Genomic DNA, 72,089 nt, shown 5'->3' on the forward strand with positions numbered 1-72,089 from the left:
AGAGCAGGAGCATCCCAGGATCACAGGAAGAGGCAACAGCCAATGTGTCAGAGGATGGACAGGCTTTGAGTTGAGGGCTTGAAGGAAGGCCAGTGTGACTGAAGCATCATGAACGATGAGGAGAAGTTCAGGAGACAAGTTTGGAGAAATGGGCAGGAGCCAAATCACGGGGAGCACTGTGGGTCTTGAAACACGTTTGGATTTTTGCAAAGGCAGTAGAAGCCATTAGAAGTCTTAGGGAGGGAAGTGATTTTTGTTTTTGTGATCTGATTTTTGTTTTTCAAGATCATCCCAATGGCTATGTGGAGAATGGTGGGTGGGTAAGAGGAGAAGCAAAGTGACTAGTTAGGGGGCTACTGCTGGCAGGACCCCTGGGAGACAGCTCCACCCGAGGGGCAGCCGAGCAGTGGTAACAGCTGCTCTAACATCCTCAAGAAATGCAGGAAAAGGCTTTCTGCACAGAGGAACAGCTTGAACAGAGGAAGGAACACATGGAAGACATCTGCAAGTTCTATGAGCCTGAGAGTTCAGTACGTCTGGAGAGAAAGCTGTCAAACAAACAAAACAAACAACTAGAACCAAAACATGCCAAACACATAGGTGTCAACAAGTAAAAAAAGAAAAGCTTTTTAAAAAGATAGCATAAACAGACTTAAGGGATCTAGAAAAAGACTAGAGTAAATGTAGACACACCCCACACACTTGGATTGGCAGATTCAACTAAGATGTCGATTCTCCCCCAAATTACTTTATAAATGTAATGCAATCCCAATCAATCCAAATGGTGTTTCTGGATGAGCAACTCGGCAAAAATCTCCTCCAAGTCGTGTGGAAGAATATCTATGTGCAAATATTGAAGATGTACACACCCACAGTTACATGTGCTAGCAGCCAAGGTGTGTGCTAACAGGGAGAAAGGAACCCAGAGACTCTACATACCCCCCTTTCTCCACTTCCCCTTCTCCTTCCAATCGAGGTTGTAAGAAAAGAGCGACTGTCCTTTCACACTTAGCCCTGAAGCAATATTTTGAAACTTTTTTGACCATGACCCATGTAAAGAAATATGATTTATATAAGGACACACATATATTATTGAAACAAAAATTTTATAAATAATACTCTGACTACATGTGACTTATTTTATTTTATTTTATTCTGTTCTATGGAACTCCATAAGAAATAATACACGGTCAGAACCCTCTTAATTGAGTTCATGGTTCCCTAATGTGTCAGGATGCACAGTTTTTAAAAGCACTGCCCTTGCGACATCTGTCCTGCTTCCTGGTCCTCTAAGGTGATCTCATCACCAAACCCATCTTACTGGCCGAGCAGCAACCCCTTTGGCTGAAGTCTCACTCACTTTGCTTAAATATGAAATTCAGAAAGTGCTTCCTTTAGATTTCCTTCTGGCCTGAGAATGGAGAGAACAAGTCTGTCTCAATTGATTGGGAAACAAAGGAAGGGAAGTGGAATTTGTGGTTTGTTTTTTTATATAATGATGATGATGATTAAATAAAGCTCCCAGTCGTTGCTTGCCGGGAGCCTCGGCTCCCGTCTCTGCGTGATAGCTTTTCCTGTCCATTTGGTAGACCCATTCAGCTCTTCTATTCCATCAGTTTTTAAAAAACAGAAGGAGGACTTAAGAACATAGTCAACATTATTTCATGGAAGACAGTAACCTTCTAATGCAAAATATTTGTTTTTAACTGCACAGATCTAAAGTGTCTTCTAAAAACAAAGTCCAAGCTACAACTCTGTTCTCTCGCCATAAAAATTTTAAATCACATTGATTACCCATCTGGAATATCTTCAAATTATGCATCTCTTAGTAGACTAATACTCCCTTCAGAAGCAAAACAAGTAAACATACAAAGGGAAACATGATTAATAATTTATTTGTGTTCTGTTTTTCAGGACAAGTCCCTGCTCATTCATGCTCTCCACTGAAAATGTTTTATAACTATACCCCAAAACAGGTATGATAAACTGTCCCCTGACTATCAGTTTAAAGGAAAGGGAGAGACATGGGAGCGTGTGTGTGTGTGTGTGTGTGTGTGTGTGTGTGTATTTTTCAACACGTTTTACTAACTCTTACCTCTATTCTGTCGTATATCTAAGAAGTTCAGTTTTGCCTCAACAAATCAGTTTTCTGGATAATCAGGCGAATGTATTCGATTGAACAAGCCACACTGCTTACACTTAAGACAACATACTAGTTTTTAAGAAGCTGTATCATATTAGGCTCATTGTTCCAGAATACCTGATATCCTACTAGACAACTTACTAGACAAATTATGTACACTCAATCAAAATTGCACAGAGTCCCCTATGAATTGCCAGTAATTCATCTTTAATGCTTTTCTATTATTTTCTTTTCACCTCTGTCCCCTTTCAGCATCCTTTCCCCATCAACATCCTACAGGAACCTCTACTCCCTTGCTCCCATCCAAAGAGAAATCACCAGTTTCCTAGTAAAATTTTATATGCAATTTCTATCATGAAAACTTCAAAATGTAATGTTTTCCTTTCTTGAAGTACATAAAGAGAAAAATCAGGCTATATCTTATATTGTTAGTTATCTATTCAGTATCCACACCAATATTCTTCCTTGAGAATAGAACCCCAATATTCTTTGAAGTGGCAATATGGCTAACTAAATATTTATTTTCCCAGAATTCTTTGCATCTTAGAGTGACCATGTGACATATTTCAGGCCAACAAGCCCTAAACGGAAGTCTACTGGAAGTCTCCAGGGAAGCCTTTATTTTCTTGATTTTTAGGGAACAGAAATGGTTGGCACTGCCTTTCCATCTTCTTCTTGCCCTGAGCAAAAATGTGATGTCTGGAGCTGAGGCAAACTTCTTCAGATCATGAAGCAAAAAGCAAGAAAATCACAAAGACATTAGCTCTGAGATCTCTGAGCCACTGAACCAACACTGGCAGCCCACTCCCTTCAGACTTCTATTTTTATGAGAAAAATGAAAAAACCTTATTTGTTTAAGCCATTGATTAGTCAGATATTGTTACTTGCATCCTAACTGAGGTACATGAAAGATTTCATAGTAAGTTCCACAGCCCAGCGACTCTGTTGGGGGTGCCTCAGGGGCTAAGGTGGAGAATGCAGCAAAGGCTAAGCCAGCAGAGAAACTCTCCTTTTACTGGTATCTGATTTCCCCAGACTAGCTCACCTTTTATCTTATATACTGAGGTTATAATTAAGAATTCATTTGAGAAAAATAAATTATTCTGTTTAAGACTCTATGTTTAAAACCACTGGATTAGATACATTTGGATCAGAAGATTTGTTGGCTTTATTATGGAAAAAAGCCTAAAGAAATGAATCATTACTAATGGGATTTTAGCAATATGGTGTCTATAAGAGGAAGGGATTTTGATAACGAAAAACTAGCCTGGATCCTCTCTGATTACCTCTCTCTCTCTCTTCCCCGCATATGGCCTGTTCTGAGTACCAAGCTGACGTCATATATTTTTTCCAATTAGGTTGATTGGTTGTTCTACCAAGAGATGCAAAGAGGGCCCACATAATCCTATATTGTCACAGAATTCAGGGATCCAAGCCTGAGTAGGAGGTAAATACAGAGACCTCAGGAATGTTTCTAAATTAATAACAAGTGCTTCATAAGAGCAGAAGCTGCACGGAGGTGGGAAGGCATTTCTCTGCTTTTGTATCTCTCTAGAGTCCCCAGTGACCCTGGTCCTGGGGGAAGGCTGCTTTGTTGCGAAGTCTTGAGACCAACATTCTCATGAGTTTCCTTCTGTACCAAAAGGGCTTGATGCCTATTTTATGTAATGTTGGTGTCCTGAAATGGTCTTCATACCCTGAATTTTGGTGTTCGGACTGGAAGTTTAAATTCATTATGGCCTTTCACAAGTTAAAACAAAGAATTGTTTAAGAATGAGAATAATGCCCACCCACCTCTCCTCACCTCTCACAAACACACCCTCCTGCACATTGAAACCTCCTCAGACATACAGTGTCGTAGAGTGTGGGCTTTAGAACTAGAGAGGCTTGGGTCTCATCCCAGGTCAGCCATTTACTGCCTGTGTGACCTTGGCTAATCACTTAACGGCTCTGTGTTTCAGTCTCCTCATGCCTAAATGGGGTATGTATAAGAATAGTACCTACCGGTGAGGGTTGTTATGAGGCTTAAATAATTTAAAATATGCAAAGTGCCTAAAACAGTTCCTGGAACTTGTTAAGTGCTAAATGAGTGTTAGCTATTATTGTTGTTGTTGTTACTTACCTGCTCCCAAGTTTCATCTCCCCATTGGTAAATGGGGATAACAATGCCCCATACAATTAGCTCTTAGCAAGTGGATGGACAATCAGTTGACTTACTAACTTTTGTTGGTGGCTCACAGTTTCCCCCATTGGAAATGCTTCTCCCCTAGGCTCTGCCTGCTCAGAGTTTCTCAGCACCTTAGATCCTGCATAATTCAAACTTCCTGTGTGAAGCCTTCTCCAGGTTCAGAAGTCCACCTTGTCTTCTTCTATTACAAATATCCACAGCTATTCATATTGGTACCTTGCAATTTAGTACCAAATCATAGGTTGTCTTTTTTGATCTTTATCACTTCAATTTCCTATTAAAACTTTAAGCTTCCTATGTGCAAGGATTCATTCCTCCATGTTTCTTAATACACTTTTGTATATCACCCAATGCTGGGAACATGGGACACGCTTAATAAAAATTTGTTGATTGCTCTACTTATCTTTAAGTCCATATTTTTATATGTATGCATGGAGTTCCTTTCAAAGCAGGCTATACCTGTAGGACAGCAAAGTACCACAAAAAGCATTCAGTTGATCTCACCTAAACTAGAATTGGGCATAAACCCAGTAACAGAGGAAACTTGGAAAGAGTTTCCTCCCTCTGTGATGATGGGGGGGACACAGACGTTGAGTGAGGCAACATCTTCTTGATCTTATTTCATCAATTGAAATTCCCCCTTCCCCTAGACCTTACCATAGCCAAATTCAAGAAACAGACGTTTGCATAAAAAAAATCTCCTTGGAGTTAGTGTGGCTGTTTATCCAATTTCCACCCTGCCATCCAGACTTAGGTTATGTCCAACAGAGCCCAAACAACAAGCTGGAGTGTACGAACTTCAGCCTGTGGAAGAGATGAAGGAGAGGTGAGATGGCCATACATGAGGAGTGCTGGAGAGAAGATCTCCCCTTCATGAGAAGTGAGACAAGAGAAATTCATTTCCCACAAAGAGAAAACTTCTTTTCTCAGATCTGGATCCATAATCCTTTTTTTTTTTTTTTTATTGATGTATGCAGTTGATTTACAATGTTGTGTCAGTTTTAGGTATACAGCAAAGTGATTCAGTCATATATATATATATTTTTTTTTTTTTTTCAGATTCTTTTCCCTTATAGGTTATTACAAAATTTCTAATGTAATCCCATAATCCTTTGATTCCTACTATTTTCTATGTGAAGACACTGTCTTTGGACCACCTTTCTCTGCTTCCATTACCCCTCTCTGGTCCCCCAACACAAAAAGTAATGTTTAAAAATTTTCTAAACCTGATAGGTCCACAGAGCTGTTCCGTATTGATGAACTAAGGGTGTGTATCTCTTTCTTTTTGATTTTCCTGTTGAGTCTGTACATTTTGATTGTAACATGAGCTGTGAGTAATTGCTTCAATGCAGATAATAGCTCTGTCTCAGTGATTTACAAAGCTGTTAAGTTCATCTATTTCAACTTTTTTCCTCCAACATTACCTTAGTAAGTTGTATGTGAAATATGAAGAGTGTAGGAGAGATGCTTTTTAATGCAATTTACAACATCTCAGAGGTGAGAATTGAAAGCCCAGCTCTGATTGCAACATCTGCTCTGAACAAGGGCATCGAGGGACCTGCCATCAGATTTTTTTGTCTTAAGGATGATCACCATGTATGTTCACAAATAAAAACGTGAAGCGTTCTGACAGCCAAGCAAACCGTGAAGAATTAAACTTCCCAAACAGGAAAACACACTGCAGCATCCTTGCTGCTATTCATTTGACGAAACTACTCCATTCAGAGCCTCTTCACTTCCTTCCCTGACTGCCTTCCCAATCCCTGTCAGATTCATCCCTCACAGACAAGGGCAAGATTCCATTTGGAGAGGGATTGGTCCAATGTTGAAGGAATCAGTTTCTTAATGATAAAATCAGACTTCTCTAGTAAAGATGTTTGAGGCAGTGTATTCAGTAGCAGTGAAAGATGGTTTGTAAAATAACCAGCACTGCCCAAGACATAAGTTTTCAGTGACTCACCAATGCCTTCCCAGCAAGTCCCTTGAAATTTCAGCCCCTCTGTTCTCTGGCCTCATTCTCTGGCCTCTGGTCTATCATTTTTACTATAATCCCTGCTATACTTCAGTGAGTTCCAGACAACGTGGACCAGCCTGTCTTCCCTGACCATTTTCATCCTCATGGTCTTCCCCGACTGCTTTTCTTATGCCGATATTTACAATGCAAATCCTCTCTCCACCTTGTCACTGACCAAAACCCTACCTCCCTTCAGTGCCTAATACAAGGGCTCCTTCTTCAGGACCCTCTCTTGATCATTCAGCTGGATGTGACCACTCTATCCCTTACAGTGCTGTAGACCCTTGCTTTTAGCATATATCACATTCTGACTCATGTTGTAGATGTTTGTTCACTTGCTCAGTCCCTCCTACAACATTGCAGTCTCCAGGAGAGTATCCGATAAAGAAATATTTTGAGTACAAAACAGAGTGCCTCGTTGCTGTGGACTGATTGTATCCCCTGCACCAAATTCATGTGTTGAAGTCCTAACCCCCAATATGACTGTATTTGGAGACAAGGCCTTTTGGAGGTAATTAAGGTTGAATGAGATCATAAGGATGGGGTCTTTCTTTCTACATGCACTGAAGAAAGACCATGTGAGAACACAGCAAAAAGTGGCTGTCTGCAAGCAAGGAAGGAAGCTCTCAAAGGAAACCAAACCCTGCTGGACCTTGCTCTTGAACTTCACCATCTCTGAGCTGTGAGAAAATACATTTCTGTTGTTGAGCTGAGTAAGACATTCATTCGTACATGATGAACCATCAATAAGCATAATGATTTTGAACACTGACTCCATGAATGGGGATATCAGGAAGATGGGAAAGGTGATATCTGAGGGGTTTCATCCCATCTATTGACCACATTTGTACCCCTTTCACTGGCTAACTGGTAGTGTGAGATATTTGGGGGAATGGGGTGAAGGCTAAAGGGACTATTAGATGTTTCTATTTAATTTCGACTTTTAAAACACATGGTTCAAAATGTAAAATAATATAAAAAGGTATACATTACAAACACAGTGTAAGAACTGCTTCTTGGTCATTTTCAAAAGCCAATCTTCACTGGGGCGACTCAGTCCATTCCAATAAAAGCCGCGCAATGCTTCCACGGTCTTCATACATCAAAAACTGCACACAATGGACAAATTCTTAGGGACCTATTCAAACCAGATTGATGAGTAAAAAGAATGTATGTATTTATCAAATAGGATATCTGGTATCATGTAGACAAAATCACAATGTGATTGGCTCTTTAGTCAGTTTGTTATATCATGAAAACCTGGCCTAAAATCCAGTTCTATTTTACAGGCCAAGCAGTTAAGAGAACATGTTTTGTACCGTAAACTTACTACTCATTTTACTTAAATGGTGTATTGGATTAGTTAGCGTTCTCCAAAGAAAGAGGATCAGAAAGATGGAGATAGATAGATAAATTTAAGGAATTGGCTCACATGATTGCAGGGGTTGGCAAGTCTGTAGAACAGGCCATCAGGTGGGAAATTCAGGGAGGAGCTGGTATTGTAGTCTTGAGCCCAGAATTTGCAAGCTTGAAAATCAGGCAGAGTTTCCATGTTGCAGTCTTGAGGCAGAATTTCTTTCTTGGGGAAGCCTCAGTCTTTGTTCTGATTGGATGAGGCTCACCCTCATTTTTAAGGATAATCTGCTTTACTCAAAGTCTACTGATTTAAATATTAATCACATCTAAAAAACCATCTTCATGGCTACATTTAGACTGGAGTTTGACCAAACAACTGGGTACCATAACCTAGCCAAGTTGACAAATAAAATTAACCATCAGAAATGGAGACAAAGCTCCAACTAAAGGTACTTGGCTTAGAGACATTTTTGGCTCTGGGTAATATTGTTTCCCAACAATCCTTGGGAATCCCTTCATCTTGGCTAACTTTCTTGAAACATCTAAGCCAAAAAATCTACTGGACCCAAAACTGAAATAGTGAAATGTTCTGAAAGTTCCTCCAGTACAGTAGAACAAAGTCCCAAAATGCTTTTGCTTATTTGGATAACATTTTAGGGACCATCCCAATGAATCCTAGAAAAGTACTGGCAATCCAGTTTTCAAAGAACAACTTACTGATTTCATCTGAAATAAAGTCTAACAATTTAGCTAAATAATTCTTCAATACTATAACAAGAAGTTGATGAGAGAATAAAGTTGATGACAGAATAAAACAATGAGTGGATTACTGCTCAATAAGAGAAAGAGTGTTTTCTCTTCTCTACCTGTCTTAAATATTGTTTTTTATGGCTTCTTGGTAGGAGAAAAAGACTCTTTAAAACTATGACCCAATGTCAGGGAGAAAACAGACTAGTCTCTTAAACTAATGGCTGTTGTTGAGGACTCCTTTAGCTATATTCAGCCTGGAAAAAAAAAAACGAACTTTGCAATAAACGACCTTCATGGAAGAAGACTATTCATGTTAATTAGTAGCTCTTTTCAAATATGATTCATATATGCATTAGGCCATGCCATGCTGAACAATGCACGCATTGTAGTAAACATCAAGATAAGTCTCAAGTATGGTTATCAAAATTTTAGAAAAATCTAGCGGGGATTTTTTTTCATAAGATTGTGACTTGCTGCTCCTAGTACATTGCACAATGGTATCTCTCCTAATGGCTTTTAGCTTTTGCCACTGCCAACTTTTATATTTAAAATCCATACAATTATGGACAATTTATGAACATTATGAGGCTTTTCTTTTTTGCACTGATTCTTACTAATTCAAGCCAGCTTTTATCCTTTGCAAATCAAATGCATTTTGCTTACAACGCTAGATTCATTCTCACATATTCCACTTTACTCTTATTATTAGTATTTCTTATTATGCATATTTTATTTAAGAATGCATTTTCTCCATTAAAAAATTAGAATATGTGGAAAGAAGTACCAGAAGGTGATTATTTGCTTTAGTTTGCTTTTATTAACTATGGAAGGCCTCATACATTCTTTCCAAAGTTCCAAGCAAGAGACAGAAATGCTAAAAAGCAAAAGAATTTTTTTTAATTAAAATAAAAATCTTCTATCGTGGAACTTCTTTATGGTACATAAGATATCAAATTCAACGAGGAGAATACTGAAAATCTCTTAATATTATGTGAATGCAGAAAGGATATACATTTGCTAGCATTCCTTAAGCAAATACACCACTAAGTATGGTTCTTTGGAGATTAACCCAACAAGATTCACCTTGAAAAAAGCGAAAAGTATGAAGTCAAGTGTGCACTTACCCACCTCCACACCCCACACCTCCTCCACACCCCACTCTTCTGCTAAAACAGAACAATTAATGGGTCAAGTCTTAGCATCTGTCCTTACGTTAAACTCCTTCAATAAAATAGCTGGGAGTTTAGGGTCTGCAAGAAATAAGTAACAAGTTGGAGTTCCATTCTTAATTTTGCAAGCACTGACTGGGGGCTATCAGCCAACTGATCTGATTATTTTTTCCATGTGTTGCCTAACAAGTTTGAATCTTCCCACTTCCACGCCAAAGTTATTGATTTAACTGGTCGTTTTAACACAGTGAGGGCAAATCAAAGAACTCTACGTGATTGATGGGAGCAGTCTCCTCTTCCTCATCCCCCTTACCAACCTGGCTTCCCCACCACACACACTGTGTACTTTGCTTTGCAGAGTAGGGTCCTATATCGACCACACTGACTGCATATAACAGGAAGAACAGAGTATGTATGTTATTTCCCCCTTACACTGTGTTTAAGGATTACAATTTGTTATTGGGTTGAGATTTTAAAATCTATAGACACCAGCTGATTTTGTCTTACTATGAAATCCAAATCAATTAATGCCATTTAATATTTTTGGCACCTCAAGCATCTATTATGTGAAGAACACCATGCTAGCTACTTTTGATATAACATATTACCTACTAATCATAATACATCTACAAGAATTTTGGCCCAGATTGTAGAGATGAAAATCTTTGCTCCTCCACTTACTAGCTTTGTGAATACGCACAAATTATCTCTCTGTGCCTCAGTTTCCTTACCTGAAAAATAGAGACAATAATACTACTATCTCATAGAGTTGTGAGGATTAAATGTAATGCATGTAAAACCCTCAGAACAGAGGGCCCTATTCTTCCCTGTATATCTAGATCTTATGCCTCTAGGGGCCCCTGGGATATTTCTCTCCACCTATTAATCCCTAGTATTTTGGAATTTTCAATCTCATTCTTAGCTTTAAAAAAAAAAAAAAAAGGATAGAGTACAGTCAGCTCTACAGGACCCCATACTCCCTGTTCTCCCAGATAACATATTGTGCATGCACTTGATTGCCTCACTACCCTTTAGTGGGCCCTAATATTTGAATGAAAATAGAATCTTTTAGTTAAGACCAATAAATGCCTTTAAAATACAACTATACACAGACCTTAATTAATTAGCCTCCAAATTATTCTTTCCTGAAACCATTTATTTTAGTTCTTCTACAACTATGATCAGAAACAAAACATCAGAAAATAATAAGAGTACTCTTTTCTTTGCTATCTTGGCAATTAAGGTTAATCAAGTACACAATTGATCACATAGAGATCAGTTACTAATATTTGGAAAGTATCTTTCAGTAATACTATATATAAATTTTCTACCGAGTTTTGAAAAATAGAAGCAAGGTGGGAGGGGAATCTTTCTGTATTCTCAATAATGATGCAATGATGAGTATCAGCAATCTAAGTTTAAATTCTAAAAACCCAAATTAAACTATCAGAAGTATACCTTATTTATAATGTTAATTGTCCTCTTTATTGGGGTCTAAAGAGCCAAGTATTTATTTTCACCAAGTGTTATTTTTAACAATATATTTTAGGATTGATGCTTCACCCCCAAATGAATGATGTTGATGTATCATTTTACAGTAGTTATAGGAGCCTGTGAATTTGTACCTCTTGACCCTCCCATGAGGGCTAGGTCAGATTAATCATGGCATTATTATGTCATGCATTCTAACAGTCTGCCTCTGGAAGAAAGTCATGTCTGCTGCAGTACAATTATCTAAGACTGATGATACAGACTAAAGTCATTATAATACATTTATCTGGCACAGATCCTCTCAGCCATAGTTCCAACCTCACAACCCAGTTAGTAGGCACGTAGGACTCTCCTAAGCAGGACTACATTTTCACCATGCCAGTAGAAAGCAAAGGATCTTCAATGGATATACTGCATGCAAAATAATATATTCCTTTCAGCAAGGGAAGACCGGGGATGTTGCTTACTGGAGATGGATCTACATCATGAGTATCATGCCTCCATCAGCTGGAGAGAGACCAGATCTGGTGATTCTTAAGAAAATCAAACAAAGACCTATCAATAACCAGGGTAGAAGAATCTCCATTTCCTAATTTCTCCACATTGAACGTCTAGACAGTTGCAAAATATTTGTGAAGTTCAGATATGAGAAAGTAATGTGGGATGATAATCAACGGTCAGCAATGTGCTATTCACCCATGGACATCATAGGAGGAGAAGGGCCTGAAAAACCACTGAGAGCATGAAGAGGGTTCACCTTGTTCTGGAGTTTCCTGCTCATCCCTTGACCCTCACCTGTTTCAATTTAACCCTTTATTCATTTCTTGTTGACTTCCATAGTGCATTGTACTCTCCTCAACTACCAGCCCATCCAGGACCATCTCTCAGAAGATGTTATTTTTCATTTGTGGAATATTTGAGGTTATCAGACATGGTTACTTCAGATTCTCATGAGTCCACCTCAAATTTCCCAATATCCTGTCATCACTCTCCAAGTCCCAAACATCCACCTGTACTCTGGATTCCAAGCCTCTAGAACTTTCTCTTCACCAAAAATCCCCTAGCAGTTTGGAATCTTCAATCTCTTCTTTCTCAGTTCTCTCTCTCTCTCTTACACACACACACACACACACACACACACACAAAGAAGCAATTATAATTGTATCCCTAAGTCTACTATAGCAATACAATAATAAGTAGGAGAACAGGCAATAAGCAAAGGAGTAATCAAGATTGAGTAGATTTCAGCCAGCAGGGAACACAGGAAGAAAATAATTCTTAGATAACTTTATTGATGTATAATTTATATATTATTAACTATCAATACATCCATTTAAAATGTACAATTCAATGAGTTTTGACAAATGTATGTATCCATGAAACTGCCACCACTATCAAGATACAGAAAATTTTCATAATTCTCCAAAATTACTTTGTGTCCTTTGACCAACCATCCCTCCCTCTACTCCTGGCCATAGGCAACTATTGACCTGGTTTTGATTAGATTAGTTTTCTGGATAGATTACATTTATATAAAATGCTATAGAGAATGAAAACTAATCATACAGCATGAAATCTTTTGTATCTGGCTTCTTTTACTTAAAAAAATCACATTGAAATTCATTCATATTGGTGTATATATCAGGAATTCATTCTTTTTTATTGCTGAAAAATATTCGATTGTATAGATATACCACTATTTGGTTATTTATTCACCAATTGATGGACATTGGATTATTTCCAGTTTGGGGCTATTTCAAATAAACTGCCAGGAACATTACACACAATATTTTGTGTGGGCATATATTTTTCTTCCTTTTTGGTAAATACCTAGGAGTAGAAAGGCTGGTGGTATGGTAGGTATATGTTTAACTTTTTAAGAAACAGACAGTTTTTCAAAGTGGTGGCACCATTTTACATTCACACAACAACATATGTGAGTTCTGCTTGTTCCACATCCTTGCCAATATTTAGTATTATCAGCCTTTAATTTCAACCATTCTAGTGGGTACGTAATGGTATCTCTTTGTAGTTTAATTTGCATTTCCATGATAACTAATGATTTTGACCATATTTTCATGTGGTTAGGCCATTGTATATCTTCGTTTGTAAACTGTGTATTCAAATATTTTGCCTGTTTTCAGAATTGGGTTGTCTTCTCATTGAATTATAAGGATTCTTCATCTATTCTAGATAAAATCAGTTAAAAACATGCATTGAAAATATTTTCTTTCATTTTGAGGCTTGCCTTCTAATTTCTTAAAATTATCTTTTGAAGAGCAAAATTTTTAAATTTTAATAAAGTCCACTTGCCACTTCTTTTTTCTAAAATCATAAAATGGTTTGAGCTTTGAAATCTGCATCTGCCTCAATGTCCTAAAGATTTTATCCTATGTTTTATTCTAGAATTTTTATAGTTTCATCTTTTACATTTAGGTCTATGGCTCAAAATCATTTTAAAATAATATTTTATGATTAAGAAATTAGCTTAAAGTTATTCTAGAAAAAACACACTAGTGACTCATCATTAATTTTTTTTTAATGTTTGTGCTTCCAAACATTCCAAAGTTCATGTTGAGTTTAGTTTAGTTTTGTCTTGGAGAAGAAGTTAAAGGAGAGAAGAGAGTTGCATATACTGTGTAAATCCTTTGGGTTTTTCTAATTAAATTTTTATTTTACATAATTTTATAAGCAGTTCTATATATTCCAGCATATGTTGAGGACATTTTCCACAACTTTTCATATATGAAAATATGAAATAGGTGCAGAGAATCCCATCTTATTAATATATGAAAATCTACTTAGCCAGTCTCTTTCTTTGGTATTTGTCTTGTTTCCAGCTGTTTACAACAACAATAATAAACCATATTGCTCTAAATATCTTTCAACATAAGTCTTAGATCTCTGATCATTTCCTTAGGATAAATTTTTATATGTGGATTTATTAGTTTAAAGGATAAGAAAAAAATTAAAGCTTTTGGTATATATTTCCAGAAAGAACATACCAAATTACAGAACTCCCAGTAGTTTGTGAAAGCACATTTGCACCCTCCCCAATTTGGGGCATTGTCTTTTGTTTTAACCTTAACAAATCTGTTAGAAGAAAATAATAAATTATTGTTGCTTTCATTTGTGTTTCCTTGATTTTAGTAAGCCTGAATTTTTTTTTCATATGTTTTTCAATCCTTTGTGTTTCTTTTCTGTGGATTACTTGTTCAAATTCTTAGTCTATTTTTTTCTATTAAGATTTAAAAAATGTATTTATTAAGTGCTTCTTATATATTAACTTATACCAATCCATTAATGTACGTTAACTTATTTCTGTGTAAGGCATTTCAAATATTTTCTTTGTTATTTAATTTTGCTTATGATACTTCTGCAAAGGTTTAAGATTGTATAAAGTCAAATCTATCAAATTTTGGATTAAAAAGATTTTCTGCACCTCTGTATCATACATCTTTATATATAGATACACTAATATTTTCTTTTTCATCTTTTATGCACTGTTTTTACATTGTAATGCTCTAATCCATCTATGATGTATTTTAGTATGAAGTGTGAAGAAGGAATGTGTCTGAGCCCCAGTTCCTTGTAAAGCAGAGCCTGAGGAAAAGCTTACATATTAGAGGTTTTGGGGGAAAGGGATCCCAGGGCATCAAGAGTGAGAAAAGGAAAATGAGGAAGTAAGGAAGGGAAGGAGGAAAGAAAATCAAACGTGGTGCATTGTTACGAGGCTAGCCACAGTTTCACAGGAAACACAGCCATTGCCCAGATGCAGGATTTCAACAGAGGGAGAGGCTGACACAGCCGATGCATGAGACCAATGGAGCAGAAGGGGATGAGGAGAGAGGAACTGATCTGTCAACTCTCTGTCTCCTTTCTTTTGATGGTCAAGGTTTGTGCTTCTGAGTTGCGTTACCTAAACATTCCAGGCAGCTGCTGGGAAGTTTGGGCTCCATCGACTCAGTTGAATCTTACGTGGCTGCTGGAACTGCTATGTCTTCTGTATGACAGAAAGAGCGATGGAGGCTGTGCCTGGAGCCTGGGGGAGCAGGGCTGTTAGGAGATGAGGGACGGCAGCTCAGGAGGAGGCGGAGGCCAGCAAATCCAGGCGGGCACTTACACTGGTCTAGTAGAGGCTGTAACTTACAGTCAACCATTTATCCTGCTTCATCTAGTGGGTACTCCACCATTTTCTCACAAATTTAAATTTCAACTTTACTTTATTCTAAGTTCTTAATTGTACTAGGGTTTCTTTCTGGTTCTAAACAATCTATGGATATACAAATGTACATTTATAATAACTTATAGCTTTCTGATGGTACAAATTCCCTCTCATTTTTTTCAGTGTTTTTTCTTGGCTTTTCACACATGAATAAGCTCACGTATGTAGGTATAGTCATAGTTTTAACTAGTTTTATAAAACAATTGGGGATTTGTGTATAAATACATCTGTTTGGGGACTATCAATATATTTATACTCTTCTATCTCACCATTCATGAAAACAGCAGCAGCATCAACTTTTTAAAGTTTTTTAAATGTCCCTCAGTAAAATTTTCCAGTTGTTTTTCATGTAGCTCTAACAGAGCTTTTATTAAATTTATTCTTAGATATTATAACTTTTTGTAATTTTTTTTACTCTGGTGGGCAGAACTTTTTTCATTGTGCTTTTTAATTGATCATTTCTGGAATCTAGTAAATTTTTCTATATTAATTTTGTAACTGATCATCTTTTTAAACCGTCTAACTAGTTCAAATAATTTTCAAATTTATTCTCATGAGTTTTCTAGATAGACATATAGTCTGTAAATAATAATTTTTCTTTCTTCTCCAATAATTATTTTTCTTATTTCTCTTTTCTGCCCTTTTCCATTGGCTATAACTTCAGAATAGCATAAAATGAATAATTATGATGTCATCCTTATCTTAGTCTTACCTTTAATAAGAATGTTTCTGCTATTTTACTTTTAAGTATTGTAAGTATTGGCTGTTGGTTTCAGAGAGAAATTTTAAATCATATCAAGGTAGTACATTTTTATAATGAGGTTACTAAAAGTTTTTTAAATTGATGATTGATGTTTAATTTCTATCTTTTCTCTTGATTAAGCTGACCAGAACATTGTCTGTTTTACTGGGAAAAGGAGGTTGGAGCTTTTGATCCAACGTTCTTCTTAATTGGACACTGGCCTTCCATTTAGGACTCAGATGTTTCTCCAGGGAAGGACCCTCTGCTCTGTCCTTCTGATACACAGGACACAAAAACCCTCTGCTTTGGGTCAGACTGGCCATCTACCATCTGACACTGCTCTAATGGCTGAGCTGCTAAGCATTCTCACAACTGTTTCAATTTATGTCACCTCAAATTTATGGTCTGCAAACCTATCTTGCTACAAGCATAGCAGTACAATCTACACTTGCGCTTGGAGTATCTTATTATTTGTTTGTTAATTAGGGGGTAGCAATACATTGATTTTTATCCATGGACTATGCTATTCTTTCCCTCATCTTTGACATTTGGACACTAGTGATTCAAGTCCCAATATATCCTAATGCTTAGTTGCTTGGCTTTTATTTTTTTATTTTGATATAAAAACTGTGGGTTTTCATACTTCATTAAAATAGAATATGATCTCTGTTTCACAATTTATTTAGCTGATTGCATGTCCTTAGGAAATTTTTATTCTTTTTCTGACAGTCAGAAACACATTTCCCTCAAGAAATTAAGAGGGACGTGGGATTCCATGAAATCCTTCCATTTCTCTATTATGCTTATACCTGGTCAAGCCTTCTCTCAATTCCCAGATTTACTATTCCACCCCTTTATCCATTTTCTTACTCCTTTGCCACCATCAACCCTCCTCTTTCAGCAAATGAATTTGCCTCTTACTTTACTGAGAAAACCAAGGTTAACAGGTGGGAATTCCCATCCTTGAACCTATAACTTATTCTGGAGTCTTCCTTGCCCCGTCGACAATTTGCCCCCTTTCCTCCAGTTTCATGGGATTCACCATCTGCCTTTCAGTATGAGCTCAACCCCTTCAACTATTCTTCATCCAATTCCATCACTTCTCTTCAGATACAGTATTTACCTCTGCTGGACTTTCCACCTCTCCCTCTTTGTTGATTTGTAAATTTTAAATTTAATTCTTCACTTTGGCTTTGAATCTCTCTAGTTCCTTACTTCTTTATCTTTTTCCTGCCTGGTCAAAAATGTAGAATCCCAGCAGTTCCTTCTCTGGCTCTTCTTCCCCTGCCTGTTACTTAATGTTGACACGCTCCCTCTATCCCAAGATTTTATTTTTCGTACTGTTTTTGTTGAATACATTCAATGAGATTTCTCCCAGGTAATCTCTTTTACTCCCTAAACTTCTACTGGTCTCTATGTTGCTGAGGCCAGTGTTGTCATTTCTATATCAAACCTCATTCCTAAACTGCATTCTGCTTACTGAACCATCTCAACCTGGTGTTCCACACACATCTCCAAACAATATGCACAAAACTTCACCAATCAGATTCCCCTCCCCAAATCTGCTCCTTCTACCACCTCCTTTACTGTCATGAGTGGCATAACTGTCCACCCAGTCACCTAGGCTGAACTGGGAGTCACCTGACCCCCGCACTCGCCCACATATCCAGTTACTGCCTACACTCTGTCTTTTCTTTTTAAGTTGTCCGGTGTCACTTCTCCCTTCTGTGCCCCCTGCTGCAGCTTGACTCTAATCGGTTCTCTTTGGAACTCCTGGTATTGTTGCTCTGCTCTGAACATTTTTTTCATGAACCATGCTTTTTCTGATGTCTAGCTTTCCAACATTCTTCCAGCTGTTCCCTCTCCTTAAAACACTGTCTACTCTGATCTTGACCTCGTGAAAAATTCCTGAATACAATCATCAACAGAGATCTTCCTTAACAACAACACAAAAAGTAGTTTTATTTAAATCTCTTTTGTGCTTAAAACCCTCTAACAGACTTCCACTGCACTTGAGATAAAGTTCAAACCCCTTAATTGGCATATTTATTCTCTTCTCTAGAAACTTTCTCTCAACAAACTTCTGCCCACAGCTTATGTTCTCATCACAGGAAACATCTCACACCTCCCATCTCTGTCATTCACAATGCTATTCTACATCACCATGATCCATACCTTTGCTCAACTTTTTTTTTTTTCTACCTGCAATGCTTCTAATATCCTCTCCCCTATCCCTGTCTAACAAACCAATATTTATTTATCTTTTTAAAATTATCTCAAAAATCATCTACTTTTAAAATCTTCTTTGTGTCACCACCTACTTCTTAGAACTAATTACCTTTCTTTCTCACACTCCTTTGTGGACTTTAATCACAGCACCTTTAATGGGCATATTTGTTTTCAAGTCTATTTGTCTCCCTGTAATAATATATAAACTTGTTATCGTCTTTCCCTTATTACTTTATCCAAAAAATGTATTTATTTATCCAGAAACTATTTTTAAGCACTGTGGTAAGCACTGGGAACACAAAGTTAGATAACATTGACTCTCTGCTCCAAAGGAGCACACATAGAGTGAACGCAGAGACAAGCACACAAATATAATGTAGTAAGTACCATGATAGTGATAGCCACCATCTATTTATCTCAGCTGCACAGAGAAAGACCATCTAATTCACTTAGTATTGCTAGCACCTCATACTGTGCCTGACATGATACCTCAGTAAATGTGTACAGCTTATTGGGTGCATCCTGATTTGTTGGGAAGGAGAAAAGGAGTGGGAAGCCAGACCATGGAATGACCCAAAGGAAGCTTCCCATTGACTCAGTTCATTTTCCCTATAACTTTTACCTTCATAGTCATTCAATTTTGCATCTGGACCATCCCTTCTGGGGGCTGAGGGGTTCAAGGAAATTGCCAAAGTGTATAACAGCTAATCTGTGGTCTGCAGGTAAGTTTACAGAAGTTCCTGCCATCCTCTGCTTCAACCTGGAACTCAAATCCCTTGCTTGATATTGCAGCCAGGAGATGTGTGGTAAGAAATAGCTAATCAAGCCATGGCTTTCAGTTTCATGTTGGAGTCCAATAGGTTAACTACATCCCCCTTCCATTCCACTCAGAATCTGACAAACCATCCAAACCCAATGGAGCCAAGATGATCTTTTCTAGTCTGTGTGCACCTGAGTAACTTATAATCAAAGAGATCTATATCTGAAACTCAGCTTCACCACTTACAAGGTATGACACTGACACAATCCTCAACCTCTCTGAGCTCCAAATGCTTCATCTATAAAATAAGCATAATAACTTTCTTAAAGCTGCTATCCAGAATAAAGTGATCTAAAATGCAACACTTGGTATTTACCACACAATAATCATAACCTTCCTTTAACTGAGAGTTTATTCTGTGCTGAAAGAGAAAATGGTTCCCTTTTATGGGTTTGTGGGTTGGTTTTTTTTTTTTTTGGTTTCTTTTGTTTTGTTTTGATTTTGCTCTGTTTCATTTTCCCTTAATGTTGACTATGATCTCTTCTACCTCTTTTGGCTTAGCATGTATCTTCTCTTCAAGACACATTTAATAAATATTGAATTCAATGTGGCCATAAATACCCACCATTACTTACAATCCTTTGTGATCTTACTATCCAGCCTAGAAGGGGATTTAGATTGGATTGACCACTCTAGCTTGTCTGGAGCTGGCATAGGGCCAAATTCATTCCTGATGCTCTAAATTCCAATCCCAGCACCACATATTGCCTTACCTAGGTGAATCCACATGCTTTACCTGTGATTATACTCAGCCTTTCACTATATTTCTTTTTTACTCACCACAAATGACCCTGGCTAGTTCAAATATATCACTAGCACTGAGAAAAAGGGGACTGAAATGCTTTCTTCCTGTGGCCCTTTATTAAAAATGATTCACCTCTCATTTTGTAAGAGGAGACAATGAGCAAAGAAAGACAGTAAAGTAGAAGAAGGGAGAAAATGAAAACAAAATATCCAGAGGTAATGTCATCAAGGTGATGACATATGTCATTCCAAACTTCAGTTCCTCTCACAAGACCAAATAAAAACCATGCATAGATAAGACACCATTGTGAAAATCCCAGAACCTGGGGGTAAGGCTGAAGTTCCCCACTGAAATTTGTTACAGGATACATAGTATTAAAAAGATGTAAAGTATAACATCAATAACCTAAAATGTAAGTGGGGGAGAACTAAAATTATAGTTTCTGTAAGTTATCAAAAGTAAGTTATTACCAGCTTACATAGGGTGTTATAACTATAAGATTCTTTATGTAAGCATCATGGTAACCACAAAGGAAAAACTTGTAGTAGATACACATGATTATGATAAAGGAGTCAAAGCATACCACCACAAAAAGTCATCAAGCCACAAAGGAAGACAGCAAAAGAGAAAGCAAGGAACGAAGGATCTATAAAAGAGTCAGAAAATAATTAGCAAAATGGCAATAGTGAGTCCTTACTTATCAAAAATTACTTTAAATGTAAATGGATTAAATCTTTCAATCAAAAGATACAGAATAGCAGAATGGATTAAAAAATAAGATCCAATGATATGCTGCATACAAGAAATTTTGTTTTAAAGCTATACATAGACTAAGAATGAAGGGATGGAAAAAGATATTTCAAGCAATGTTAACCAAAAGAAAGCAGGGATAGCTATACTTATGTGACACAAAATAGACTTTAATCTAAAAATGGTCAAAAGAGACAGATGTTCATTTTATAATGATAAAGGGATCAACTAATCCAGATGATAAAACAATTATAAATATTTATGCACCCAACACTGAAGCACCTAAATATATAAAGAAAGTATTAACAGAACTAAAAGGAAAAATAAATAGCAATATAATAATAGTTGAGGACTTTAATACCCCAATCTCAATAGGGGTAGATCATTCAGACATATAATCACTAAGGAAATAGCAGATTTGAACATTCTAGACCAAATTGAACTAACAGATATATACAGAACATTCCAGCCTACAGCAGCGGAATACAACATTCTTCTCAAGTGTATGTGGAACATTTTCTAGGATAGATTACAGTCAGTCCCCTACATATGAATGAGTTCCATTCTGAGAGCAAATTCGTAAGTCCAACTGGTTTGTGAGTCCAACAAAGTTAGCCTAGGTACCGAACTAACACAATCGGCTGTATATAGTACTGTACTGTAATAGGTTTATAATACTTTTCACACAAATAATACATAAAAAACAAACACAAAAAATAAAACATTTTTAATCTTAGAGTATAGTACCTTGAAGAGTACAGTAGTACCAGCTACATCATCACTGCTTTTATGCTTGCTTCCAGACATCCTGGGCTTGAAATAAAGATACTGTACTGCTGTATTCTATACAGTACTGTACATTAAAATACACAAAAGCACAACTGTTTGTAGAGGATGCACGCATGTAACAATGTACACCAGACATGTGAAATAACTTACATGATTGGACATGGAAACACACGTTCACATCTTTGAAAGTTCACAACTTGAAGGTTCGTATGTAGGGGACTTATTGTATATGTTAAGCCACAAAACAAGTTTCAACAAATTCAAGAAGATAGAAATTATCAAGCATCTTTTCTGACCACAATGGTATGAAAGTAGCAAACAAAACAAGAGAAAAGCTAGAAAATTCACAACTGTGTGGAAATTGAAAACACATTTTTGAACAATGAATGAGTCAAAAAAAATCAAAAGGGAATAAAAAAGATCTTGAAACAAATGAAGATGGAAACACAACACACCAAAACTTATGGGATGCAGCAAAAGCAGTTCTAAGAGAAGAGTTTCTAACTATAAATACATATATTAAGAAAAAAAGAAAGATCTCAAATAAACAACCTAACATACCTCAAGGAACTAGGAAAAAAGAAAATAAAGATCAGTTAGCAGAAAGAATGAAATAATAAAGATTAGAGGAGAAATAAATAAAATAAAAAATAGGAAAGCAAGAGAAAAATTAACAAAACTACAAGTTGGTTCTTTGAAAAGACATAATTGACAAATTTTTAGTTAGACTAACCAAGAAAAAAAGAGAGGGGACTCAAAAAAATTATAAACAGAAGAGGAGACATTACAACTGATATCACAGAAATATAAAGGATCATAAGAGACTACTAAGAACAATTATACACCAACAAATTAGACAACCTGGAAGAAATAGATAAATTGCCAGACACTCACAACCTACTGAGACCAAATGATAAAGAAACAGAAAATTTGAACAGACCAATAATGAGTGAGGAGATTGAATAAAGAACCTCCCAACAAAGAAAAGTCCAGGACCAGATAATTTCACTAGTGAATCCTACCAAACATTTGAAGAATTAATGAATTTTGAATTAATTTAAAGAATTAATGCATTTTTTTCAAACTCTCCTCCAAAAAATGAAAAGGAGGGAACACTTCCAAACTCATGATACAGTGTTAGCATTACCCTAATACCAAAGTCAGATAAGGACACTATATGAAAAAAACTACAGGCCAATATCCCTGACAAATGTCGACGTAAAAATTATCAACAAAATACTAGCAAACCGAATTCAACAGCACAATAAAAAGATCATATTCCATGATCAAGTGGAATTCAAGGAATGGCTCAATATTTGCAAATTATTAAATGCAATACATCACATTAATAGAATGAAAGATAAAAATCATATGATCAGCTCAATAGATGTGGAAAAAGCATTTGACAAAATTCAACATCCTTTCATAATAAAAACTCTCAATTTGAGTATAGAAGGAACATACCTCAACATAATAAAGGCCATATATGACAAGCCCACAGCTAACATCATACTCAATGGTGAAAGGTTGAAAGTGTTTCCTCTAAGATCAGGAACAAGACATAGGCACCCTCTCTTAGTACTTCTATCCAATATAGTACTGGAAGTCCTACCCAGACTAGTCAGGCAAGAAAAAGAAATAAAAAGCATCCAAATCAGAAAGGAGGAAGTAAAATTTTCTCTGTTTGCAGATGACATGATCTTATACATAGAAAACTTTAAATTTTTTTCTAAGTGTTAAAGCAGAAATTTATTAAAATCTATTTATATAGTGTTTTACATACAAAAAAAATATAGAGTCCTCAACATTCAGGCAATCAACTCTATTCTCAAAAGTGCTTTGTGAGAAGACAGATTTCTTTGCTTCCCCCCTAAAAAGATACTTCTGTTTATACTCTTAAAAATGATGCATTTATTACACCACTTCTCATAAGAACAGTCTGGCTAAGATCACAAAACTTCTGCAGAGAATGAAGAGATATTAGGAGAGAATCTTCTCCAGAATGCAATGCCTCATCACAGAGGTGTAGTGCAAGAGATACATAAAATAGTAGCTGCATCAGAGGAGTGTATGTACACCCAGCAAGTGGGCCATGAGAAAAGCCTGAGGCCCAGCAGGGTGGCCCCTAGCCACAAAGCATGGCCAGCTGGGATGCATGGCCTCCAGGGCCTCTTCCTCCTCTTCATCTTCTGAGGTGGCCGTCACTCCTGGAGATTCAGGTTCCATAACAGCATTGGTCACTTTACTAGGTGCTTTGTCCAAGGCCCCTGCTGTAATTTCAAACAGAATTTTGTCAATTTCCATTTCTGCTGCTTTTTCCATTTCTTCTTGATCATCTATGCTTTCAAAAGTCTTCTCTAACATCTCTCCATGTTCCCAGCCTTCTTCATCTCTTTGGACAATGCCTGCATTTATTAATCTATTTATTTTATCTGCATTCTATAATCTATTTATCTGAACTGGATTTATGTAATCTTCACAAGACTCTGAATAGCCTTCATCACTTCTGTGCTCTTCTACAGGAACCAGCCTCTCACAAGACCACAAGCTGGTTCTTCATCCCTGTGAGCACAGAATTCATGTGAGCTTTGGATGCGTAAAGCTTGCTCACAGCCTTCCTTGACCTGATCTCCTCTTTGGCCAGAACTACACAGATATCCTTCTGGGCCTTCTTAGCAGCATCTTTCAGAGATAGTTTTAGTTTTTCTACTTCTCTTTGAATGTTCCATATTTGCCTGTCAGCAACTCTCATTTCTTTTCTTAATCAATATGCAAAAATTGGTTGCATTTCTATATACTAACAACAAACTATCTGAAAAAGAAATAAAGAAAACAATTCCATTTAATAGCATCAAAAAGAATAAAAATACTTAGGAATAAACTTAACCAAAGAGGTGAAAGATCTGTATACTGAAAAGTATAAAACATTGATGTAAGATATCGAAGACACAAACAAATAAAAAGATATTCTATATTCATGGGCTGGAAGAATTAATATTGTTAAAATGTCCATACTACTGAAAGCAATCTACAGATTTAATGCAATCCCTACCAAGATTTTAATGACATTTTAAAAACAGAAATAGAAAAAGAAATCCTGAAATTTGTGTGGAACCACATGAGAGACCCTGAATAACCAAAGCGATCTTGAGAAAGAAGAACAAAAGCAGGATGCACACTTACAGGTTTCAAGCTATATTACCTATAGTAAGCAAAACAGTATGGTACTGGAATTAAAAGCAGACACACAGACCAGTGGAACAGAATTGAGAACCCAAAAATAAACTCATGCATTTACGTCAACCAGTATTTGTCAAGGGAGCTAAGAATACTCAGAGAATAAGATAGTCTCTTCAATAATGAAACTACACCCTTACCTTACACTACTCACAAAAATTAACTTGAAATGGATTAAGACTTAAATGTAATATCTGAAACTACAGAAGTCCTAGAAGAAAAAATGGAGGTAAGCTCTTTGACATTGGTCTTGGCAATAATTTTCTTGGGTTTGACACCTAAAGCACAAGCAACAAAAGCAAAAATAAACGAGTGGGACTATATCAAACTAAAAAGCCTCTGCACAGCAAAAGAAATAATTAATAATATGAAAAGGCAACCTACAGAATGGGAGAAATATTTGCAAACCATATATCTGATAAGGGGTTAATATCCAAAATATAGTAGAAGTTCATACAACTGAATAACAAAAAAAAACCCCAAACCAAAACTAAAACCCCAAATAACCTAATTAAATATAGTCAAAGGACCTGAATAGGCATTTTACCAAAGAAGATATACAAATGGCCAACAGGTACATGGAAAGGTGCTCAACATCATTAATCATCAGGGAAATGCAAATCAAATCCACAGTGAGATATCACCTCACACCTGTTAGAATGGCTATCATCAAAAAGACAAGAGATAACAAGTATTGGCAAGGATGTGGACGAAAGGGATCCCCTGTGCATTGTTGGTGGGAGTGTAAACTGGTGCAGTATGGGAGAGTACCAAGTTTCCTCAAAAAATTAAAAATAGAACTATCATACGATCCAGAAATTCCACTTTCGGGTACATGTCCAAAGGAAATGAAATCACTATCTCAAAGAGATATCTATACTCCATGTTCAAAGCAGTGTTATTCACAATAGCCAAGGTATGCAAGCAACATAAGTGTCTGTCAATGGATGAATGGAAAAAAATGTAATATAGATAGATAGATAGACAAATAGATACAGATATATATAATGGAATATTATTCAGTCATAAAAAAGAAGGAAATCATGCCATTTGCAACAACATGGATGAAAGTTGAGGGTATTATGCTCAGTGAATAAGTCAGAAAAAGATAAATACTATATAAGCTCACTTATATGTAGAGTCTTAAAAAAAACAAGCTCATAAAAACAGAGATTGGTGGTTGGCAGGGATTGAGGGAGGTGGGATGGGATGGATGAAGGTGGTCAAAGGATACAAATTTCCAGTTTTGAAATGAATGATTTCTGGGGATCTAACGTACAGCAGGATGACAAAACAGTACTGTATTGTATACTTGAAAGTTTCTAAGAGTCAGTCTTTAAAGTTCTACACACACACACACACACACACACATACACACACACACACAAGGTAACTATGTGAGGTGATGGATGTGTTAACCAACCTTATTGGTATAATCATTTTGAAATATACACATATATCAAATCCAATCATCACAAATGTACACCTTAAACTTACACATTATATGTCAGTTATATCACAATAAAAATGGTAAAAAATTCAAGCAAATATGAACAAGGAAAAAAAGAAAACAATAATAATAAGGCAAGAAAGCAGGAGATATGTTCCATATAAGTCTGTAATTCTTCCAGGACAAAGGGACAGAAGCCAGAGAACTTCCCCTTCCTTTCCCCTACCGTGACACAAATAAAATATTATAATTTATCTCCTCTAGGAGACCAGAGAATTGCTGTCTCCACAGGAACTGGATTCCCCACTAATCTCTGAGACTGTACATTTTTGTAACTATTCTGAACAAATCATTGAATTAATTTCCTTACAAGAAAACTAAATTACTAATATTACCAAAATGTTCTCCCTCACTGGAAAATTCCCTTGATTCTAGTGTTTGGGTTTATATGACTTCATTTGGAGTTGGTTTTAGGAGACATGATTTTTTGTTAAAAGGAAATATTCAGTACTAAAGTTGGTCTAAGTGTTCTACTCCCTGTAGGCCAATATAAGCATTGTTTTTTTGTTCTTGAGTTCTCCCTCTCATATTTTTTTCATGCTCTGCTTTCATAGTGCTACTTTCCATATAACATTTCTCATGTTTAAAAAAGTTTACAGACTTTTCAAGATAAATGCTGTGCCCCCCTCCCCACAAATACAAACCCTGGGACTCAGATGGCTCATTTGGGGTTAACTTCTCAGCACCATACAGAAAGCCAAAGTTTTACAAACAGCCTCTGGCTTTACAGTCTTATCTGAGCACATTACAGGAAATCGAGCTTGCAGATACTTAAAGCCTCTCATGCCCCCACACCCCCATCCCCGTCTTCGTCTACTGGGGCTGCCGTAACAAAATATCACAGACTGTATGACTTAAACAACAGGAGCTTATTTTCTCAGAGTTTTGGAGACAGGGTAGTCCAAAATCAAGGTTCCGGTTCCTGCTGAGAGCTCTCTCCTGGCTTGTAGATGGCTGCCTTCGTGCTGTGTTCTCACATGGGGAAGAGAGAAAGAGAATGAGCTCTCTGGTATTGCTTCTTATTAGGACACTAATCCTCTTGGATGGATCAGGGCTCCATCCACCTTTATGACCTGACTTAACTTTAATTACTTCCTTATTCCAATTATAGGCACATTGGGGATTAGGCCTTCAACATATGACTTTGGGGGGACACGATTCTGTCTATAGCATCCCCCCAAAACACTATAAAGTTAAAATGGACAAAACCCCACAACAGATGTCCATTTCTTTAAGTCAATTACCCAGTGGCAGAAATTCACTATGAAAAAGAATTAGCAAGTTATATCATCCGCCACTACTCCTTCTGCCACTCAGTAGGTTGAAAACAATTTCAATTTCTCTTGTGTTTCAAAGCACTTTAGGAGAATTCTTTTGCTATGTCGAGTCTAACTCTACAACCTGGGCACCTGACACTGCCTGGGAACTTCAGAATAGGCTAGATAGGCTCCTTCTACCCACAAGGAACACTTCCCTCTCCATTGGAACAGCTAAAAACCTCTTCATGAGACAAGATCTGTCCTTGGGTGCCTGCCATTTTCTCTCTTCTCTGGGGGCCAGAGTGTGCCATGCTTCTTTCTCCCAGGCTCAAGTTTCCACTTTCATCTTTCCTGCAATGGTTCTCGATGTTGGAGGCCATCTGATCCCTCTGCAAAGTGCTAACCAAGAGCTGGCTACCTGGTCCACCACAACCACTGCTCCTTGGCCTCTCAACTCTGTGTAACATATTGGCTGCCAGCCTCTTCCGGCAGGCATGGTGGCAGCCTTGCCTCCCTCTGTGTGGGCTGCCTTGCAGGTAGAGCTGTAATAGGCTTAGGTTTAGGAGGAGTTCTCCATCTTGGTGTGATCACTGCAGAGTGGCGGTGCCTGGTGTGGACACAGGCAGTGCCACTGAATGCCTGCAAACTCCCCATCTTCTATAATCCTCCTGTCTGCAAGGGCAGAAGCCTCCAGGGAGCTGAGAAAATCTGAACACCTGAGATGTGATTGGATGATGAGAGAGTCTGGCTGTCTTTCACTCCTTCTTCCAGGCTAAAGGGAACTGCCTGTTGGGGCTTTTCCTTTGGTGTCTTGAATGGGGTTGCTCACAGAACCAACAGTGTCATCAGTCCTCTTTCACTGTAATTCTGTGGACCTTCTTCTCCCCCGCATTGGGGGATATAAACCTATGCTCAGGATATGGTAGTTAGAATGTCTTGGGTCACTACTAGACCCTTCTCTGAAAAGTGCACACTATAAAGGAGCAGGAAGCATGAAGAAATATGAGAACTTACTATGTAAAGATGCTTTCATTCTTCTTCTTACTGCTTCTATACAAACACAACATATACACACTCAACAGTTTCTATCTCCACCATCAAATTAGTCTCATATCTTTCCTTCTTTCTTCCTTTCCTCCCTCTTCTCTTCTCTCCCTCCTTCTCACCCTCCTTCCCTCTCTCTCCTTCCTTCCTTTCTTATTTCCTTCTTTCCTCCCTCCTTTCCTTCCTCCTTTCCTCCTTTCCTTCCTTCCATGGCCTCAGACCAATCACCAAGTGCTTGCTCTACATGCTATAATTTACTTGCTTTGAATAAGTTTTACTAAAATTATACCCATACAAAAATGGTTGATGCCAAGTGTTGAACCAAATGTTGAGCCAAGAATTAAAATGCAGTCAGTTAAAAAGCACCTTAAGTGGACATTCCCCGAATTCAATGTTTTCTTTCTTTTTAAAGCCACACATTACTTTTATTTTTTTTATATCTTTATTGGAGTATAATTGCTTTACAATGATGTGTTAGTTTCTGCTGTACAACAAAGTGAAGCAGCTATATATATACATACATCCCCATATCCCCTCCCTCTGGAGCCTCCCTCCTACCCTCCCTATCCCACCCCTTCTATGTCGTCATAAACCATCAAGCTGATCTCCCTGTGCTATGAAGCAGCTTCCCATTAGCCATCCATTTTACATTTGGTAGTGTATATATGTCAGTGCTACTCTCTCACTTCGTCCCAGCTTCCCCTTCCCCCCCATGACCTCAAGTCCGTTCTCTACATCTGCGTCTTTATTCCTGCCCTGTCACTAGGTTCATCAGTACCGTTTTTTTAGATTCCATATATGTGCATTAGCATCCGGTATTTCTTTTTCTCTTTCTGACTTACTTCACTCTGTATGACAGACTCTAGGTCCATCCACCTCATTAGAAATAACAATTTTGTTGCCTTTTATGGCTGAGTAATATTCCATTGCATATATGTGCCACATCTTCTTTATCCATTCATCTGTTGATGGACATTTAGGTTGCTTCCATGTCCTGGCTATTTTAAATAGTGCTACAATGAACATTGTGGTACATGTATATTTTTGAGTTATGGTTTTCTCAGGGTGTATGTCCAGTAGTGGGATTTCTGGGTCATATGGTAATTCTATTTTTAGTTTTTTAAGGAACCTCCATACTGTTCTCCATAGTGGCTGTATCAGTTTACATTCCCTCCGACAGTGCAGGAGGGTTCCCTTTTCTCCATACCGTCTCCAGCATTTATTGTTTGTAGATTTTTTGATGACGGCCATTCTGACTGGTGTGAGGTGATACCTCATTGTGGTTTTGATTTGCATTTCTCTAATGATTAGTGATGTTGAGCATCTTTTCATGTGTTTGTTGGCAATCTGTATGTCTACTTTGGAGAAATGTCTATTTAGGTCTTCTGCCCATTTTTGGATTGGGTTTTTTGTTTTTGTGATATTGAGCTGCATGAGCTGCTTGTATATTTTGGAGACTAATCCTTTTCAGGATTATTTTCTCTCATTCTGAGGGTTGTCTTTTCATCTTGTTTGGATTGGAAGAATCAACATTGTGAAAATGACTATACTACCCAAAGCAATCTACAGATTCAATGCAATCCCTATCAAATTACCAATTGCATTTTTCACAGAACTAGAACAAAAAATTTTATAATTTGTATGGAAACACAAAAGACCCCGAATAGCCAAAGCAATCTTGAGAAAGAAAAACAGAGCTGGAGGAATCAGGCTCCCTGACTTCAGACTATACTACAAAGCTACAGTAATCAAGACAGTATGGTACCGGCACAAAAACAGAAATATAGATCAATGGAACAGGATAGAAAGCCCGGAGATAAACCCATGCACATATGATCACCTTATCTTTGACAACGGAGGCAAGAATATACAATGGAGAAAAGATAGCCTCTTCAATAAGTGGTGCTGGGAAAAATGGACAGCTACATGTAAAAGAATGAAATTAGAACACTCCCTAACACCATACACAAAAATAAACTCAAAATGGATTAAAGACCTAAATGTAAGGCCAGACACTATAAAACTCTTAGAGGAAAACATAGGCAGAACACTCTATGACATAAATCACAGCAAGATCCTTTTTGACCCACCTCCTAGAGAAATGGAAATAAAAACAAAAATAAACAAATGGGACCTAATGAAACTTAAAAGCTTTTGCATAGCAAAGGAAGCCACACATTACTTTTAAATTGAGTCTAGTGCCTGCACGTGGTTTAATGGGCTCTGAGTCCTTCAGCCTGGGTGGAATTCAGCTCCACCACTTCTAACTCTATGACCTTGAACAAAAGGCTATTATTTCTTCACCTCTGAAAATGGTGATAATAATGCTATCTCATTAAGCTACTGTGAGGATAATATTAATCAACACATATAAAGCAGTTATAAAAGGACCTGACATCTCTCAAGTGTTTAACAAATATTATATATTATCATTAAATTAGTCTTAAGTTTTTATTGAATACTTATTATGTGCCTAGAACTTTGCTAGGCAGGTGAGGTGTGGGAACAAACTAATTATTGTTTAATGACCTTTCTTACTGAATTGATTGACTAGGTAGATGTTTCAGAGCCCTATGAACAAGGCCTTGCAGGGCACCCATTATGTATGCCAACTGTGAGGCATGTGACACCAGAGTTTGAGACGCCATTGTCATGACTAGTAGCTGTCATCTTGAGCATCTGTGATTTCTTCCGATTTCATTTGACTCCTTATGAAAACCTGATAGAGACCACTGTGCAATAATCTTCCTCATGAAGCAACAATGGGATGTACTTATAAAGAATAATGGATTTGAATATATCTACACCTTCCCATTATTTTCAAGGACAGCCTTGATCCCTTCCATCTTTTCAAGTTATGGCCAGGAGGAAGATCACTTCACCCAGCCTGCTCAAAGTGTACCCCTTGTGCACTGGTATAGGTAAGTAGGAAAGCAATAAATGCCTGTTGAATGAAACCATTAGGCTCCCAGGCCAACTGAGGTAACACATTTTCAAACACACCAGGAAATTGCTTCTGTGTCCCATCGCTCCCCCAGGTAGATGGCTCACATGCTTGCTGCCTTCTCTGGTAGAAATCCTCTTGCATTCCCTCAGTGACTGCCTCAATACACAGCAAGAAGTGCAGTCCAGGCAGCATTCAGGCCCAACCTTGGTTCTGCTCAGAAACAGTCCCACCAGCACACCTGCTACCTCCTCACTGGTATCAGCTCATCAGAACGACTGCTTACCAATAGGCCATTGGGCTCTCAAGGGTTTGGAAAAATGAATAGTAACTTCTTCTTCTTCTTTTTTTTGCTTTAAAATTAAATTCTCCACTTTTTTTTTTTTATGATTACAAACCAGTTACTTTATGTTACTACCTTGTGTTTTCACAATTGTTTTTGAATGAAAGATTCTTTAAATTCTATAGTTCTTCACAATTTTCAAAAGTTTCACATAGATTTCATATAATCCCGTAACAACCCTTTTTTTGCCCCTACCCCTATATTGTCCCTCCCCCCTTCCCTCTCCCCTCTGGTAATCACTAGTTTGTTCTCTCTATCTGTGAGTCAGCTTCTTTTTTTGTTTTATTCACTAGTTTGTTGTATTTTTTAGATTCCACATATAATTGATGTCATACAGTATTTGTCTTTCTCTGACTCAGTAGCTTCTTATTTCAAAAATATTTGGGACTCTTGGTCAGAGAATCATGTTGAAACATGTTTTGACAGAGCCTCTCTATGCAATTACCCTTCCTTCCCACTGAAACAAGCATTCCTCACATATGCTGAGTTCTGCAGATTCACAGAGCACTTCAAAATCAATTATTTCATCTTCACAACCACCATGTACCTTAAGCAAGATATATATATCAATAATAATGATAATAATAATATTAATAATAAAAACTTTTATTGAGAGCTTCCTTGGTGCCAGTTACTGCACCAAGTGCTTTATATGGATTAGCTTAGTTGTCATAACAACAACTCTGATTATTCCTGTTAAAAGATGAGGAAACCAAAGCTCAGAGAAAGTAAGTGACTTGTCCATTTTACAGACCCAGAACCAGGCTCCCCAAGGCCCTTTCTAAGGTACCATGCTGTTTCTCAGCATCTCCAAGTCACCCATGGGGTCTGAGACCACTTTGGTGCCACTTTGGGGGATCACTGTCCCAGCCTAGAAGAAGTCAGTCGCAGTGGTCTATCAGTTGTGCCTGCAGGCCATGGTTTGTGCACACACACAAAGATATCTCATAACCAAAGGCAAAGGGCATGATCCTAGTTGGAAATGACTAAGGGATCCTTTGCCTCTGAGGCGAGAGCTCAAATCTACAACTAGTAGCGCCAGTTCCACTGGCGTGCTGTCTACATAATGCAAACCATGGTATTTGGCAATGGCTCTTAAACTTGGCACACTCCACACTCCTCCTGGACCCAAGAGATAACATAACCAAATGTTTTCTGGGGTTGTAAGAAATGAGTGTTTTGCAGGTAGGAAGAAATACAAGCATCATCCCTATGGGAGCTCGCTCCATCCAATCCCAAGGGCAAAATCGCTCACTCTCCGCCGGCCCTTCGAAAGGTTAAATGTGAGCAAGGGCCCAGATAAATGGTCACAATGCAAACAAAGTCATGTAAATAAATGCATCTCTGATCGACGCAGGCTGGTGATGCCAAATATGCCATCTGCACCATTTCTCATGATGAGATTAATTTTTTTTTTCCTGCATGTCCCAAGCAGTGAGAAGATGACCATCCTTATGCAGACCAAGGCATGCCTCATTTGACACTCTTGGAAATTTTTTTAAAATTTCAGATTCACAGAGAATTAGTAGCATTTGTGTTTTTCTAGGTAAGGTTGAAGTTGGAAGAAAGAAATCTCACTAGAAAGTAACAGGGCACATGTCCAGGGCCTGAGAAGGTACTTGCCATGTACTGTGATTTTTAGAGGGTCTAGTTACATCTGCAATCTGAGATTCCTCACCTTGCCCACTCACTCATTCACTTGACAAAAGCATTATTTGCATCTAATTATGTTTAGAGCAGTGTTAAGCATTATGGATGCAAAGGTAAGTAAAATATGGTGCTTGCCTTAGAGGGACATTCCTTGTGCTATGAGAATTTGCTTGGCACGATTTATGGATAACTTCTTAAAAAATAAAAATTAAGAGCCTGTACTCAGAATCACATGTAGAGCTTCTTATAAACACAAGTGACCAGGTTTTACTCTTCCAATTACTAATCTATCTAAGGTAGGCCTTGGGCATCTGTTTTATTTAAAAAAATGAAACAAAAATGAAACTTCTAGGTCAAAAGTCAGCAAACATTTTCTGCAAAGAACCAAATAGTAAAATTTTCAGTCTTGTGGGTCATACAGTTGCAACTCTTCACCCCTGACATTGCAGCCTGGAAGCAGTTATAGACAATTTGAGAATACGAGTGTGTGGCTGTGTTCCAGTAGAACTTTATTATTACAAAAACAGGCAGCATGCTGGATTTAGCCTGTGGGCTATAGTTTTCCACCTCCCATTCTAGATGATTCTTATGGGCAATAGCCTTAAGATCTGCTTGTCTAGAAAATATTGTGACTTTGGAGGGTGTGTGACAGGCACTGCCATAGATATGAAATGGAGTAATGCTGCTTTTCCCACCTACATCACAGTACAGAAAACTATATTTTTAGCATTCCTTCAATGCAGTCTTTGTAGGCTTACATTGAATCTGATCAGACACTTTTCAAAGATCTATACTTAAGTGCCATTCTCGCTGGAGGTAGGGAGTTTTACTAGATACACAGTTTAAACCAAGAAGTCAATCTACCTACATTCTAAGTTTTTCTAAAAGATCGGAAAAAAAATAGATATTTTTGTAATTATTAGATGTATCACTGCATCTTATGGTCTGGAATAGAAAAATATATATATCTCCTGGAAGAAAGTTCTTAAATTCAAAGAATAGGTCTAAGCTCTTAATTTATACATTTTTATATTTGATAGACAAGGAAAATAAACAAACTTTTGAATATAAACTCTTTGATGTTCTTTCAGTTCTAAGATCTTGAAATACTCTTAGTGTTTATTAAAGGGCAAATTCACTTCAAGAAATATTTATGAAATAACAGCTTTGGAGCTAGTATTCCAACTCTTGCATAATACACAATTTTGTGGGAGAAACAACAACAAAAATACCTATAGTGTGAGTGGTAGTTGCTATAGTAGGGGGATCACAGCTATAGGGGTGAATAGTTCTTCTTGAGTGGGACTAGGGTGGAGGAGGCGGAAGGAGAAGAGAGCACCAGGGGAGTTCAGGAAAAGCCATAGAGATGAAGAGGCATTTGAGTTGGGCACTGAAGGATAAGTAGGAGCTCTCCATGCAGGCAAAGGGCAAAGGAGGGAGTGTTCTTTGAGCGAGGACACAGTGAAAGGAAAAGCACTTCTGTTTAAGGAGTGATGTCTAGGCTACTCTGACTTGAGTCCAAGGTGTCTGGAGATGATGGATGAAAAGGAAAAAACACAGCCTGGGGGGTGGTCTGGGGTCAGAGAGTGAAGGCACGGTTGATAATGCTAAAGTTTTGGGATTTCTTTTAATAGGCCAGGGGAAACCGTTTGTTTACATTTTAAAGCAAGGAACTGACCTAATCTTATTTGAGTTTTAGAAAGGTTATACTGGGCTAAGAGCAGACTGGGCCTTGAGCCTGTCAAAATGTTCATAATTTGCCCCCAAAACAGGGGTGGTGGAATCTTTCCCCAGGAAGTTAAACAAATTCCCCAAATGCCAGGATCCTAGGGAAATGTATCCAGGGAGCAGGCCCTTATCCCCCCACTCCCTCTAGGAGAGGGCAGGGTACCCACCTGGGGCCAGGGCTCAGCTCTGTTGCCTACCTCACTGATAGCCACGCATGGAGAAAAATGTTACAAAGCAAGGAAAACAAGTAAACCAGCCAAAAAAAAAAAAAAAAAACCTCTTCCGTACTCTGAGAAAGAGACTTTTTAAACACAAGACTCTTTCCTGTTAGAAAGACAGAAGCTGTGGTCCTTGCTCTCTCTCCATTCAAGCCCACTCACCTCCACAAATGTAGGCAGTTTGTGGATAAAAATGCATTCGCGGGCTTCCCTGGTGGCGCAGTGGTTGAGAATCTGCCTGCCAATGCAGGGGATACGGGTTCGAGCCCTGGTCTGGGAGGATCCCATATGCCGCGGAGGAACTGGGCCCGTGAGCCACAGCTACTGAGCCTGCGCGTCTGGAGCCTGTGCTCCGCAACAAGAGAGGCCGCGATAGTGAGAGGCCCGCGCACCGCGATGAAGAGTGGTCCCCGCTCTCCGCAACTGGAGAAAGCCCTCGCACAGAAACGAAGACCCAACACAGCCAAAAATAAATAAATAAATAAATAAATATTAAAAAAAAAAAAAATGCATTCGCCACCAATGCTTCTGTCAGGCACAGGCTTCACTGTTTTTCAACCTTTATGTTTTCAACACCCTCATTAACATAACATGCCCTTAGCTGCAGGTATGATGCAAACACTCCACTGTCCAGTGGTGTCTTAAATAAATACTTTTGTTCTCTTGACTATCTATCCTGCCCGTGTTTAGCCCCCGAGTCAGAAGCCGATGGCTCCCCATTTCCCCTCTGCACGCAGCACATTTAGCTCCTTCAGCGGGCAGCTGCCCCCCCGCCACACCTTTCCGAGGGCCTCCATCACTCTCTGTATGTCCTTCACTCTCCATCTCAGAGTCATGGGACTCAAAGAGGCTGCCAAAGCAGGGACCCCTCTGCTGAGAAGGAGGGCCAGGTGAGCAAAGTTCTGAGTGGAAACCTGCACAATCCTGGCAGGCAGGCAGGCAGGCAGGCAGGCACTTAATTAGGGCTTTTAAAGAGATTCTTCCAATGAGCATTCATCGACCATTTGCTGTGCCTGCTACAAAATCCTAACAAGGCTCAGCAGCAATAAGAATCTGCTCTGCAGCGTCCACTGCTTTATCACGGAAGCCAAGAGGTTTTTCTAAAAACACACAACGGGAAGAATAAAACCCTTCCAGGCCACATTTAGCACCCGGGTCAGCAGTGTGGTCTCAGCAGAGGAAAAACAACGGGTCCTGGGCCAGAGAGCAAGCCGCTGGTCTAAGGAGAGACAAGACCCACAGAAGTATGTGCTCACTTGACTTTATTTCTGGTCATAAAACAGCCGATTACTTTACTAGGATAAAACAGCAATTTTTTTCTATTCTGCTTTCACAATCATCTTTCTTCCCTGTTTCTAAAATTGATTTCATTCCCATTTAGCTATGAGCCAAACACAACCCTCAGTCCACTGTTTCCCAGTTCATTTTCCATCACGTCATTTTATTTCAGCTTTAGAACCCAAATCCTTGTTTACATGTAAATAACTCAGTGTGATTTCCACTTATTTAAAAACAAATAAGAGACCACTAATCATCAATTGCTTTACCATTTACAGCAAAAGATCCTATTCCCATTGATCATTTTTTGTTATTAAAACATCATTTTTAGCTCTTTTTCTCTCAAGGACTGGGTTTGGGTAATTGAGCTTTGAAGAAAGATTGAAAACTTTTTGGATCTAAATTGAGGGGAAAAACCTGAAATGTTAAGTACTAAGTTGTAGTCCTCTATTGCCCTTATCTTTAATAATGGAAATACAGTTTAGTGCACCATGCAAAAGAGCATCCTTATATTTTTCAATTGCAAGTGTCCAATTATGCACAAGGGTCAAGGCAAAATTGATCTGAAGGAGCTCAATTTTAAAATCATTAAAAAAAATTCAGGACAAAGGATGCCGTAGTATTAAGCTAAAATGTTTAAAAACGAAAAGTATTATGCATGCCGCATGGCGGAAGATCAGATTTTTGTTAATGCAAGTTTTAAATGCTGATTAATCCTCTTGAGAGTCAGTTTCCCAAAGCATTGGACTGTATTCAAGTCTTTTTCAAAACGGCACATCACTTCCATTATTCTGAATATTAATTGAACAACGTTATAACTAAGGATACAAAGCAAGATTTAAAACATGATTACAGCTGTCAGTGCTTACATCTAAATAAGTCATTGGAAATTCAAGCTTAGAAGAAAAAAATGGTGTAAATCGGTCTTAGAACAGTGAAGCTCTCTCTTAGCTTTTTCAAAAATAAATTTGCTGTTTAGGACTCAAGAAAGCTTTACCTGTGACTTGGTCTTAATATATTTATCTGGGCAATTCTCAATCAGAAATCAGAGTTATGTTTTGACTTGAAATTTGGGACAATGTCAAGGACATTTTCTTTGTGGGAGAAGGAAAGGAAGAGCCAAAGAATATTATTAGTTCATAGAATTTTCCCATTTCCTTATTTTATATTTCTGTTTCAGTCTCTTGTCTATACTCAAAAATCAAAGAATTAACCAAATTTAAGCAAATAAGATATTACTATGGTTTCAAAACAACTCATTAAGCTCAGAGTCAAGCAATGGCAAGTAACTAATGATTTATTTTCACAATCATCAATTGTCTAAATTCAACTTCTTTTATCTCCCAAATCCAGTTTGGGGATAGCTAAAATCCCCATTTCCCCACCAGAAGCAGTGTAAAATATTGGCTTCTATTACAACCTTGGGGAATTTTAGTTTAGTTTAGTTTTGTTTCCTTAAATGGTTGCTGCGTATTCGAGTGATAGCTCTTTGTTCAAAAGGATGCAAAAGCCACTCTCACGTCTAATTCTAGTGAGATAAATGACATTATGAAGGGAATATTAAAAATTTACAGCCCTTTTTACTAAGTTTATTTGTCAGCCAAACATGCTAAATATTGCATAGCACACACACAAAAGCATGCCATCCTGACGATGAAAAAGATATGAGCAAATAATGATGCAGTGATAACAAGTCTGATGGAGTTTGCATATCTCTGTTGCTGTTTGGCATGTCATTTAATTGCATTGCGCCAAACCAGCAGAATCACACAATATGTTAGTGTAAAGGGTCCACAGTTTAAGTGGAAAATCTAGAAGTGTTAACTATACACTGTCTAATTATACAACCCTACTGTCCCGGAATGTGATTTCAGAAACCATTTCTGACATATGGGAAAAGGGTAGAACAGCTGGTCATTAAGGTTTTCTCAAGACTATTTAGCAACACACTTGAATGTAATTAAAGTGAGACACTAAATACTGCACTTGTGGTACAATGTATTTTTAATTTTTATGGCACGTGGTAAAAGTAAATAGATGCAAAGCATTCAAGTTTCTCCGTTCGACATCCAGCTTGTCAAAGATGCAGTGACTGTTTGGCTGATTGCAAGCCGGGTCCTGGTGTAAGTCACAGACATCCATTTGGGATGTTTAAGGCTGCCTTAAAGGGGCTGAATTCGGCAATATTCAGAGGGACGTCTAATTGGAATCCCCGACAATTCATGAGATGAATTCGTTCATTTATTTATTCATTCATTCATCAAACACGACCTGGAATAATTTTAGATGATAAAGACATTAGCCCTGCCCCGAGTTGCCCACAGCTTATGATGCTTAAAATACAGAGTGATGCAAGGTGATTAAAGGGTACTATGGAGCGCCAAGAAGGGGCATCTGGCCCAAACCGGTGATGTCCAGCAAAGCCCCCTAAATTGGAATCATCTTAGGAAAGTAGAAAATAAGGGAGAGAGGGATAAGACGTAGAGCAGGACAATCTAAGCAGAGGGAGCAGATTATGCAAAGGCTTGGAAATGAGAATATTGTATAATAAGAATATAATCTTTACATTTATTGAACACTTATAACATCCTGGCACTGGGCTAAGTCCTTCACACATATTATCTCATTTAATCCTCTCAGAAGCGCTGTGTGGTAAGTACTGTGGTCTATACTTTACAGATGAGGAAACTAACAGAATAGTTCACGGCAAAGCAGTTTGTGGGTGACTGAACCAGGATTCAAACCCAGGTTTGTCTGAGTCCCAAATCAAACTTTTCTCCATATTGCCTTCCCTCAACTGACAGAAAAACAGCATGTCTATTTAGTTTTTAAAGAACTTAGTGTATAAACTCATTAGTCCTTATTAAAGCCCTATGATTAAGAGAAAGGAAAAGACAAGCTACAGAGTGGGAGAAAATATTTGCAAATCACATGTCTAATAAAGGACTTATATCCAGAATATATAAAGAACACTCAAAACTCAACAGTAAGAAAATAAATCACCCAATTAAGTAGCTGAGCAAAAGATTTGACAGACACTTCTACAAAGAAAAAATATAATGCTAATTAAGCACATGAAAAAATGCTTACCGTCATTAGCCATTAGGGAAATGCAAATTAAAACTACAAAAAAATACCATTACATTCCTATTAGAATGGCTAAAATAATAAAAAATCATGACAATACCAAGTGCTATCAAAGATGTGGAGCAACTGGAACTCCTACACATTGCTGATGGGAGTGCAAGATTGTACAGCCACTCTGGAAAATTTTGGCAGTTTCTTATAAAGTTAAACATACACTTACCACATGATCCAGCAAATCTACTTCTAGGTATTTATCTCAGAGAAATGAAAACCTATGTGAGTATTTAGAGAAGGATTATTCATAATCTTTGAAAACTAGAAACAATACAAATGTCCTTCAACAAATGAATTGGCAAACTGTGTCACATCTGTGCGATGGAATGCTGCTCAGCCATGAAAAGGAATGAACTAGTATACACAACCAACATGGATGAATGTCAAAGGCATTATGTTGAAGAAAGGAGACAGTCTCAAAAGGGTACACACTCTATGACATTCTGAAAAAGGAAATCTCATAGGAACAGTTGTCATGGGTTAAGAGTTGGGGGATAGTTTGACTACAAAGGGAATTTTTAGGGGGAGGAAACTTTTCTGTATCCTGGTTGTGGTTGTGGGTATATAAATGCATGCATCAAGACTCATAGAACTACACACCAAAAAAAAAGTCAATTTTACTGCATAAAAATTTTTAAAAAACCCTATGCGGTAGATGTCTTAGTTTGGGTTCCCCCAAAACAAACCCTGAGATAAGAAATTAGGGACTAGGAATTTATTTGCAAAGTGAGCCCAGGAATCATAAGTGAAGAAATGGGGAAAGTGAGACAGAGGAGGGAGAAAAGTAAAAAAAGTTGCATTATTGAGTGGGTTTCCATGGTGGGCGGCTTCAGCTCAATCACACTGAGAATCTTCTGAGAAACCATGTGGAGTATGTCTCAGAATTGCTCCACCTGTAGGCATGTTTCATTTGGTTGGGGCTGAAGTTGCCCTTGGAGCATAAACTCTTATGCTTCTAGGTTGTGTAAGTGCCTTTGAATGCCCGTAGGCAAAGAAGAGGAAAGACCTAGGTCCTTGAGGTGGGAAGATGTCACCTGCCTATTGCAGCTGCTCGTGAATTCTGGTGGGCTGAGGAGTAAGGGAAGTCAATCGACAGCATCTGCTAATGAGGTATTAGTAATAGATGCTCTATACATTTGGTTTTGCAATAAAGTGGGGGAAATTTGTCAGATGATTAAAATAAATACATGCAATGTTGATAATAAGAACTCTAGTCATTTGGGAAAATACTTACAATATGCCAGGTACCACGTTAGACTTGCCAGACTTCTCCTTATTCTATCATCTGATTCTTCCAACAGCCCTATGAGATAAACATCAATACCCCCACTTTACAAGCAAGGAAATTGAGGCTCAAAGAAGTTAAGTAGCTTCCCCAAGTATGCGTGCGTGCACACACACACACACACACACATAACTGAGTGATAAGATCAACTTAGAAGCCCATAGTTTTTCCATCATGCTTGGTTGGGCCTACTTTGATTTATGTTGATACATAACATTACAGAAGATATAATAATTCTGAGAAAACAGTGCATAGCATGAGGAATTATGAATTGTGATTAAAAAGCCAGGTCTAAGTCACTCCAGGGTTGAGCCCTACTTGTGGGAATACTCAGCCCTTCTATTTCTGGGTAACTGTGGGCATTTCATTGTTCATTAGAATCTTCAATAGATAGTGGCTGAGAAAAAAAAAAAACTCAAACCAATTCACTTTACTCCTTACAGAGATGTCTAGAAATGGTGAAACTTTGGCTAATAAGAAATTGAAAATTGGCTGTGGATAATAATCATCTGTGCAACTGCTATCTTCTTATTAGCATAAATGACCAAGCGATGCTCTAGCTATGAGCATTGATCCTGTAGCTTCAGCCTCCTTACCACCACTGTGGAACTATACCTTTCATTTTCCTTACTGCTTCTTAATGGGCAGTCCTTCAACCCGGAAGATGACTTTGCTGCAAAAGGACATGAACTTGGAGTTGTTTTCCACTGTAGGAAGAATAGAATTATAGACTCATCAACATTCCCTTACTCTCTCCCAATTGTCATCTCTATTCTCATCACAGTAGCTGGACACAGTTAAAGGATATAGACTTTTGGCCAGAGAACAAAAGAAAGATAAGAGACCCACGTGGGCACTGAACCCCTGACCTCATTAGCATTGTTTTCTCACCACCTCTGCTAACAGAGAGCCCAATTACGAACACTGAATCAAAGAGGGAGGTCACCTCTTCACCTGGAGCCAAGAAAAGCCTACGACAGCTGGTTTTTAAGAAGGGAATGCTTCTCCAGTCAAATAACCACAGTACGAACATCCACAAGCAATTTCTAAGCATCTTCCATCCTTGCATGGCTCAGTATAACAAGAAGTGCTGTCAATGTGGTTTGCAGTCTGGGAGGTGATGAAGGCTTTGGGAGCATCACGCTAGGATGGATGTGATGGAGTATGCTGGGTGTACCTTCTTACAAAGACTCTCACGAGTGAACCAACTTGAATCTTCTGCAGTTGTAATCCCCCAATCTTGGTCCCCTCTTTGAAACCCTTCCATACAGTCTTTTTTTTTTTTTTAACTTTTTATTTCATATTGGAGTATAGCCGATTAACAATGTTGTGGTAGTTTCAGGTGCACAGCAAAGGGACTCAGCCATACATAAACATGTATCCATTCTCCCCCAGACTCCCCTCTTATCCAGGCTGCCACATAACATTGAGCAGTGTTCCCTGTGCTATACGGTAGCTCCTTGTTTGTTCCACACTGTGAGTCTTGACACTCGAAGCTCTGCCTAACTTCTTTTGACTGTCCACTGAGGGATCTGTGGCAGAGATAGTTCCACAGTGGGTTTTACAATTGAAATGACTCATTACTCCATGACATTATAGAGATTCTTCAAAGCGGTTCTTAAACTGCTGATTACAACTTAATTGTTCTGAAAGGTAGCGAATTTGTACGATTTGTGTCTCTGTGTGCATGAGTATATGCATGTATATAGTTGTTTAGGAATTTTTTTAGAATATAACTTGAGTTACATCTAATTAGTTGTATTCCATTTTTTGAAAACTTAAGTTATTTCAATAAGCTCCTGGGATGCAATGACTGAATAGTTCAGTCAAGGCATGATGCTAATAAAACCAAAGATGACTCAATTCCCAGATCAGTGACAGGGCTTTTTAATAGCCATGGGCCATAGCTCTAGGCAGAGCCAACCAGCTCATACATGGTGTGATTTACATAATGAGAACAAGGAGAGAGAGAGCATGGACAGTTCATTGCAGAAACACCTTCTCTACTGGAAAAAAAAATACAGCCAATTCTGATGACAGTGGTTTAGCTTTATATTGTTCTCATATACTAAGGGCGGCACTACTTAATGAATTAGAAGACATATGCCCAGAAGCTAGAGTTGGCCCATCCAAAGGTGAATTCTTGTTCTAGACTCCAAATTGCGGTTATGTTTCAGAATATATTTTACTTTATAGAAGATTTTTGACCCTAAGGATTTGGCTGCTAACTCTTCCTTCTCCTCTACTCTACTCTTCCCAGCACCAGACAACAATGAACTTCCCCCCCCATTTCCCACCAAGCCTATGCATATAATTTACAGGCATACCTCGGAGATATTGTGGGCTCAGTTCCAGGCCACCACAGTAAAGGGAATAATACAATAAAGCAAGGCACACCAATTTTTTGATTTCCCAGTGTGTATAAAAGTTACATTTATACTATACTGTGGTCTGTTAATTATACAATAGCATTATGTCTAAAAAAACAGTGCACATATCTTAATTAAAAATACTTTATTTCTAACCATCATCTGAGCCTGTAGTGAGTCATAATTTTTTGCTGGTGGTGGGTCTTGCCTCAGTGTTGATGGCTGCTGACTAATCAGGGTGGTAGTTGCTGAAGGTTGGGAAGATTGTGGCAGTTTCTTAAAATAAGATGACAATGAGGTTTGCTGCATCAATTGACTCTTCCTTTTCATGAACGATTTCTCTGTAGTGTGCAATGGGATTGGATAGCATTTACCCACAGTAAAACTGCTTTCAGAATTGGGGTTGGTCCTCTCAAACCCTGATGCTGCTTTATCATCCAAGTGTATGTAATATTCTAAATCCTTCGCTGTCATTTCAACTATCTTCACAGCATCTTCACCAGGAGTAGATTTCATCTCAAGAAATCACTTTCTTTGCTCATCCATAAGAAGCAACTCCTCATCTATTCAAGTTTTATCATGAGATTGCAGCAATTCAGTCATATCTTCAGGCTCCACTTCTAATTCTAGTTCTCTTGGCATTTCGACTATATTTGTCATTACTTCCTCCACTGAAGTCTTGAACCCCTCCAAGTCATATATGAGTGTTGGAATCAACTTCTTCTAAACTCCTGTTAATGTTGATATTGTGACCTCTTCCCATGAATTATGAATGTTCTTCATAGAATCTAGAATGTTGGATCCTTTCCAGAAGGTTTTCAACTGACTTTACCCAGAGCTGTTGGAAGAGTCACTATCTATGGCAGCTATAGCCTTATGAAATTTATTTCTTAAATAGTAAGACGTGAAAGTCAAAATTACTCCTTGATCCATGGGCAGCAGAATGGACATTGTGTCAGCAGGCATGAAAACAACATTCATCTCATTGTACATTCCATCAGAGCTTTTTTTTTTTTTTTAGATTGATTGATTGATTGATTGATTGATTGATTGCTATGTTGGGTCTTCGTTTCTGTGCTAGGGCTTTCTCTAGTTGTGGCAAGCGGGGGCCACTCTTCATCGCGGTGCGCGGACCTCTCACTATCACGGCCTCTCTTGTTGCGGAACACAGGCTCCAGACGCGCAGGCTCAGTAATTGTGGCTCACGGGCCCAGTTGCTCCGCGGCATGTGGGATCTCCCCAGACCAGGGCTCGAACCCGTGTCCCCTGCATTAGCAGGCAGATTCTCAACCACTGCGCCACCAGGGAAGCCCTCCATCAGAGCTTTTGGATGACCAGGTGCATTGTCAATGAGCAGTAATATTTTGAAAGGAATCTGTTTTTCTGAGCAGGAGGTCTCAAGAGCGGGCTTAAAATATTCAGTAAACCATGCTGTAAACAGATGTGCTGTCATCCACGCTTTGTTGTACCATTTATAGAGCCCAGGCAGAGTAGACTTAACATAATTCTTAAGGGCCCTAGGACTTTCAGAATGGTAAATAAACATTGACTTCAACTTCAAGTCACCAGCTGCATTAGCCCCTAACAAGAGTGCCGGGGGGCTCTTTGAAGCTTTGAAGCCAGGCATTGACTTTTCCTCTCTAGCTATGAAAGTCCTAGATGGTATCTTCTTCCAATAGAAGCTGTTTCATCTACACTGAATGTCTGTAGCCACCTTCCTTAATTATCTTAGCTACATCTCCTGGATAACTTGCTGCAGCTTCTACATCAGCACTTGCTGCTTCACCTTGCACTTTTATGTTATGGAAACAGCTTATTCCTTGAAACCTCATGAACCAACCTCTGCTAGCTTCAAACTTTCCTTCTGCAGCTTCCTAACCTCTCTCAACCTTTTGAATTGAAGAGAATTAGGGCCTTGCTCTGGATTAAGCTTTGACTTAAGAGAATGTTGTGGCTGGTTTGATCATCTATCCAGACCACTAAAACTTCCTCCATATCAGCAGTAAGGCTGTTTTGCTTTCCTTTGTGTTCACTGAAGTAGCACTTTAAATTTCCTTCAAGAACTTTTCCTTTGCATTCACAACTTGGCTAACTGTTTGGCCAAGAGGCCTCACTTTCAGCCTATCTTGGCTTTCGACATGCCTTCCTCACTAAGCTTAATCATTCCTAACTTTTGGTTTAAAGTGAGAGATGTGTGACACTTCCTTTCACTTGAACACTTAGAGGCCATTGCAGGGTTATTACGGTGATTTGCGACCCCCTAGAGGGGTGGGATAGGGAGGGTGGGAGGGAGACACAAGAGAGAGGAGATATGGGGATATACGTATACATATAGCTGATTCACTTTGTTATAAAGCAGAAACTAACACACCATTGTAAAGCAATTATACTCCAATAAAGATGTTTAAAAAATAATAATAATAATTGGCCTAATTTCAATATTGTTGTGTCTCAGGGAATAAGAAGGCCTGAGGAGAGGGAGAGAGATGGGGGGATGGCTGGTTGGTGGAGAAGCAGAACATACACAACAATTATCAATTAAGTTAGTTGTCACATGTGGGTGAGCTTAATGGTGCCCCCAAACAATTACAATAGTAACATCATAGATCACCGATCACAGGGCACCATAACAAATCTAAAATAATTTAAAAAGTTTGAAATATTGCGTTAATTACATAAATGTTACACAGAGACAAGAAGTGAGCAAATGCTATTGGAAAAATGGTACAGATAGACTTGCTCAATGCAGGGTTGCCACAGACCTTCATTTGTAAAAAACACAATCTGCGAAGCACAATAAAGTGAAGCACAATAAAACGAGGTCTGCCTGTATAGCCATAGAAAACCTAGTTTATGAGTCAATTCTGACTCTGTTTGATAGGCATTGCTAGTATTCCAACATCTCATTCTCCTCTCCTTCCAGGTACAAAGAAGATTACGTAGCTCTACTCTTTGAAGTTAGGTGTGTCCACGTGAGTAGTTTGGGTCAATGAAAGGTGAGCAAAAGAGTCCAGAACGTTTAACTGCTTCAGCTCAACTCTCCAGACTTCATGGCAGCAAACCCAGAGGCAAACCTGAACCTGCTGGTGATATATCAGCACCAGAAATGATGCCACCTCATCAGCCTGTGATCCTGAGTGACATCTCTGTGGAGCAGAGCTGCCCTTGACCCTACACCACCACCTCTAGATGGTAGGAAAGCAAGAAATCAACCCGTGATGTTTTAAGCCATTGACAGTTTGAGGTTGTTTCTTTCCCCAGTCTATCCTGACTGCCTCACTAGAGAAGAAAGTATTTCAGCACCTCAGCCTTTCCGACTTGGGGACTGGGTATCTGAAGGTTTGCCAAGAGTTCCGGGATCTGAAGGGCTCACCGAGGCACTTCCTACAATACTGGCCTTGTCTATGTTACTGGGTTCATGCCTCAGTTTCCCCTCTGAGTAGGGACTTGACTCTACTGTGGCCTAGCTCTCTTGGGCCCTCCATAACATCATGATCAATGTAGCTGTAGGCATCTCCTGCCTCTGCCTGGACTGTGTCAGCAGCCCCTCCCACTTGGTTTGAGCTTAGAGCCCATCTGAACCTCTCCTGTTTACCAAGCTCCCCGTTACATCTTCACTGCACTGCTCTCCCAGGGTTCACCCACAGACTCCTCCTTTCCCTGCCTGTCCTTCACTTCACGTCTTGGTTGTCAAGTTGTCAATGTACCTCATGCTGAACCTTACTTGCGTTTTGATGACACTTGCTCTTATTATTTCCCAGCATATGGTTAAGTTACATATAAGAGCCCAGGACAACCTGAGAAGGATGGAGCTCAGAATAAATCCCACTTGTATGCTAAAGCAGGTAGAGTCCAGATTCTACAACAGGCCTGAAAGAAGTTGACTCCAACAGATAGAGCATGGACTTAGGTGGGAATTAGGCAAAAGACTGGTGTCAAGACATTTAATACGATTTTAAAAGGGAAGCCAGCTGAGGTCAATACCAGGAGGCCAGAGAGGCAGGCAGAAACAGGGACATGTGCAAGGCAGTATAAACCCTCTAAAAGACAGATGCTGGAATACTGGTTGCATTTCTGAGACAGAGAATAAGACAGGATCCAGATCTCAGACCTAGAGCAAATGTGGAGCCCAAGTCTCCAAAATAAGGCCAAGGTCAACTATTTGACTTTCCAGTCCAAGGTCTGGAGGATTGGAATCACAAAGGACTGCTGTCATTCCCTAAATGTGTCATGGGAAAACGTGTGCTTTTTCTTGGAGTTTGGGAGACGGATGTGCCTATAAGTGGGGTTAAGGACACTTGATACGAGACAAAGAGGCTGAGAACCAAGCAGGATCTGACAGACTTCATTAGCGAAGTACATTGGCAGCATGGTCAAACCAATGTGCAAAGCAGGAAGTCAAGATTTCCAAATTGAAACAATTTGATGGAACAACTGACAACTCATGGTCTTACATAAAGGTTGATATGTCTTTCGATGCATAGAACTTTTCTGGATTGGGCAGAAGGGTGATAAGTATGGCCTTGGATTTAACCTCATCCCTCAGAGTATGTGTGGGGTTGTACTACTAGCTTAGATGGTTTTGGCTGAGGGATAAGGAAAGAATAGCTTCATCAGCTAGTATTCACCAACAACTCTGTGTGCCTATCAAAAGTGTAGGAAGATTTGGACTCCTTCATTAAGAATCCCTTATTTTTTAGGGCAAAAACAGTTCATGCACATGAAACACTATGCAAGCATTATTAAACAATAGGTACTTTATTGTCAGCTTGCATTGATATGCCTCTGGCTACCATAGGATTGCAGAGAAGCCAAAGATGAATCACTGGGAAAAGTCAAATGATTTTCACACAGAAGGTAAAATTTTATGTGGAACTTAAAGTAAGGGTGGAAATTGGATAGAGCTAAGGAAAGAATAAATCTGACAAGAGAAAGAGAATGAGCAAAAGCCTTGAAGTAAGAAGAGGGAGGGAGTCATGTTAGACAGCAGGAAGGCAGCCAGTGAGAGAATAGGGGTGTTGAGCAATAAAAACAATTTGCGGTTGGCGGGGAGGTTGTCTAGAATGCAGCAAAACTTGGCAAGTAGCAAGCAGAGACGTTTACACTTGCTGGGGTAGAAACTGAAAATCCCTAGTACAATTCACGCAGAAGACAGAAAGGTAACAAAGGAAAGGAAACGGATGTGAACTAAGGCACCTAGATCACAGTCAAGGGAGACCTTGGGCAAGTAACCACACTGCTCCAAGGGGTGTTCTGGCTCTTGACATCCCGTGCCTCTGTGACTGTGAGTGACTTACACAGTGCTATGAAATAAACATCTGCTGAAGGTCCACTCTCAACTCAGACAACAGCTTCTCGAAGATGCTCAGCAATTCCAGAGGCCACTCTTCCTAGGACTGAGAACAGGCCTGGGTTTTCAGCATTTGAACCCATGGTCTTTCCATTCTTGCCTAGCCCTCTCTAGCCTCTGCATAGCCTCACCAGCCATGTGTCCTTAGGCACCTCCTGTCACCTGTACCACTTCCAAGCCTGAGCAGAGTGACTGTGTCCTGATACGGAGGCGGTGACGAGTCAGAAACTCATTCTCACCTCATTAACTCTGCGCCCCTATTCCTGGGCACCTACAAAATTCACCTTTCCACCCTTGTTTGGAGCCCCAGGGCAACCCAGGTCCTCCTTTTGCTTCCTGTTTTCAGAGAGCAGGCAGAAGAGATCCATACCAGCCTGTATGGCCAGAGCTACACTGGGCCCTGGGGACTTTCCAAGAGGGAATCTTCCTCAATTTGTTGTGAAGTTCTTTGGTTTGTTGATTTAAGTCTGTGGTCTCTAAAACATACAAATCTAAGCTCCAGAATTCACAAACTCTTTACGTGCTAGACATCATGTAATTCAGTTTAAAAGTTAAAGTGGAAAAATCAAGCAATCACTTGGCTAATTAGTCTTTACCGATTTTCAAATATCTGAACATTTTTAGAAATGATTTAAATCTAAATTTTCCTGCAAATTTGTGAAGTAGAAATCCCAGACTCTGGTGGCAGATGGTGGACAAAGGGACCAAAAGGCTCAGAGAGCTGGGAATGTTAGAATGGCTTTCCTAGGTATCGTGGATGCTGCGATGCACCTCCCAGATGCCTCTTTAGGAATGAAGGGCCTATTCCCCAGCTGCGTGGAGTGTACTAGCAGCTGACTGCCCCCAGCCGGCTGCTTTTTCTGGAATTGCCCACAGAGGAACAGAGCTGCCTTTCCCAAGGCCATGGCCCCTTCCTTCCCAGGGGCAGTCTGCACACAATGACTGAGGTAGGAGTATAAATGTCTGGCCCACTTGCTCCAACTCAGGACAACTCAGAAGGGCAGGCCCTACCTCAGGACCCCACGAGGAGACAGCTGGGTCTGCTTGGAAACTGCGTCAGAGGCCAATTTCTCTCTCCCAGCTGCTGGTCTCAGGAGCATCTTGAATAAACTTCCTATGCACTAAATTCCATCTCAGGGTCTGCTTCCTGAGGATCGCAACTTCTGATACTAGGTAAGTGTAAAACATCTAGTTAATGGGAGGACCTAGAGCAGACTCCATTCACAGAAACAATGAGGAATACATTAGTGAGAGGGGCACCAGTGTCACTGGGGAGCCCAGTACTGGCTGTCCTCTGTTGACCAGAGGAGAGAGATAATAGGAATTACTGTTATAAAACTGGGCTCCCTGTTAACAATGGGGATGATAGCCTGGCTATAGCATAGAAGTCAGGTGGTCGTACGTAATGATCAGAAGCAAGGTGAGTCCAATTATAATAATGAGCCTGCAGGTCAGTAAGGCAACCAGGGACAGACAACTGTGAGGTGGCTAGTAGAACATAGTGTTCCCAGGCTTCCCATACTGTATGAGCAGCCAGCAGGGTACTGCTGGGTTTATACAACCAAAAGAATCAAGGATGAACAATCAAGAGATTGAGCACGGTTTCCTCAATAAAAGTCATGATTCCTTGTCCAGTTTCTACATCTGAGCCCATGGTCTGAAGGAGAGACCAGGCCCTATGAGAAGGATCCTGCAACACCATGGCAAAGGCTGACAATAATTATTCCCCCAGCCCTTCCCTAAAGGTACCCCTATGGTCATTGATTCCGGTAGCCATACACTAGAGAAAGGGGAATATCCAGCTATTTAAGGACTGTCGGACAGACAGCCTGGGTGATATTGATAGTTGGGGGCCCAAAGTGTCATCATGATCCCTGTTAGAATGGGAGCAGATGGGGGCCAGGTAATAAATGAAGCCCCTGTCAGGCCCAGCTCACAGTGGGTCCACTGGGTCAATGGATCCATCCTGTGGTCATTTCCTTGACTGCTGACTGTATAATTGGAAGGGACACACTTGGTAGTTGAAAGAACCCCCAGACAGGCTCCTTGACCTATGGAGTAAGAGTTATTGCAGTGGGGAAGGCCATGCAAAAGGCTCTAAAACTGTTCTTGCCCCAGGTCAAGATAGTAAAGAAAAGATAATATGGTTTCCTATGTGGGAATGGCAAAGCCACCCCTAAAATCTAAAGCATGTATGAGGTGGTGGTCCCCATCACATCCCCATTTAAGTCTCCAGTATGGCCCCTACAAAAAACAGAGGGATCATGTTGGATGATGTGATCTCCCCAAAACTCAACCAAGTCATAGCCCCAGTTGGAACTGTCACACTAGAAGTAACATCTTTCTACAGCAGGTTAACACAGCTTCAGTTACATGGTATAAGGGCATTGACCTACATAACGAGTTAACTTTTCCATCTCTATCAGCAAGGAGAATTAGAAGTAATTCAAATGTAACTGACAATGGTATACATTTGTGGTCTTGCCCCAAGGTGACGTGAACTCACCATCCTCTGTCTCAGTAGAGTCTGAAGAGATCGGGACCCTCTGGGCAGTCTACATATATAGTGAACATATATGTTCACTATATCCACACTATCTTGCTAATCCACCTGGATGAGCAAGAACTGGCAAGGGCGTTGGAGACTTTGTGGGAAAAAAGTTCAATCTATCAATAGGTAGAGATAGAGAGATAAAGGGCAAGGGTGAGAATACTAGCTAAAGGGAGAGAGAGAGAATGCTAGCCAGAGACAGAGAGAGGGAGAGAGAGAGAGAGAGAGAGACTAGCTAATGAGAGAGATGGAGAGGGTGGAATACAAACTTTATGTCAATATCAAATAATCTGCAGCATTCCAGGACATCCCACCCCTCTGAAGATATTATTGTATCTTACACCTCTCACAACTAAGAAGAAAGCACCATGCTTGCTTGGTAGGCCTCTTTGGGTTCTTGAGAGACAGTACATTCCTGACCTGAGAATACACAAGTGACATGTAAGGCTGCCAGCTTTGGGTGGGGCTCAGAAAGAAAGGACCGTGCAACAGGTTCAGAGTGTGGTACGAGCAGCCTGCCACTTGATCTAGTCAACTCATTGGATCTTATGATACAAAAAGATGTTGTGCAGAGCTTATGGCAAACCCCACAGGAGAATCAGAATTTAGAACTCTAAGCTTCTGGAGCAAGGGTATGCCATCTATAGCAGAGAACTAAACACCATTCAAAAGAGGGTTCCTTGCATGCTACTGGGCCCTGGTAGAGATGGAACATCTGACCATAAGACACCAAGCGAACATGCAGCCAGAGCTACCCATTGTGGGGGGTTTATCAGACCCACTAAGTCATAAGGTTGGTCAGGCATAAAAGCCATCAATTGTAAGATGGAAGTAGGACATCCAGGATCAGGCATGAGCAGGGCCAGAGGGTGAAAACTGCAGAAGCCCTTGTCATCCACCACTGTTGCACTTGCCCTTAGCAAACATCTATGACCACATAGGAGGCCCCTTATGACCACCTGATGAAGGTGGGAAAAGGCCAAATTTGGTTTATGGATGGCTCAGTGTGTGGACACAAGTTGAAAATGGACTCCTGGTGAACTGCAGCCCCGTTAATTGGTGGCCTGCAGCAATGAGGGGAAATCCTCCCAATAGGCAAAGCTTTAGGTGGTATTTCTGATCATAAACTGTGTATGGAAAGAGAAGTCAGCCGAGGTAAGAATTTCCCTAGACTCATGAGTAGAGGTGAATGGCTTGGCTGGGCAGGGACCTGGAACCAAGATGTTTGGAAGATCAGAGACAAGAAAATCTGAGAAAGAAGTATGTTGATGGATCTATAAGAATGGGTGTGAAACATGAAAATCTTGTTATATTATGTTAATGACCATCAGAGAGTAAACACCATGGAATAAATAGTCAACTAAATAACCAACTACACATAATAACTAAGCCAGTTGATGTCAGCCAGCCTCTGTCATTAGTCACCCTAATCCTGGTGTGATGGGTTCATGAATAAGATAGCCATTGTGACAGGGATAGAGGGCATGTCTGGGCCCTAAAGTACAGGCTCCCACTCATCAAAGCCAACTTAGTTGTTGTCACCACCAAATGTCTCATTTGACACACAAAGACTAGTGCTGAGCCCATCCCTTGAGACCAACCACCCACTTGGTGGTAAATTGATCAAAGGAGATCCTTTTCACCCTGGATGGGACAGCAATTCTTCTTAACTGAAATCAACATATATCCTGTTTGCAAGGCTGTGGACTGCTTGACTACAGACGTTTAATCTACTGACATCTGCTTAATATGTCATTTACTATCCACTTAATATTCCACTTAATGTCACCTCTGACTAAGGGACCCACTTTATAGAAAAGGAGGTGTGGCAGTGGGCACACAACCAAAGGATCCATTGGTTCTATTAAGTATCACAACACACAGAATCTGTAGACCTGATCAAGCAATGAAATGGTTTTTTGAGGGCACAGCTGAAGTGCTAGCTTAGAGATGATATCTGCAAGAACTGGGTACCATCCTCCAGGATAAGACATACATCTTTAATCAACAACCAACATATGGTGCTGTGCCCTGATAGGGGGAGTTATTGGGGATGGGGACCAAGAAGTGGAAGGAGGAGTGGCCCTGCTCACCATCACTCCCAGTGGTCCACTTGAGAAATCTGAGTTTTCCATCCCCACAACTTTAGGCTCTATGGGTCTAGAAGTCATGGTTTCCAGAGACGGGGAGGGGTCCCCTGCTCCGGAGCAGAGATGGCCTTGAAATATGGATGGGCCTGACCTACTCACATGATAATCACATAGGTTATCCAGTGATTCCCAGTAATGTCCAATGATACCCAGTAATAGCTAATAATGTCAGGCAAGTCCCCAAGGAATCCATATGGAACTGAATTTCCCTAGAGTGGAAGATTCTTGTGGTTAATTTCTTGGGCGCTTTGGAGACAGCCCTAAAGGAGCATCAGAGATAGGCTTGCAGTCAGACATTCAGAGGTATGAGTAAAGCAGGGTCCCTCTCCTTTCAGAGAGCCTCCCCACAAGCACACCTGGGTAGAGGAGAGCCATGCTTCCTCACGGGTGTGTCACCACACACCCAGGTTCCATGAATGGGTTACAGGTGTGTGTGGGGATTCTGCTCTCTGAGCTTGCAGGGCAGCTGGGCGGGGCCTGGGGCAGCCAGAGAGAGCCTCCAGCAGAAATCAGCCTCTTTCAGACCTCCTCACTAGGTTTTTCTAAAGAAGCAAGATCTGATGTTGTTTCCCTCATGAAAAACTCAACAAGCATCTGAGTGGAAGAATGAAGGATATGGGAAGCCAGGTGGGTCCTAGAAAGATCTTGTTTTGACGTTTGCCAACTTAACGCATACTTCATGGTGGCCATATTAGAAGGGATCAATGTGTGAATTCTCTGGACTTCATTTAGATTTCCCTAAATAATTCTCCATAGAGCTGTATTGTTTCTCTATTCTGTGGCCAATTAAATTGGCCATCAGATCTTACTATGAAGAAAAATTCACCTGAAAGGGCGTCACCTGGGTAAACATCCTTGAACAGAAGTGCTGAGTCAGTTTAGACCTGGTCCTCACTCAGGCAGGTATTCTCCCTTCCTGGGGTGAAGTGCTGTTTCGATATTGCTCAAGAAATGAGAAAACATTTTCTTCTCTCATACTAGTTGCCCTTGAGGTACCCAACATACTTTTGAATCTTCCCAGGCATCCTTCTTCCCACCCACCCCCCCTTGATGGTACCATATTCTTTCATCTTAGAAAGAAGTGCTGGTTTTTTACTTTCCCTTTATTTGCTGCAGGGCGGTGTCAAACAGTGCATCTATCCAGGGAGTGAGGTTCAAGGAGGCTGTAGGGGAGAGATATTGTTTCTGGCAGGAAGCCACGCTTGCTGAGCTTGTGGTCTACTTGGGCCCTCCATCGTGGCCTTGGGCAGGCCACATGACCTGGGCCTCAGAGGGATTCAGTCACCAATGTAGAGCTGGTGGTGGCTTAGGGTGAGCTACTCTGACACCCAAAGAGAAAAGAAGCCTTGCAATTACCAGGAGCTTCTGCTGTGACAGGCTCACACGGAACTCCCCAACTCAGAATAGGACGTTTCTCTCTTCTTTGTGTGAGAGTTTTTTTGGTGTCTGAATCAGAAGCAAATACAGGCAAAGTTACACTGGTTCCTCCAGTCTCACCAGCATTGGCTCCGAGAGCAAAGCAGTGACCGTTCCAGATTTTCATCTCAAACCAGTGCCAACTGTTTGTCTTCCCGCTGCTGGGTGGCAGGCCGAGCAGGGAGCAGGATGCTGAAGGGTCTTTTGTGTTTATCACCTCTTGTTTTTTATGATAACTTTATATGGTCTTTCCCAGCTACTAAACTCATACAGAGATCAGGACAAGGTCTCTTTGCTTCTACTTTTCTCCTTTATAACAACAATCAGAGTCCCCTGAGACTGGACACATTTGTTTTCTCAGCCCACTAACTCCAACTACAGTACATTTCCTCCTTATCATCACTATTTAGTTTGTAGTTATTCCAGTCTACGAACTCCCACAGAGGTTGGGCATAGCCGTGGCTAAATTGCTTGAATCACTGATTTGGGGTCCTTCATTGTCATTAATAAACTCAGGACATAGGAGTCCCTAGAGGTCCAGCTCCTCCAATTTGATGAACATTTATGTTTACACTCCAGGGACAGAAATGGAAGCTGTTGGCAAGGACCTTGCCATGAAGATCAGAAGTTTCATTTAAGTCTATCGTGATTGCAGGTTCTGTTTATTCTCTTGCTGTGAGATGGCTAATGAGAAGCCGATCTGGCTAAGTTATGAGAATGGCATCTAAAACAATGAAGAAATGAAATTCTAAACAGGCACAAACCACCTCTTCCCAAAGCTACAGATCACCAGATCTCAAGTTACCCTGACGTTTGGCTCTATAGGGAATTGAAAGGAATCAACCTAAAAGACAGCTGCTAAAAATAGCTCATCCCCAAATATTTTAAACTTACATATGAAAGCTACGTTTCATTGAACGGCTGTGGACATCAACAATTGTTGGTGGCAGTATGGGGGTTGGGGAGACCTTTAGAGTTTGCCCTCAGTCTTAATTAGAAATCACATTGGCTTGCAGGCCTACATTAATTTACAGGACCGACTAAGCTATGTATGACTAGATGTGCACACATAGAGGCACCAAAAGGAGTGTTAAATAGTCGTCTTCATCATCAGCCAGCCAACACACAAATTGCATTAAAGCCCTGGATACACAGAGAACAAGAGCTACACAACACCACAGATGTTTTAGAATCATTTATCCTGCAGAAAGCTATGCAGTTTTCTTGTGTATCTTAAGTGAACTCATCAGCTAGAAATCTAGTTGTTGTGGATATTAGGAAATAGTGGTACAGTGGCAGAGACCTGGGCTGTTGCTTGGCTTTGAGTTGGTGATCCATAGTGGGAAGAAGGTAGCCTAGGGAGCCCCTGCAGGGCTCCGTGGAAGTCATTTACATATGCTCTTTAGAAGTGCCCCTCTCTCACCAGCCCTTGGGGACATCACAGATGGCAAACAGGGAAGGCTTACGGAACCCCAACATCTGGTCAAATGGTTCCACATAAGGAAAGAGAGTTAAATCTCTTTGATTAGAGTAGGTTACACACCCCTCTAGGACCTCCATTCTCTCTGCTTCAGGAACAATGATCTTAAAGTTTCAGACAGATTTTGAACCCATTCAAAACCCAAGAATAGCTATCTCAGTAGGAAGAACTTATTAACACAGAGATTTACATGAGTGAAGCTAGTCAATAAGAGAAGAGACTTTGGGAGGATGAAAGGAAATGAAGAGAAAAGGGAGTGAATAACTAAACAGTTCAAGTCAGAGTTTGATTTTATTTCCCATCCCGTAATCTTCATAAACCAAGATTTTTATACATTGGGTCTATCGATAAGAACCGGTTAAAAAATAAGGGAAAAGAGAGCCTTAAATAAATAGTAAAGCTAACAGAGACCCAGGGGCAGATCCTTCTCTCAAATGCACAGCTTGCTGCTTCACATATAGTATCTTGAAAAATCTTTACTGCCTTCAAAGATACAGCCCTTGGCACCGAGCACCATGCCTCCAAGTTTAAAATGTGGACCTCCATATTTATGTTCCCCAGATGGTGGGATTTATAAATGCACCATGGGGTGCTATTGAAATTAATAATTTAATTCATTTCCGTGATTGTGCCATGATTGCTAGTCATTATGGCAATAGCATAGTTAGTAGAGTCTCTCAGTTCTGGGATGTAGCTGAAGGGTAATCTCAGTGACAGTAATTCCTCTGTCATCCTATTTCAAATGCAGTCAATCCCTTCTGAATGGGGAATAGCCAAAAGTTTCTGGAATTAAAATGAAGGCAGCATCAACCTAGTTAGATGAAGGTGGCTTCAATTTATGTGATTTCAAAAGTTTGAAAGCAGTTCTCTAAGGACCAGTGAAATGATCTGTGATTGTTCAGCTTGGAGAAGGAACAGATAAGGAGAGACCCCAAGCACTGTCTCCAAACACACAAATCTCTCACTTTCTGTCTGTGGACAATCTACATCCAAACGCTTGAGAATTCACTGCACTTTTACTTTCTATTCCCACTTGTCTGCTTATCAAGGGAATATATTGGCAGCTGGGTTAAATGACTTCTGAAGTCTCTTCCAGAGATTCTCAGAGATTCCCTGAGTCAATGGTGGGGTGGAGGGAATAGTGGAATTACAGTTCTGTATTTCCTCAAGGGAAGTCCTTGCTTCTCTCAGCCTAACGATCTGGAAGCCTAAATGTGCAAGAGGGAAAATTATCGGGCAATGGCACACGTAAGTTTGGCCAGTGTGAGCCCATTGGAATTTTGAACCCAAGAGTCTGTATGTAACTGCCTTGGATTTATAAAGTGCCTCTTCTTTGAGAAACCTAAACCTATTTCCATATTTCCCTTATTATCCTCAAAGTTTTTGTTAATCATAGAAGTAAGGCCTGACCTATAGATCCTCATTCAATAGCTAAAGGAACTAATCCATGAATAATAACATAATCCCCCAAAACGTTGGAAATAGATTCTGCTACCTTCACTCCTCTCCTTGGCTCCATCCATTCGATTTCGCCTTTGGACGACTCTATTTCTGCCCAACGCTCAGAGCCTGAATGAGCAAGAAGAGAAGCAGAATGATTTCTTACATCACTTCCACCAGCAATAACCCTGCACGGGGCGCAAGCTCAGACTCTGCCCACCACTGCATTCAAGAGAGGGGAAGAGTTAGTTAGGAAACAGGAAGTAGAAGATGAACACAGATACTCCCACCTCCCAAGAGGAGGACTGGGGCCTAGCAACTCCGTAAAGACCAGACCCTTCTCTTTTGCTTCACACTGCTGTCTCATGTGGGTCAAGGAGCTCTCAGGATGGATCCAGGACACAGAAGCGTAACTACCTTTTTGTCCCAACCTGGTATCAAGGAAAGCTTTAAAAAGGCTGTGGGTTTGGGGAAATGGCAACAAAAATTTGCCCTACTGTTGTTTTTCAGTAACTAAACAGTAAACGTCACTGATGAAGTAAGTACATGGTGACTGCAGGCAGGACACCCCAGTAATTGTTGAGTGATAATGGTGAACGTTCCATGCTAAATGCCCAGGGCTCCTTCCTTATCTCTCTAACTGCCTCACCTCTTACTTTCCTGACAGTTTGTGCCTCTTCAATAGTGCTTCTCATACCATGTTTAGACTGCAGGCTCTGAGAAAGTGTGCCCTACTCACCTCCATAGCTGTCCCCATGACACCAACACAGGGATTCCCACATAGGAGAAGGTCAGGAGATGTTACTGAATCACATTCATCTGATTAGTGGAAACAGTAGGTATCACTAAAGGGTGGGTGGTGGAATTTGCTCTATTTTCTTTCTGGTCATGAAAAGAAGAGGTAAGGAGAACCCAGACTCCTTAAGTATATTGCACCTTACCTATGTGACAAAAGAGAATGAAGTTAAGGTGGCATTTTTCGTAGAAATGAAGGATCTCCTCTACTTGGCAACATTGAAGACATTGAGGGACAGGTGGGAGATTTGGAGTCACTGATTATTTTTCCTCTTCCCATTGTTCTCATGCAGTTGTTATTGTGGCTGCTGTCAGTGACATTTCACAGGTCATTACTTACTCTTGAAAACGCCTTCCAGTGACATGGCAAAAGTATGTAGAAAACAGGCCCTTGGACTAAAAGTCAAGTGAATTAGGTCCTAATCCCAGCACTTTCCCCAACTTGCTGTGTGAACTTATGCAAATCTTGAGCTGCCCTTGTTCTCAGCGTCCTCTTTTTAAGGATGCCGTAGTGGAAGGAGAGTGGGCTTGGGGGTTAAACAAACATGGGTTTAAATACCACACCTTACTTTTATAAGTTATGTGGCCTTGGGCAAGTTAAGTCACTCTCATAGTCTCAAGTTCTTCATTTTTAACATGAGGATAGCCTGTCCTAATACAGAGAACTTTAAATGAGCTCATACACGTAAAATGCTTCGCCAAATACCTGGCATAAACTAGGCATCCAAATATGTTATTTGCTTCACTTTTCTATAAAATGGGTGTTATAGGCTGAATGTTTATACTCCCCCCAAAATTCATATGTTGAAACCTAATGCCCAATGTGCTGGTATTAGGAGGTGGGGCTTTGGGAGGTGATTAGGTCATGAGGGTGGAGCCCTCATGAATGGGATTAGTGCCCTTATAAAAAAGGCTCCAGAGAGCTACCTCACTCCTTCTACCCTGTGAGGACACAATGAGAAGTCAGCCATCTACAACCTGGAAGAGGGCTCTCACTAGAAACCGACCATGCTGGCATACTGATCTTAGACTTCTGGCCTCCAGAACTTTGAGCAATAAGTTTCTGCTGTTTATAACCACCTGGTTTGTGCTGTTTTGTTATAGCAGACTAAGACAATGGGGTTTCATCACCTCCTTGTCAAGTTGTTTTAAGGATCAAATGAGATTATAGATGATAAAGTTCACTGAAAACTGCAAAATACTGTGCATTTGTATTCACGTGGGAATAAGAGAAACAGAACATAAATAACTAGGTACTATTGTATTATGCTCCAATATCCAAAGAAAATTATCTATTGTTTTCAAAGTATTTTTAAAACAATTTTTAAGAAGGAAACCAACATGAATTGTTTTTATTATAAGAAGCCATTTGTGGGGGTGGGGATAGGGAGAGGAAATGAAACTCCAAGTGTGATAAGATATAGAAGGATGACAGAGGTGGCTCTAATTTACACCTATATTCTGGCTCATCAGCAAAAGTGAGTTCCAATCCAAACTAAATGTGTCAGCACTATTTACAATAACCAGGACATGGACGTAACCTAAGTGTCCATCAACAGAGGAATGGGGGTGGGATAGGGAGGGTGGGAGGGAGGGAGATGCAAGAGGGAAGAGATATGGGAACATATGTATATGTATAACTGATTCACTTTGTCATAAAGCAGAAACTAACACACCATTGTAAAGCAATTATACTCCAATAAAGATGTTAAAAAAAAAAAAAATAAATAAATAAATAAATAAATAAATAAATAAATAAAAACCAAAAAAACAAACAAAAAAACCCCAGAGGAATGGATGAAGAAGATGTGGTGCATATATACAATGAAATATTACTCAGTCATAAAAAAGAATGAAATAATGTCATTTGCAGCAACATGGATGGACCTAGAGATTGTCATACTGAGTGAAGTAAGGCAGACAGAGAAAGACAAATATCATATGATATCACTTATATGTGGAATCTAAAAAAAGGGTACAAATGACTTTATATACAAAACAGAAATAGAATTACAGATGTAGAAAATAAACTTATGGTTACCAGGGTGGAAGGAGGGGAAGGATAAATTGGAAGATTGGGATTGACATATACACACTACTGTATATAAAATAGATAACTAATAAGGACTTACTGTATAGCAAAGGGAACTCTACTCAATACTCTGCAATGGCCTATATGGGAAAAGAATCTAAAAAAGAGTGGATATATGTATATGTATAACTGATTCACCTTGTTGTACCCTGAAACTAACACATTTTAAATCAACTATACTCCAAAAAAATTTTTTAAAAACACACAGCAAACTAAATGTGTCAGAATAGAAAGATTAGTCCAATGACCATTTCAGTCAATCTTGAGTGATTCATGCTCATTGGAGACTTTGTGAAGATGGATAATGGCTAGAGTTCTTTGTTATAGCCTCCTGCTGAGTGTGCCAGGCATATAAAAACACGTTGGCCACTCTAATTCAGTAGGACAACTCTTTCCAAACTCTGATGCAGGGAGCACTTTTCTACAGAATGTTTATAGTGCTCTGGAGTCAAATATGTTTAGGAAAATCTTTACCCCTATCTCAGATATTCACAGCGTGTATTTGTAGAGTAAAGCTTCTGGGAGGTCTTGGAGAATGAAGTACATTTGTTTAACCCAGAATTTCCCAAACTAATTAAACCATAAGACTTTTCCCCTTTCCTCTACAAAGTCACAAATCATAGCTGTTAGAACAATGTTTTATGTAAACACAAATCCAAGAAGAGAGCTGTCTCCCAACCATGGACCCTGTTCTGTTATACAGGGGCCATAGTCAGTATGCTGCAGAGCGAGGTTGGTGGGAAACAAGAGCTTCAGGGCCTTTGCTAGATAATTGTGCATATTCTTCCATCAGTGTTGTGGAACCAGGATGTCACTTGGAAGAGCAGAGATCATAGATGTATATTTCAGTATGGCAAATATTCACCACCACATGGACGCTGCAGAGGGTCTTGGGCGAGGGAGGCCTACATAGCACCACCCAGTGCCAGAGCACATTTCATTCTCAGATCGAGCCATCAGCAAGGAGGGGTATGGAGAGAGAAAACTGAGGCACTGCCCTCATTCCAGAATGATGCAGCAAATGCACTAAAAGTCAACCCACACCCCTTACTCTCCCTCCCCTGCTCAAAACCATTTCAGATCCAAATAATAGCTAAACTTGCCATTGAGAGAAATCTGGCATCTTCAAGGTGGTTATACAGTTTTCTAAATTCACTCTCTGAACATGGTTCTAGCTTAAAGAGCAGAAGCTTAAATCGAGTAGTAAAAATCATACGGAGTAACAGGACACAGGTTTCACATCCTTTTCCCCCAGCGCCCTGTGCGCACACACACACTTATTCTTCTATTTATTTTCCTCCACTATTCAGATTCATTGGCATCATCCTTTCCTCCCAGCGATGATCTACTCCATTGTCTTCTTGCCACACAATCCAATTCAAGACAATTGTTTCTTATCCACTGTGTGCCAGGCACTGACTTAGAGTCATCCGTTCTCGGGGTCATCTTGGAGCAGACTCATCTTGGATTCTGCCCTCTCATGCACGGTATTTAACTGATTACAAAATCCCATCGATTCCACCTCTGAAATATCACCCCACTTTTACCAGATCTACTTCCTTAACTATCCTCCCACGGCCCTCCTTCTGGTCCTCATCATTTCTCACCCAGAAAAATGCAGCAGCCTGATGGGTCTTCCTGCTTCCAGAATTAATCCACTTCCATGCTTGGGCAGCCAAAGATCTGACCATGAACTAATGATGCTCTGCATCATCTACAGAAAACAGCCTCAAATTTAGGCAGCAGCATGAGGGGCCCTTCATAGTCTGGCCCCTCACTACCTTTACAATTCCAAGTTTCCAGGACTCTTGCCTTCTCCCTTTCCTCCATCATACCTCCCCCAGCAACAATGGAGTCTTATTCATTATTCTTAGTATATAATGCTAGGTCTGGCACAAAGCAGGTACTCAGCAAATTCCTGTCAAATGATATGTGGCATAAATGTATGAATGAATGGATGAAAAAGTAAATATATTACTTTCATACTGCTGCTGTAAAAAGTTACCACAAATTTATTGGTTTAAGACAGCAGTCCTGGGACATCCCTGGTGGCCCAGTGGTTAAGAATCCACCTGCCAATGCAGGGGACACGGGTTCTATCCCTGGGCCAGGAACATCCCACATGCCACGGATCAACTAAGCCCGTGCGCCACAACTACTGAGCCTGTGCTCTGGAGTCCGTGAGCCACAACTACTGAGCCCGCGTGCCACAACTATGGAAAGCCCGTGTGCCTAGAGCCCCTGCTCCACAACAAGAGAAGCCACTGCAATGAGAAGCCTGCACACTGCAATGAAGAGTAGCCCCCACTCGCCACAACTAGAGAAACCCATGCACGGCAATGAAGACCCAATGCAGCCAAAAAAAAAAAAAAAGACAGCAGTCCCCAAACTTTTTGGCACCAGGGACCAGTTTCGTGGAAGACAGTATTTCCACGCATGGAGGGCGGGGTGTGGGTGTGGGGGGATGGTTGTTCAGGCAGTAATGTGAGCGATGGGGAGCGGCAGATGAAGCTTCGGTCACTTGCCTGCCGCTCAGCTCCTGCTGTGCAGCCCGGTTCCTAACAGGCCCCGGACTGGTACCGGTGCGCAGACCGGGGGTTGTGGAAAACTGGTTTAAGACAACACAAGGTTATTATATCATAGTTCTGGAAGTCAGAAGTCCAAAATGGGTTAACAGGGCTGCATTCGTTCTGGAGGCTCCAGGGAAGAACCTGTTTCCTTGTCTCTTCCAGCTTCTAGAGGCCACCTCATTCCCTGGCTTAATGCCCCTTCCTGTATCTTCACATCACTCTAGACTCTGCTTTGATCATCCCATATCCTTCTTCTCTCTATATCTCTGACTTTGACACTCCTGCATCCTTCTAGTAAGGACCTCTGTGATTACATCATAGAGTCTATCTGGATAATCCATAATAATCTCCCTGTCTCAAGTGCTATAACTCAATCATATGCAAAGTTCCTTTTGCCATGTAAGGCAACATATTTAACAGTTTGGGAGATTAGGATGTGAATGTCTTGGGGTGGGAGGCATTATTCAGCCTTCCACAGTGAATCAATAGATTTTTTTTTTTAATGAGAAGTATCATAGTAGTATAAGCTGCCAGGGAAAATTATAAAAAGGTGAGTCTAAACTCTGCCTAGAAAATCAAGGAAAAGCTTCACAGAGGGAATGGTGCTTGAGCTGAGTTTGAAGCATATGCAGGCGTTCTAAAGGGACATAGGGAGGCAGCTCTTCTATGTGGAGGAAAGAGCATAACCAAAAGCAGAAGCATGGGGACAGCGGCCAGTGGGTTGACATGACAGAAGCACAGGTTTCAAGTGGAGGGTACAGTGAAAGGGAGAGTGGAGTGGAGGGCAGGATCTTACATGCCAAGCTAAGGAGTTTGGAGTTTACTCTGAAGTATGTGGGGAATCATTTGGGAAGCAAGCAGGGATATGAAATGATTATGTTCTAGAACAGCACTATCCAATAGAACTTTCTGCAATGATGCAAATGCTCTCTATCTACACTGTTCAATGGGCAACCATGAGCCACATGGGCTATTGAGCACTTAAAATGTAGCCAGAGTAACTGAATTTTAAATTTTATTTAATTTTAATTAATTTAAATGTAAATAGCTATATGTGGCTTGTGGCTACCATATTGGACAATACTGTTCTGGAAAGATCACCTGGAGGATGGATTGAAGGTGATTTGTAGGTATGGGAGACTAAAGGCAGGGAGCCCAGAAGGCATCTGCCCAGATGAAAAGCGAACACAACCTAAAATACTGGCAGTAGTGATGACAGTTGGTGGAGACATTAGAGAGGGTTGTCATACTAGGAGTGTTTGATTGATTGAACGTAGGTATAGTCAAGGCTAAGAAGAATCTCAGTATCTCATGTGGGTGGTTGAATAGTGTTATTCACCAAGTTAAAGGAGCAGAGTTTAAAAGTTATGATGATAAGTTTAATTTAACAGACCTACTTTTAAGCTTCCTATTAAATGGAAACATTCTAAAATAAATATGTCTACAGCTCACAAGACGGAGATCTGGACTGAAGGTATAGGTTTGGAAACTATCAGCACATAGGTGAAGGCTGAACCCTTGGGTGTGGATGGCTTTACCCAGGAGGAGTAAATAGCCTAGAAAAGCAGAGGGTACAAGACAGAACCTCAGGGAGAACCAGCATAGGCTGGGAGGAATGGATTCTTGAGCTATGAGGAAAACTAGGAGAGAGTGGGGTTGTGGACTCCGAAGGAGGAAGAAATCAGGAAGGAAATGATGAGTTTTTCTTACAGAGCTCAAATGTAATAGTGACTGAAAAGTTGTCATGGGATTTGAGACAGGTGACTTAGCAAGAGCAGTTTCAGCAGAGTGGGGATGGAGGTTGATGGGCAATGAAAGCCGGAGGAATCATGGGTAATTGTGAGGGAAAAGGCAGAGGCACCATTGTAGACCCTAAGCATTAACTCTTGTCTCAGTGAACTTGACTGAGAGAAAAAGAGAAGGAGACCAGAGGGTAAAGGGGAATACAAAGGCGAAAGATAGGTGAGATTTACTCCCATTTACATGCAGAAGGCAAAGAGACTAAAGCTTGGGGGATGCTAAAAATATAGGAGAGAGGAAAAGGGGATGGATAACGCTGCCAGCTGTCCAAACCAAGCAGTCTATACTTTAGTTTTCCATATGATAAAAGCAAACAAAAACACATAGGTGTAGATTCCATTTTAAAAATCCCATTTGAAAAAAATAATTATATGTGCACAAGTAGCACAGTCTAATGTAAAATGTAAGCTATAACATAGATTTTTATCAGTATGCTTTCCCTGTCAGGCCATCTTTGGTCCACAAATTTAATTAAAGAGCCTCTGGTATTTCTGTCGAAACCTCTGACACATCAGAGAATGACTGATAGAGCAAGGTCTCTGCATCTCAGAGAATTAGCCCCTTGTCATTTGCTGAGCCAAGGCCAGAATGACCTTCTCTCCAGAGGCATCAGAGGTGACTATAGGAGCAAAGTTACAAAAGTATAAAATCATTCCCAACTTGCCCCTCAGGTTTCCCCACTGCTCCACTACCACCACCCTACACACACACACACACACACACACACACACACAGTTACACAGACACACGCAAACCCTACTTTACATAAGGATAGCTGTCTTAGTCTGTTCTGGCTACAAAATACCATAGATGGGGTGGCTTATAGATGACAGAAATTGATTTCTCCCAGTTCTGGAGGCTGACTGGCTTCCTGATTCATAGATGGTCATCTTCTCACTGTGTACTTACATGGTAGAAGGATCTCTCTGGAGTCTTCTTTATAAGGACACTAATCCCATTGATAAGGGTTCTGCCCTCATGACTAATCACCTCCCTAAGGCTTCACTTCAAACACCATCACATTAGGGCTTAGGCTTCAACATATGAATTATGGAGGGGGTGGGAGGGACAAAAACATTCAGTCAATAACAATGGGATAGTTGTGACCTGGGCTCATCTCCCACCTTCACTCTGATAGCCACCAGTAGGTTTAGAGTTGTCTGTAAGAAGTGGCCTCAGTAGAGTCAGGGGAACTGAAAGGAAGAAGAGAAGGGTCAGGAAGAAAAAGAAGATGGAAATACAGAGGTTCCTGCAGGAGAGAGTGTGAAAGTAACACTCATGACACTCGAGGACACCTGGACATTTCATTAGCCATGATAGATTTTGGTCTTGGGAGTGTCAAGCACACACAGAGAGTCAGATTAAGTAATATGGGAAGAGTGACTATAGGCCAGTGCTTTGTAAACTCTCTGAGGAAGAGGAGGAGGAGTGGGGCGGGAAGAAGGAGAGGAGAAAAGGGGAGGGGAGGGGGATAGAGAAGGTGAGGAGGAGGCTGCAGAAAAGGCCAATGCAGCTATGTTCTGCTACTCCCTGAATTCTTCACATATCCCCATGTCATCAGCCCATAGTCCCAGTCAAATGCTGGGGTTGAAAATCTGTTCAATGCTAATGGGACTCTAGTGGGAGATTTCTTTCTCTTTCCTGGCACTCCAAACGGTGGCAGCCTGGCCCTGTCTATTCATTAATGCCTGTTAGTCAATACTGAAGGAGATGACAGAGTACTTGCAAATGACACAGCCAACATGTATTCCTGTGTCTCCAAGGAAGGGAGAATTTGCCAAAAACTCAGATCTTTTTCTATGGAAAGCTAAACAATAAAAGAGAAGAAGAAACTTGGAGCCGGAAGAGAAATTTCAGGTTCACTATCGTTTGTCAGATAAGGAATATATGGCTCACAGATGCTTAATGAATTGCCCAAAGAAACAAACCAGAGACCAGGTCTCCTGACTCCCCATCACGTTCCCTTTCCACTGCTTCAGAGGCTTTCAGTTTCCGTTCCTTGGAGGCATCCTGGAAAAAAGTGTGGAAGGAAGCCCAGTTGAGTGGGCAGACTCTGGTTCCCCCACCCCTTCAACCACATTTAAACATAGTAATTCCTTTTGTCTCCCCTACACACACACACACACACACACACACACACAGGGCTTCTACATAATATTTCATTTGAAGCAAATTTCTGTTCCTAAAACTAAGTTAAAAAACACTGCGTATACCATACTTCTATTTACGTTTTACATACAACAAAAACCAGTCCTTGTTCTAAAGACTCATTATCAAATACAGAAGGCTTTTTTCAATATGAATATGTTGTGAAACTGATGAGGGAGTGAACTGAATAGTGAGAGTGGGTGGAAAAAGAGTTAGTGCAGAGAGATTCCCACGCAGCAGGTAGACCTTTCTCTGGAGAGTGTATGACAGTGTTTCTCAAACTGTTTTTGTACATTGAAATCACCCAGAGAGCTTGTTAAAGCACACATCTCAGACCCCACACCAGAGTTTCTGATTCAGAAAGTGTGGGGTGGAGACCAAGAATTTTCTCTTCTAACAGGTTCCTAGATGCTGCCGATGCTGTTGGTCTGGGGACCGCATTTTGAGAATCACTGGTGTAGAGTATAGACGGTTGAACAGGAGTAGATTCTACAGGAGGTCCTCACGATGCTCCCAACTGAACTTTTGGTATAAAGCAAGAACTTCTTTCTGAGGCAGTATTATTCAATTGATGCAAATAATATCTGGGATTTTTTTTTTTTAACATCTTTATTGGAGTATAATTGCTTTACAATAGTGTGTTAGTTTCTGCTTTATAACAAAGTGAATCAGCTATACATATACGTATATCCCCATATCTCTTCCCTCTTGTGTCTCCCTCCCACCCTCCCTATCCCACTCCTCTAGGTGGTCACAAAGCACCGAGCTGATCTTCCTATGCTATGCCGCTGCTTCCCACTAGCTATCTATTTTACATTTGTTAGTATATATAAGTCCATGCCACTCTCTCACTTCGTCCCTTCCCCCTCCCTGTGTCCTCAAGTCCATTCTCTACATCTGTGTCTTTACTTCTGCCCTGCCTTTTTAAGACAAGGAAAAATGCTTATGTTATGATGTTGAATAAAAAAGAATATGATTTCAATGAGAAAAGATAATAGGAAAGAAACTGAAATGTGCTAATTATTTTCCCTGCTGCACAAAGCAGACAGTATTTGATCTCTAGACATTATGTAGATATGGTAGCTGGTGGTTGGTATGGGAATAAGTGCTTATATCTATATGTGTATCAGAGCTACTCATCCATTTAAAAACCATTCATAAACATTGGGGTTTGGGGTGGAAATAAATTTCTATTTATATGCATATGAGTGTCATATGCACTCATTCCTTCCACAAATATTTATAAATGCCTACCAGATGCCAGGCACTGTGCCAGGCACTGGGGAAAAGACACATGTTCATTGCCTGCAGTCCCATGAAAGAAACAGGAAGTGAGATAAGAACTAATAGAAGTTTATGGAAAATTCTGTGGAGAGGGAACCATTTGGTTTGATAGATATTGAGCTCCACTTTGGACAATTTAAGTTTGGGTTTGTGGAACATACAGGGTGAGAGATCAAGTAGAAAGCTGGAAAATGTGTAACTCTTGAGGGAAACCTGGGTTGGAGGTGTAGATTGGAGTCTCTAATTACAGGTATAAATGATTCCTCCATGAACATGAGTGACATATGAGGAAAAGAATACCAGCTAGATGAGGAGGAGCCAGTAAAGAAGCTTGAGAAGATAATGCATAAAATTAAGGACATATTAATACTTCTTTTTTAAACAATAGTGATTTATTTGCTTGATACAAGATTCCTTTAGTAATTTAGTCAGTATACCCTGCAGGAAAGAGATGATATGCTGAACTACTCATAACAGGTCTAATACTTCCTGGTGAGAATCAAACCATACTCAGTATTTTCATGTAAATCATGGTGTCTTATTTAAGTGAGCAAAGGTTTATCCTCACAAACATAATGCTAAAACCCTAATTAATAATTTTTCTAATAGTTTTCTCCTTAAGGCCGTTAGCTTTCACTCATTTAGTCATATATATGTGTGTGTATATATATATATATATATATATATAGTATTGGTCATGTGCAAAAAATAAGTCAATTTCCATCAGTCTAGGGCGTTAACGGATTTGTAATGTAATCTCACATGTGCTCATGTGTGCGCGTGCACACACACACACAAACACAATCTTTTACCTTCTTCCTTATTACCTCATCTCTCTTTGTGTGTTTAAGGTGCAATTACAAGGCTGAGACTGTCACATCTCTAGTTATAGTTGTCATGAGCTTTTACAATTTTAAGTAAAAATCACTCCTCAGTCTGTGGGTTAATAGTCAATTCAATGTACATTTCATAAGCTCTTTTGTCCATGTTGATACAGTAGTGGGTTAGAGGACTGTTTCTGTACTCACTGAACTTACTGAGCAATAAGTTGCCTTTTTGACAAAAGAAAGTTGGCTTTCCAGTTATTTATGTATACAAAAGTATATGTATATTTAAAATGTGTAGATGATGTTTTCGTTATTTTGTTATATATATGGTCTCAGCTTGTCATTTTGGTCATTGTGCAAGTTATGCATGTGTAATACTGTACTTATAAGAATTTAAGATTTTCAGGGTTTGGGAGTGAAAGCGTTGACTACAAAGAAACAACGCAAGGGATTGTTGAGGGTGATGGGTCTATTCTCCTTCTGGATTGTGGTAGTGCTTACACAGTTCTGCATTTGTCAAAAGTGTAGAACTCTACACCCCCAAATTTACTACATGTAAATTTAAAAATAAATTTAAAAATTTAAATGCTGAATCTATAATAGTTGCTACTTTAAAGGATATTGTTTAAAATAAATTCAACTTGTCACTTTATGGTCAAACCACTGGTACACACACACACACACACACACACTCTTCTCTTTATAGAACTTCCACACAAGGTTATTTATTTGCTTGTAATCTTACTCCAGGGAAGTTCGGTTGACTTTCCCAAGATACAGTGGAAGGGGGCTGGTCAACACTTTTTGCCTGCGATACCTCAAATTTCTACTTGTTTGTTAAAAGAATTCTCCAGAGACAGATGTATTACAGCACTCTGAGGACAATATTCACACCCACTGATGAAGAGTGAAAAGGGAGAGCTCAGGGTTCAACTCTGGGAAACAATTTAGTGGCTACGTGTGCTACTTAGGGACTAACTTGGAGCAGGTACTTGGAAAGAAGCAATTAAAAATGGTGACAAATACCTCCCAGAGTATATGGGGATTAAGACTTGCGCTCAAGTCTTCCATCACTGCCTCTGTGAACACACTGGACTTCAAGTACACATCTCTTTATCCACTCTATTACCTCATGGCCATTACTTGCGGGTGATAGATGCTGGTGTTCACAGAACAGCGTGCTGATGCATTTTTTCCTGCCATTGTATGTAACATGTTTTCTAATTCTTTTGCTCTATTCAGCATTTGACCCCAACGATAGGGGATTATGGTATTAACTCTCTACCCAGCACACATTCTTTACAGACTCTCACTAAATACTGTAAGCCTGCTGCAGATAGGAATAAAAGTGAAAGCATACCGTCTGGTCTTAAGCTGAGCACACAGAGGGTCGTGATCCAATTGGAAGGGAAGCAGAATTTTTAAAAAGAAAGAGGTTTGACCAAATTTTAATCCTTGTCATTTTCATTTCTCTTACCCTGTGGATTTGGGTGATTTTATTTACACTGTCAGCTTGAGCCTAGGGATTGGAAATCAGGCTTTTATGGAGATTATTAAAAGTACATAGAGTACACTAAAGGTTGGGCTAACTGATATATGCTGCTAAAAATATGAATGTGAATGCCCTGGTATTAGATGCCACTGGCGTACATTTCATCCTCCTTAGAAGGTTATTCTTGGGAGCTGGACCTGCTGCAATGGTAATGAGATGCAGGCTGTCAGGATATTTCTAATAGGTAGTGAATGACCACGGATGGAGACGAATTAGCATTACTCCGATGAGAAGGTAGCTCTTTATACCATTAATTCCAATGCAAAGTAATTCCACCTCCGTCTCCTAAAAGAGAGGGTATTGTAAATTGGGGGCCAGGGTGGGGAGAGGAGGAGGGCAGGGTTAAAGCTTCAAGGATTTATTGATGGCTTGGATGAGCTGCGATGTCATCCAAGTCTCTAGGCTGGGATTTTTTGGACTGAGCTTCTCTAGTGACTAGATGCATGACTAGTGACTTGGTTAGGTAATGTTATATAGGCCTAGATGACAAAGATAAAGCTCTAGAACTCAGTCACAGTCTTTAAGATCTCAGCAGATAAAAATGAAATGGTTTACTCAATCTCAAAATACTAGGAGCATTCATGCTTGGACAAAGCAGGTTTAGGATCTCAAAGACATGGAAATACCACGTTACAAAGTAGCTGACTATGCAAGACTGGTGTCCTTGCAAGGTTATAGATTATGATAATCTTAACAGGCTTAAGAGGGTTTTAGATAGATGCATGGGTCACAGCTCTATGCTGGCCCACCATGAGAAAATGGGGTATTTTAGGGACTTATTTCCAATTATGAGGGCCAATAGCATCCCCAGGCCTGCTGCATAGCCTCCTTGGGTATCACTGATAGATCAAGAGTCACTGCTATGCTGAAGCTTTGAAGTGTGATCCACACCTAAAAACGGGGAGAAAGGCAAATGGTTGGAAACAATTGACCATGTGTTTATTTCACCTGATGCTCACAAGTCCCAAGACCTGGACCACGATGTTGAGTTTATGAACTGAGGTTTGTATCTCTTTGTCATGTCCTAGACGCCTATGTATAAAAATGTGCTATCCAGGCCACAGAAAAGGGACCACTGTGAAAGGTGGACCTTCAGTGCCTTCATTGCCTGAAACCTTAGCTCTGAACAACTTGTCCCAACTCTCTTACATTCTACATCCTGACTTGTTCCTCATCTTCTTGGCTTCAGATCTGGTGATTTATTTTCCATTTTACAG

The 72,089-nt window shown here is 39.9% G+C and overlaps 1 pseudogene; it reads right to left on the minus strand.

Moving 5' to 3' along the window:
• Positions 1-23,469: 23,469 nt before the first annotated feature.
• LOC133086982 (charged multivesicular body protein 3-like) lies at positions 23,470-43,891 on the minus strand (annotated as a pseudogene).
• Between the last annotated feature and the right edge of the window lie 28,198 nt (positions 43,892-72,089).

This window comes from Eubalaena glacialis, chromosome 3 (genome assembly GCF_028564815.1).
Source record: "Eubalaena glacialis isolate mEubGla1 chromosome 3, mEubGla1.1.hap2.+ XY, whole genome shotgun sequence".
Classification (NCBI taxonomy): Eukaryota; Metazoa; Chordata; class Mammalia; order Artiodactyla; family Balaenidae; genus Eubalaena; species Eubalaena glacialis.